This window comes from Amblyraja radiata, chromosome 6 (genome assembly GCF_010909765.2).
Source record: "Amblyraja radiata isolate CabotCenter1 chromosome 6, sAmbRad1.1.pri, whole genome shotgun sequence".
Classification (NCBI taxonomy): Eukaryota; Metazoa; Chordata; class Chondrichthyes; order Rajiformes; family Rajidae; genus Amblyraja; species Amblyraja radiata.
Genome location: NC_045961.1, coordinates 35865462 through 35937550, shown reverse-complemented (window position 1 = coordinate 35937550; position 72089 = coordinate 35865462). Strand labels below are relative to the sequence as shown.

General features: G+C 44.2%; 1 protein-coding gene across 1 annotated transcript; it reads right to left on the bottom strand.

The window, feature by feature from the left end:
- Positions 1–54720: 54720 nt before the first annotated feature.
- fam181b (family with sequence similarity 181 member B) lies at positions 54721–57553 on the bottom strand. Its single transcript, XM_033022540.1, has one exon. It carries the CDS (start codon positions 56847–56849, stop codon positions 55800–55802), a length of 1050 nt encoding a protein of 349 aa, XP_032878431.1. The 5' UTR covers positions 56850–57553; the 3' UTR covers positions 54721–55799.
- Between the last annotated feature and the right edge of the window lie 14536 nt (positions 57554–72089).

The following is a 72089-nucleotide window of genomic DNA, read 5'->3' as shown; positions in this document are numbered from 1 at the left end:
GAAAGGGACAAAAGAGTGCTTACAATTATACTTGGAAATTTTCAAATGCTCTGCAACACTGATTCAAAGGTAATTTTCATCAAGAAATCAATGTGCAGCAACAGAATACCGAGGCTCTATAGATTGTTCTATCTTGGCCAATCTAGTCCACTTGCCCTTTACTCAAGTCTTTCATCATTGCATTATACTTGCCAACTCACCTGCAACAGCCTTTAATTACTGCTGCAGCAATTTGTCTTAAAATGTCACAGTGCAACAATCTGCACGTCAATAAGTACATCTCAAACCCTGTTTTCTGCACTGCTGGAGAGTTAATTGCTTCTGCTTTAAAACAGAACACTGAACGTCTTTTATTTTTCTCATGCCTTTTAAAATTCCCACAGAAGCTCTGAACCATAAATGGAAAATATTGCAAGGTTACATCAAATTTAACTGTGCCTTGCAGCTAAAAAATTATGAAAACATTGCTGTGAATTTTCATTGCACATAACTGGAAATCAGTGCCTTCTTAAGCTATGCTTTGATATAAAACTATGGGAATATTTAGCTTAAATATGTAGATAAATACTTCATGCAGTTGCTGCCATTTAATTGTACAATTTATTTTAGATTCCCCAGATTAATCTAATTACTATAAACATTACATTGAAAATATCTACATCTGATGAATACATTCTTTTCAATATACATCTTGATACATCTACTTTAAGTGTAGAAATTAAATTTGAAAATCATTTAAAAATAGTCATACATATTTCATGCCATGATCTTGAATGAAAATTTAAAGCAAGGTGCTATTGACTTAATTTTATCAAAGCCTTAATTTTAATATTTCCTGCATCTATAGCATATAAAATGCATATGTCAAATTTGCTTTCAATCAGTCATATAATATATACTTTATTATCATTTCAATATATACCTTCAGGAGCGAAGAACATAAACATTCTTTAATTTAATTTATTTCACTGTGCGTAGGCAGTTCAATATACAGTAATAATAGTCACAAAGTAACAGCACCAAAGGTAAGTAGATATTTGATTATCAACGTCACCCGGTAACATTATCCTTCAATTTTTTTTAAATTACATTTAATTGAAGATGTCAACTTCAAGAGGTGACTCAGCTGGCGTCCTGGTGCCATCGCAACAACCTGGAGCATTATGCTCTTAAGACGGTGGAATTGATTGTAGACTTTAGGAGAGCTTCCCCTCACCTCCCCCCACTCACCATCAACAACACCACAGTCACATGTGGAGTCATTTAAGTTCCTTGGAACCATCATCTCCAGAGACATTATATGGGAGGCCACCATTGACTCCACAATCAAAAAGGCCCAACAGAGGATGTACTTCCTGCGGTAGCTGAGAAAACACAATCTGCCACAAGCAATGATGGTCCAGTTTTATACTGCCATCATAGAGTCTGTCCTCACCTTCTCCATCATGGTCTGGTTTGGCTCAGCCACCAAGCATGACATATGGAGGATGCAGCACATTATTCCATCAGCCGAGAAGGTTGTTGGCTGCAACCTTCCCCCATCGACGAAATGTGCACTGCAAGGGCCAGGAAGTGAGCGGGTAAGATCATCTCTGACCCCTCTCACCCTTCCCACAAACTCTTTGAAGCACTTCCCTCTGGAAGGCGACTCCGGACTGTCAAAACCGCCACAGCCGGACATAAAAAGAATCAGAATCAGATTTTATTCGCCAAGTATGTTTTGCAACATATGAGGAATTTCACTGGTCAGGTCAGTCATCCAATTAAATGCAACAGACTCCAAAACACATTTTAACATAAACATCCACCACAGTGACTCCTACACATTCCTCACTGTGATGGAAGGCGAAATAAAGTTCAAGTCTCTTCCTTTTGTTCTTCCTCGGTCGTGGGCCTCGAGCCCTCCATTGACGGGACAGTCTTGACTCCCGTAGTTTGAGGCGTTCGGGCCCTCCGCGTCGAGGCGATCAGCTCCCGCATCAGGGGGATGTCAGTTTCCCCGTGCCGGCGATCAAATCTCGCGTCAGTGCTGGTCGAGTCTTCCGCGGCGTTGGAGCTCCGAACTAGCCTCTCCCGTGACTGCAAGCTCTTGATGGTAAGTCCGCAGGCCGCAGTGGAAGTGATCCCAGGCAAGGGATCAGCTCCGATGTTAAATCCGGTGGGGCTCACGACAGTCCGAGGCGGCTTCCAACTCCATCGATGGTAGGCTGCAGAGCCCGGAGAATGTGATCCGAAAAATGATCACATCTCCGGGAAGGTAAGAACCTGAAAAAAAAAGTTTCCCCCCCCCCCCCCCCCCCCCCCCCTCCCCCCACATAAAACAAACCGAAGAACATTAAAACAAACTCTTAACAGACGCTAAAAATAACAAAAAGATGAAAAACGAACAGACTGCTGGCAGGGCTGGCCATCCGGCCCCCCTGGTTTTTTCAGCTTTTTTCCACGAGCAGTTGGTCTACTCAACATCCAAACTTGGCTAATAAAATTCATTCATTTCAATTAAATTCAACTTCAGGAAATGCAGAGCAGAAAATGAAAACAAGTAAAATCCATCATGTCTCAAGGAGTAACAAAACTATTTAATGATTTTAATTTTAATTTACTGGTTTATATGGCATTCTAAACCAGGCAGTCATTTTACCAAATACATTTCCCATAAAATTAATATCTTTTGGATGACGATCTAAATGTCAACCTAAATCAGTTCAATATATTGGAATTTGTTGCATTATTATGAGAAGCAATGAAACATCTTTCTGGTGCTTTAGCACCACCTACTGGTATAAGGTATTAATGCAAGTAGCAAGTGAAATCAAACACTGTTCTAAAGCAGCAAACATATTATTAAATTTGGATTATATAATGGTTCTTATAAGGATTCAATTTTCCTGATCATGTGCTATGGCTAAGGAGATTGGCAACTCTGGTCATTTTTATGTAAATAAACTAACAGTGGTGACATTGATTTGCAATGCTGTTTTAGTTTTACTCAAAAAACAAAGTGCTGCAGGAACTCAATGGGTCAGGCAGCAGGTGTGGCGAAAAATGACAGGCAATATTTCAGGTCGGGCGCTTCTTCAGACGATAGGAAAGAGAAGAGAAAGCTGGAAAAGAGAGGTGGGGGTGGGAGAAAGCCTGACAGTTTAAGAATAAGGGGTAAGCCACTTAGGACTGAGATAAGGAAACACTTCTTCACTCAGAGAGTTATGAATCTGTGGAATTCTCTGCCACAGAAGGCAATGGAGGCCAATTCACTGGATGTTTTCAAGAGAGTTAGATTTAGCTCGTAGGGCTAAAGGAATCAAGGGATATGGGGAAAAAGCAGGAACGGGGTACTGATTTTAGATGATCAGCCATGATCATATTGAATGGCAGTGCTGGCTCGAAGGGCCGAATGGTCTATTCCTGCAACAAAGTTTCTATGTTTCTATGTTTAAGTGATAGGTGAATACAGGTGAGGGAGGGCAATGAGCTAGTGGGTGGAATGGGTGACAATGGCTAGAAGGGAAAATGAGACAAAGCATGTCAGATAAGGAGAGGAGTGAAATGTAAAGCTGGAGGGAGGGTCGGGGCGATGGAAAGGGGGGGGGGATGAATGAGAAATGTGTGATTTGGGGATGGGAGATGAGCTAATGGAGGGAGAGTGAAGTGACTGGGATGGTGGGATGTTGTGGGACAAATGAGTGCACACCAGGGTGGGGGGCAAGAGAATGAGAGAGTATGATGGGAGGGTAGGCTCTTACCTGAAATTGGGGAATTCAATGTTCATACTGTTGGGCCATAAACTACCCAAGCAGAATATGAGGTGCTGTTCTTGCAATTTATATTGTGGCCTTGTAAATTCCGGTTCTAGACTTACCCCCTTAGTCTGGTTTAGTCAAACACTAAGTCAACTCTGGTTCCAAAACCTTACTTTATTGAAGAACAAACTGCAGGGACAGTTGCCGACCCACTCACACAAGACAACAATATCTCGTGTAAACAGAACAGAAGTCACAATCAACCGACCCACCCCAAAGAATTACGCACCCTCTTATACCCTTCCAAACTAAGGGCGTGACATTACTTGGGGGAGGCAACCCCTACAAACCGATCACACATATCGATCACATTATACAGTTATTGATGGTTCCCTAACCCAATTACAATGTACCCCATTACAATGTTTCTACAGAAGCTTCTGGAAAGAAGTCAGTTGACGAAGTAATGCAACATTTTCCCAGGTAATATAAACAATTCAAACAAGGCTTCACACTTCAGCCAATCATCAAACAGCAGCACAACACTCTGCAACATTATTTACAATACCTTTTCACACCCCCTTTTATAACCGACCCCCACTATGCATTTGCAGACCTTCTTATCTCTTTCTGCAAACCCTCATACATTTTAACATACATTCTGGACCTCTCCTTATCAGCAACTTCCATCTGGGGTCCAGACTCCTTGGAGCCATAACTCAATCTTGCAACTTTCACAGAAAGAGACCAAGCAAACACTGCAAATGCAAAGATCCTCCATTTTATAATACCCCTAATTTGGCCAATATTAATATTCCTCCATTTATCATTATGATAACCCATCATTAATGATAACCAAATACAACAATGACTGCTTTATTCTGACAGATATCTTAACAAGAAGATGCTGATGTATTTTCCCAGAATTTCACCAAGCTTCCCGAGTTTTCATCGCCGTAGTTTCATGATTTCCATCTGATGAGTCTTCACCTCCCGAGTTTTCATGGCCATAGCTTTTCGTGGACGTAAATCCCCTCCATTCATCTTGATAAATTCATCTATTTTTTACCCGTCTCAGAGTATGAAGTTTGTAAGAGAATCTAGAATAAAGTAAGTTAGCAGCCTATACTCCCACTGATACTCTTGCAGTGGTGGAGATGTACCCATGCCTTCTTTCCGTCTACTTTCACTGCTGTTGGGGTCATCAGGAGAACCTGGTAAGGTCCTTCCCAGCGAACCTCCAATCCTTTCCTTACCCAGTTCTTCACAAGGACATAGCCTCCAGGTTTCACTTTAGTTGAAGCTACCAGCAAAGGCATCTCACTATATGACTTATGTGAAATACAGCTATGGGAAGTAATTTTAATCAAACCAATTCGCGTCTTCGCCTCTAATGTACCCAATTTTAGTTTTAAGGGTCTGATTACCTTTCTACAAGTCCAGCAGCCTGTGGTCGATAAGCATAGTGTAATTGTTGATGGATCCCCAGCTGTTTTTGCAAAACTCTTTATTAATCTGCCCAATAAAGTGTGGACCATTATCTGAACTAAGTAGAATATGGATGCCAAATAATGGGACAATTTCTCACATTAACACCTTGATAATAGTAGCCGCTTTATTATTAAGGGTTGGATAAGCTTCAATCCACCGGCTGAATACAACGACCATGACAAGTACATACCTATAACCCTGGCACCTCTCCAATTTGATGTAGTCCATCTGCAATGTCTCGAACGGACCCATAGGCAATGGTGTTTTTCCCTCATCACATCCTATTCCTTTCCCTAGATTGTATTTCTGACAGACCAGGCTATTACTTACCTTTTGAGCTAAAGTTTGTAATCTTAGATGCCACCAAGTAGCCAAAAGAGTGTCTCCTACTGCCCTTGCACCACAATAGGTTGCATAGTGCATGCACTCTATAACCCATGCTGCTAGTGAATCTGTCATGCAAGTCTGCCCTGCTGGTGTGGTCCAAAGTCCTGTCTTACAATCCAGTACACACCCAAGTTACTTCCATCGTTCTTTATCCCTTTCAGTAGCCTCCTCCTGCAACTGAACAATCTCTTGGATGGTTAGCATCAACCTCTCCGAGGGGGACTTGTTATTTAAACTTTTAGTCCACCTCATCATTTTTATACCACCATCTTACATTCCCAGGGTATTCTTTCACTGTCAGATCAGTACCGCAATTCCTGATATCTGTTAGGGTATCGCTTCTTGTGTGCATTTAAGTCTCGAAGGGCCGAATGGCCTACTCCTGCACCTATTTTCTATGTTTTCTATAACAGAAATTTGTCTGGGTAGCAATAAGGCCTTTAATAAATCTGTCACCAATTATTTATTTAAAATTTGAGTCCCTACTGAAGCCAGAAATCTCCTATTTTCATATAATTGTCTAAAATCATGCACTATTCCAAATGCGTATCGAGAATCTGTGTAAACATTTATCTTCAAATTTTACCATGATGCAATCCCAAATTAAAGCAAATAATTTAGCCTATTGTGCTGAATACGGTGACTTAAAAGCAACTGCTTTTACATTTTTCCCATCCTAATTAATAATTGCATACCCAGACAATTTATCTCCTCACAGTTCAAAAGATGAACTTCCATCAACATACAAAGTCATGTCCAGGTCCTCTATGGGTGCGTCTCTTAAGTCCTCTCTCACAGACGTCCTCTCCTTGATGATCAATAAACAGTCCTGTCCCGCTTCTGACTGCTCTTCTTGGGGTGAGACAAGAAAAGATGCTGAGTTAATTTATGTACAGTGCCTAAATCAAAGTTTTAAATTATTTCAGAGATAGATTCCATACTATTCTGGTGAGCCATTGTTAAGTGCAAGGTTTTGGAGCCGTTCCAATAATGCTGCCACTGGATACGAGCTATGTCCTACAATTTCCTGCTAGAGGGTCAAATTTGCAGCCGGCTATAAACTATTTTACATGGCAGTTAGAATTTGGGTGCAGATTGGGTGTCCCCTGGCTACAGAGCTATGTCTATTCCCATGTTTTTGTGTCATACTTGAGGTTGCCCATTCAGACAAAACAACACAGTAGGACTAGAAGGGACCAATGTTGGCGCCTGCCTCAATGATCTCTTTTAATCTTTGGAGGCTTCCTGTACCTTCTTAATTCACTGAGACTCAATTCATCTTCTTTGCTGGTATTAAATGTTCATTCCTTAATTTTTCTGAGAAGATGTTAGCAGGGTTTGGCACTAGTGTATGTATGGAGCAGCTTTACAACTGAGTTAATTGCTGTTAGATTTTGTACCAGTCAATATTGATCTTCTTCTTTCAGTTTCGGAACTGCAAGAGTAGGGATGTTGCTGCGAGGAGCAACCTTTATAGTTCTTATAGGTTGACTAGTAGTTTTATTCTGGCATTCCCTGAATCAATCTGTCAATGCTGTTGGTGGCCTATGGTCTTCTTGGGTATTAAAGGAAAAGTGTTATCTCTCTCTGGGGAGCTACTTGGATGGGATTGATGCCCACTCATCCTACCCGAGCTGTGTCTTCTGCCCACTCTTGAGGGTTCACATACTCGTATACCTCACTCCCAGATGATGATGTGGGTAGGTAACATTGCCCTGGAGGCCTAATAAAACTCAACAGCATTTTAGTTAGATACATTTTGCTTTATAATCGTTTGGGTCTGCCATAGTGATTGCTCTTTTCCACCATTGCTCCTGGGTCCCTTGCACTTTCTGGATAATTTCTTTAATCTCATTGGTACCTCAGTGTATTCTACAGTTCCCTCCTTCCCTTTAACTAGTGCCAAATCTTATTCTCACCGGGTTATTTCACATTGTTAACAATTACTTTGTTTCCCCTCTTAGCTCTTTATTACTTCTTGTTTGTTCTTCTCATACTCTGCTCTATTCTTTCTTCTTGATAGGCATTCACTGCTCCAGTGAACTTGCTGGCCAAGATTAAAGCAAGCATCCGACTTTACTATTCTGCTGACTTTGAAATGTGGTTTCGGGGAAACATAGGGTTGGCTGTAATTGCTCCATGGTTCTGGGGTATCTCTTGTGTGACACATTCAGTCTTTATCAGAACTACTGGCTGATTCTCTTGTTCTCCAATATCCCTCCAGTGAGATTGAGAACAAGGATGGTGGCATCCTTGAAAGAGGCAGACTGGGAGAGAAAGGTGTGGTCAAGGTATCTGTGGGAGTCAGTGCATTTGGTATAAACGTCAGTCGATAGTCTGCCCCTGTGATGGAGACAGGGAGATCGACAAAGAGGAGAGATTGTCTAAGTGAATTTGAGGTCAGGGTGAAATTTAATACAGATTTACCTCCAATTTTCCGGCAACTGCCCCCCCCCCCCCCCCCTCGAATTTGACCTCTGCGGCCGGGGCTCTGGAACTCCAGCCCGGCCAGAGCCAGCAGAACCGTTTCTTTAACCAACTTCCGCGGCCGACTTTACAGGTTGGTCTTGCCACCCCCCCCCACCATTCCCAAGTTCTTAACTTTTGTTGTACTGGCAAAATGGATAATCTCGAGAGGCTCTGGAACCAAAGGTGTCGGAAAATCGGTGGTGGACCTGTATTAAAGTTGATGAACAAGTTCTGCACAGGGGCAGGGGGCAGCCCAGATGCAGTCGTCAATGCAGAGAGGAAAGAGTTGGGGACTGGCGCCACTCCACATTTGGAATAAGGACTGCTTGACTTAACCCACAAAAAGACAGATGTAGCTGGGGTCCAAAGGTGCAACTTTTACTTGAAGAAAACGAGAGAAGTCAAAAAAGAAGTTGGTGAGGGCGAGGACATGTTCTGCCAGGTGGAGGAGAATCTTAGTTCGGGGATTGGGTCTCAGTTCAAGTCAGGCCTATAGGGCTCGGAGGCCTTTTTGGTGGGGAATGAGGGTACAAAGGGACTGGACATCAATGGTGAAGATGTGGCAATGGAGGACTAGACAAGTTGGGGGGGGGGGTGAGATGAAGTTGAGGTATTTGCAGAAGAGTTTGGTGGTGCAGGAGCAGAGAGAAACAATGGGTCTGCCAGGGCTTATGAATTCAGGGAAGGAATCCAGTTTGTGGATTCAGGGAAGGAGATGGTGCGGGTGTCAGGGATTATGAGGAGAAGGCAGAAGAATGGGGTTGAGAGGGAAGGGTAGATGAGTCATGATTGAATGGCAGAGTAGACTTGATGGGCCGAATGGCTTAATTCTGTTCCTATAACTTATGATTGGGGAACTACAGTGCATTCAGAAAGTATTCAGACCCCTTCACATTTTCCACATTTTGCTACCTTATTCCAAAATAGATTAAATTATTTTTTTTCTAATCATCAATCGACATACAATACTCCATAATTAAAAAAAACAACAACAGGTGTTTAGAATTTTTTGCAAAGTAATTTAAAAGAAATAACTGAAATATCACTATTACATAAGTATTCAGACCCTTTACTCAGTACTTTGTTGAGGCACCTTTGGCAGCAATTACAGCCTCAAGTCTTCTTGGGTATGACGCTACAAGCTTCCGGAAGTGGCGGCGCTGTGAAACGGCTGCGGCTCGCCTGCAGTCTGTCTGTTTTTACTTTTTTTTGTGTTGTTTTTTTTTGTCTTGTTCAGTTAAACTTTTGGTTATTAGGTTGTGTTATGTGTGGGGGAGGGGGCTTTCTGTCTCTCCCTTCGGGGGAATGCGACTTTCTTGTCGTATTCCCCTTCTCTTCCCCCGTCTGAGCTGAGGCCTAATGGCGGAGCTGGCGGAGCTGGCGGAGCTGGCGGCCTCCAACCTGCGACCAACCTCGAGGCTCCGGAGGTAGAGCCAGCCAGGACTTACCAAGCTGCGGCGGCGTTCGGGCAGCGGCACGACGGCGCTCCGGTGAGGGCGGACGGCGCGGGGCTGAGACACTCCTGTGAGGGCGGCCCGGCTCCCGGCTGGAAGGCGCTCCCGTGTGGGCGGCCCGGCTCCCGGCTGGAATGCGCTCCCGTATGGGCGGCCCGGCTCTCAGCTGGAATGCGCTCCCGTGTGGGCGGCCCGACTCCCGGCTGGAAGGCGCTCCCGGGTGGGCGGCCCGGCTCCTGGCTGGAAGGCGCTCCCTTGTGGGCAGCCCGGTGCGGGGCTGGAATGGCGCTCCCCTGTGGGCGGCCCGGTGCGGTGCAGAGACGGTGCTCCGGTGGCTGAGGCGGCGTTCTGGCGGCGGCGACCTGGATCCGGGGCTCGGCCGCGGGCCAGTGGACGACATCGTCGGGAGCTCGCAGGTCACAGGCTGGTGCCTGTTTTCTGGAGCTCCCGTTGCAACAGCTGCGTCCGCTGGACTGGAGGGCGGCAGCTTCGACCACCCCCGGGCCGCGGAGCTTGTACCGCGGGACTGACTTACCATCGCCCGGTGGGGTATCGCCTCAGCGCAGAGGAAGAAGAGGAGGGAAGAGACAGTAACCCTAAGACTTTTGCCTCCATCACAGTGAGGAGGTGCTTGGTGAACTCACTGTGGTGGATGTTAATTTGTGTTTATTGTGTGTTGTTTATTATTACATGTATGGCTGCAGAAACGACATTTCGTTCAGACCGAAACGTCTGAATGATAAATAAAGGATTCAATTCAATTCAATTCAACACCTGTATTTGGGTAATTTCTCCAATTCTTCTCTGCAGATCCTCTCATCTCTGTCAGGTTGGATGGAGAGCGTCAATGCACAGCTATTTTCAGGTCCCTCCAGAGATGTCCAATCGGGTTCAAGTCCGGGCTCTGGCTGGGCCACTCAAGGACATTCACAGACTTGTCTCGAAGCCACTCCTGCATTGTCTTGGCTGTGTGCTTAGGGTCGTTGTCCTGTTGGAAGCTGAACCTCCGCCCCAGTCTGAGGTCCTGAACGATCTGAAGCAGGTTTTCATCAAGGAACTCTCTGTACTTTGCTCCGTTTATCTTTCATAGAAACATAGACCTAGAAACATAGAAAATAGGTGCAGGAGTAGGCCATTCGGCCCTTCGAGCCTGCACCGCCATTCAATATGATCATGGCTGATCATCCAACTCAGTATCCTGTTCCTGCCTTCTCGCCATACCCCCTGGTCCCTTTAGCCACAAGGGCCACATCTAACTCCCCCTTAAATATAGTCAATGAACTGGCCTCAACTACCTTCTGCGGCAGAGAATTCCAGAGATTCACCACTCTCTGTGTGAAAAAAGTTTTCCTCATCTCGGTCCTAAAAGATTCCCCCCTTGTCCTTAAACTGTGACCCCTTGTTCTGGACTTCCCCAACATCGGGAACAATCTTCCTGCATCTAGCCTGTCCAACCCCTTAAGAATTTTGTAAGTTTCTATAAGATCCCCCCTCAATCTTCTAAATTCTAGCGAGTACAAACCGAGTCTATCCAATCTTTCTTCATATGAAAGTCCTGACATCCCAGGAATCAGTCTGGTGAACCTTCTCTGTACTCCCTCTATGGCAAGAATGTCTTTCCTCAGATTAAGAGACCAAAACTGTACGCAATACTCCAGGTGTGGTCTCACCAAGACCCTGTACAACTGCAGTAGAACCTCCCTGCTCCTATACCCAAATCCTTTCCCTCGATCCTGACTAGTCTCCCAGTTCCTACTGCTGAAAAACATCCCCACAGCATCATGCTGCCACCACCCTGCTTCACCGTAGGTATGGTATTGGCCAGGTGATGGGAGGTGCCTGGTTTCCTCCAGACGTGACGTATTCAGGCCAAAGAGTTCAATCTTGGTTTCATCAGACCAGAGAATCCTGTTTAGGTGCCTTTTGGCAAACTCCAAGTGGGCTGTCATGTGCCTTTTACTGAGAAGTGGCTACCGTCTGGCCACTCTACCATAAAGGCCTGATTGGTGGAGTGCTGCAGATATAGTTGACGTTCTGGAAGGTTCTCCCATCTCCACAGAGGAACTCTGGAGCTCTGTCAGAGTGACCATTGGGTTGTTGGTCACCTCCCTGACCAAGGCCCTTCTTCCCCAATTGCTCAGTTTGGCCGGGTGGCCAGCTCTATGAAGAGTCATGGTGGTTCCAAAGTTCTTCCATTTAAGAATGACAGAGGCCATTGTGCTCTTCGAGACCTGTAATGCTGCTGAAATTGTTGTATACCCTTCCCCAGATCTGTGTCTCGACACAAACCTGTCTGCGGACAATCCCTTCGCCTTCATGGCTTGGTTTTTGCTCTGACAACTGTTGAACCTTATATAGACAGGTGTGTGCCTTCCCAAATCATGTACAATCAATTTAATTTACCACTGGTGGACTCCAATCAAGTCGTAGAAACATCTCAAGGATAATCAATGAAAACAAGATGCACCTCAGCTCAATTCTGAGTGTCAGAGCAAAGGGTCTAAATACTTATGTAAATGTGATATTTCAGTTATTTCTTTTTAATTCCTTTGCAAAAAATTCTAAACACCTCTTTTCCCTTTTTGATTATGGGGTATTGTGTGTAGATTGATGATTAAAAAAAAAGAATTTAATCCATTTCAGAATAAGGCTGCAACATAACAAAATGTGGAAAAAGTGAAGAGGTCTGAATACTTTCTGAATGCACTGTATAAGGTTGGAGGCTGTGGAGAGATTGCCAGATTAGTGATGGTTTTGGAAATGGTGGCATGGTGTTTATCTGTGACGTCATGGTCAAGAGGTAGGTATGAGTAGGTGTCCAAGTGTCAAGATTCCAGCATCTGCAGACTCTGATGTCTCCAACTCTGCTTTTGAATTTGGTAGTAATAATAATGTTACTAAAGATAGCCTATACAAATGCTTTGCAGAAAAATTGGAAAAATCTTTTCAAACTTCCAGCTAAACTGGAATACAATTCTCTTAAGTTAATTTTACAAAATGAATTCTCAAGTATCCTGAAGCGACTCTTACAATCAATGCCTGAACCCTACAATGTTCAGGGAATAGGAGTCCCACCTATAACCATATAACCATATAACAATTACAGCACGGAAACAGGCCATCTCGACCCTTCTAGTCCGTGCCGAACACATAATCTCCCCTAGTCCCATATACCTGCGCTCAGACCATAACCCTCCATTCCTTTCCCATCCATATAACTATCCAATTTATTTTTAAATGATAAAAACGAACCTGCCTCCACCACCTTCACTGGAAGCTCATTCCACACAGCTACCACTCTCTGATTAAAGAAGTTCCCCCTCATGTTACCCCTAAACTTCAGTCCCTTAATTCTCAAGTCATGTCCCCTTGTTTGAATCTTCCCTACTCTCAGTGGGAAAAGCTTTTCCACGTCAACTCTGTCTATCCCTCTCATCATTTTAAAAACCTCTATCAAGTCCCCCCTTAACCTTCTGCGCTCCAAAGAATAAAGCCCTAACTTGTTCAACCTTTCTCTGTAACTTAGTTGCTGAAACCCAGGCAACATTCTAGTAAATCTCCTCTGTACTCTCTCTATTTTGTTGACATCCTTCCTATAATTAGGCGACCAAAATTGTACCCCATACTCCAGAATTGGCCTCACCAATGCCTTGTACAATTTTAACATTACATCCCAACTTCTATACTCAATGCTCTGATTTATAAAGGCCAGCACACCAAAAGCTTTCTTTACCACCCTATCTACATGAGATTCCACTTTCAGGGAACTGTGCACAGTTATTCCCAGATCCCTCTGTTCACCTACATTCTTCAATTCCCTACCATTTACCATGTACGTCCTATTTTGATTTGTCCTGCCAAGATGTAGCACCTCACACTTATCAGCATTAAACTCCATCTGCCATCTTTCAGCCCACTCTTCCAACTGGCATAAATCTCTCTGTAGACTTTGAAACTCTACTTCATTACCCGCAACCCCACCTATCTTAGTATCATCTGCATACTTACTAATCCAATTTACCACACCATCGTCCAGATCATTGATGTACATGACAAACAACAGTGGACCCAACACAGATCCCTGTGGCACCCCACTCGTCACTGGCCTCCAACCTGACAAACAACCATCCACCATTACTCTCTGGCATCTCCCATTCAGCCACTGTTGAATCCATCTTGCTACTCCACCATTAATACCCAACCATTGAACCTTCTTAACCAACCTTCCATGAGGAACCTTGTCAAAGGCCTTACTGAAGTCCATATACACAACATCCACTGCTTTACCCTCATCAATTTCCCGAGTAACATCTTCAAAAAATTCAAGAAGATTAGTTAAACATGACCTTCCAGGCACAAATCCATATTGACTGTTCCTAATCAGTCCCTGTTTATCCAGATGCTTATATATATTATCTCTAAGTATTCTTTCCATTAATTTGCCCACCACTGACGTCAAACTAACAGGTCTATAATTGCTAGGTTTACTCTTAGACCCCTTTTTAAACAATGGAACAACATGCGCAGTACGCCAATCCTCCGGCACTATTCCCGTTTCTAATGACATTTGAAATATTTCTGCCATAGCCCCTGCTATTTCTACACTAACTTCCCTCAATGTCCTAGGGAATATCCTGTCCGGACCTGGAGACTTATCCACTTTTATATTTCTCAAAAGTGTCAGTACTTCCTCTTCTTTGATCCTCATAGTTTCCATAGCTACTCTACTTGTTTCCCTTACCTCACATAATTCAATATCCTTCTCCTTGGTGAATACCGAAGAACAGAAACTGTTCAATATCTCCCCCATCTCTTTTGGCTCTGCAGATAGTTGGCCACTCTGACTCTCTAATGGACCAATTTTATCCCTCGTTATCCTTTTGCTATTAATATAGCGGTAGAAACCCTTCGGATTTACTTTTACCTTACTTGCCAAAGCAACCTCATATCTTCTTTTAGCTTTTCTAATTTCTTTCTTAAGATTCTTTTTACATTCTTTATACTCCTCAAGCACCTCATTTACTCCATGCTGCCTATAACTATTGTAGATCTCCCTCTTTTTCCGAACCGTGTCCAATTTCCCTTGAAAACCATGGCTCTTTACAATTTTTACGATTTCCTTTCAACCGAACAGGGACATAAAGATTCTGTACTCTTAAAATTTCACCTTTAAATGTACTCCATTTCTCTTCCACATCTTTCCCATAAAACAAACTGTCCCAATTTACTCCTTTTAAATCCTTTCGCATCTCCTCAAAGTTAGCCTTTCTCCAATCAAAAATCTCAACCCTAGGTCCAGTTTTGTCCCTCTCCATAATTATATTGAAACTAATGGTATTGTGATCACTGGACCCGAACTGTTCCCCAACGCATACCTCTGCCACCTGACCCATCTCATTTCCTAACAGGAGGTCCAGTACCGCCCCTTCTCTAGTAGGTACTTCTATGTATTGTTGCAAAAAACTATCCTGCACACATTTTACAAACTCCAACCCATCCAGCCCATTTACAGAATGTGTTTCCCAGTCTATGTGTGGAAAATTGAAATCTCCCACAATCACTACCTTGTGCTTACTACTAATATCTGCAATCTCCTTACATATTTGCTCTTCCAATTCTCGCTCCCCATTTGGCGGTCTATAATACACCCCTATAAGTGTTGCTACCCCTTTCCCATTTCTCAGTTCCACCCAAATAGCCTCCCTAGACAAGCCCTCTAATCTATCCTGCCAAAGCAATGCTGTAATATCTTCCCTGATAAGCAATGCAACACCTCCACCTCTTGCCCCTCCAATTCTATCACACCTGAAACAACGAAATCCTGGAATATTTAGTTTCCAATCACAGCCCTCCTGCAACCATGTTTCACTGATCGCCACAACATCATACTTCCAGGTGTCAATCCAGGCTCTAAGTTCATCCACTTTTCTTACAATGCTCCTAGCATTAAATATACACATTTAAGAAACCCACCCTCTCTTATTCTCTGATTGTTTTCTTTTTCTTCTCTCTCCCCTACATTTTGGGTCAGAGTGCTACCATTCTCTGCCCCCTGCTTCACACACTGACTGCTAGCTTTCCCAATTTGAGTCCCTCCCCCCAACCATACTAGTTTAAAGTCTCCCCAGTAGCCTTTGCAAATCTCCCCGCCAGGATATTGGTCCCCCTGAGTTCAAGTGCAACCCGTCCTTTCTGTACAGGTCGCACCTTCCCCAAAAGAGGTCCCAATGATCCAGAAACTTGAATCCATACCCACTGCACCAGTCCCTCATCCACGCCTTTATCCTCCACCTCGCTCCATTCCTACTCTCACTGTCGCGTGGCACAGGCAGTAATCCTGAGATTGTTACCTTTCCAGTCCTTCTCCTTAACTCTCTACCTAACTCCCTAAATTCTTCTTTCAGGACCTCTTCTCTTTTTTTACCTATGTCGTTGGTACCTATATGCACCACAACCTCAGGCTCCTCTCCCTCCCATTTCAGGATTTCTTGGACACGTTCAGACACATCCCTGACCCTGGCACCAGGGAGGCAAACTACCATCCGGGACTCCTGTCTGCGTCCACAGAATCGCCTATCCGACCCCCTGACTATAGAGTCCCCTATTACAATTGCCCTCCCCTTCTTTTCCTTACCCTTCTGAGCAACCAGACCGGTCTTTGTGCCAGAGGCCCGGCCACTGTCGCTGCCCCCAGGTAGGCTGTCTCCCCCACCCTTACTTAAGCATGAGTACTTATTTTCAAGGTGTACAGCCACCGGGGTACTCACCAGTCCCTGCCTCTGCCCGTTGCCCTTCCTAACTGTGACCCAGTTTTCTGTCTCCCGTGGTCTTGGAGTGACCACCTCCCTGTAACTCCTTTCTATGACCTCCTCGCTCTCCCTGAGCAGACAGAGGTCATCGAGTTGCTGTTCCAGGTTCCTGACACGGTCCCTTAGGAGCCCCATCTCGACGCACCTTGCGCAGATGTGGACGTCTGGAGGGCACTCCGACTCCATGACCTCCCACATCTGACATCCAGAACAGTAAACTGCCCTGGCCTTCATTCTCCCCCTTATCCAAATGCAATAAAGCCTTACAATTACAATACAAATACAATACAAGCCAATCAGCTGCTTCCGCTGGTCCTCTTCCACCAATCAGAGGCTTCCACCAGAATCAGAATCCTTCTCTAGAAGTGAGATGGAACGTTGCAGATTTGGGTAACTCACAGCTCCAGGTAAGTCCTCCTCTCACCAACGGCTCCCCGGGCCTCTGTAGAAGCAAACCCCGCGCTGTATTTATACTCACAGCTCCAGGTAAGTCCTCCTCTCACCAACGGCTCCCCGGGCCTCTGTAGAAGCAAACCCCGCGCTGTATTTATACTCACAGCTCCAGGTAAGTCCTCCTCTCACCAACGGCTCCCCGGGCCTCTGTAGAAGCAAACCCCGCGCTGTATTTATACTCACAGCTCCAGGTAAGTCCTCCTCTCACCAACGGCTCCCCGGGCCTCTGTAGAAGCAAACCCCCGCGCTGTATTTATACTCACAGCTCCAGGTAAGTCCTCCTCTCACCAACGGCTCCCCGTGAAATTTAAAGTGTTTAGCAGTGCAATTATTAAAGTAACTTAGCTATAATGCTAACATTGCCATCAGTCCAAGCATCAAGGACATTTGAAGACATGCAATAATACCTTTAACATCGCCATCGCAATAGGTTTCCAATCCATCCATAAGTTTAACACTGCCATACATGAGTCTCCATTCTTCCATCAAGGAGAAGAGAGCAGAGACACCAGTCGGACTCCAGGTTCCATCAGTTTAAGAGGCAACCCTGGCCATGCAGTACGATGAAACGAATGACTATCAGAGATGGAAAGATAGGACCTCATCCCGCGTATGATTGTTGACATAATTATTGCTTTTCCAGCTAGATTTCATGGATGTCAGCAGTTTGTGAAGAGTATCAAAACATATGTTATCTTCAGGCCGGTACGGCGGCGTAGCGGTAGAGTTGCTGCCTTACAGCGCCAGAGACCAAGGTTCGGTCCAGTCTGTGGGTGCTGTCTGTACAGAGTTTGTGCTTTCTCCCGTGACCTGCGTGGGTTTTCCTTCCACCCTCCAAAGACATACAGATTTGTAGGTTAATTGGCCTCGGTAAAATTGTAAATTGTCCCTAATGTGCATAAGATAATGTTAGAGTGCGGGTATCATTGGTCAGTGCGGACTCAGTGGGTGGAATGGTCTGTTTCCGCGCTGTATCTCTGAACTAAAAACAAAACAAAATTAAGCTTCTGATTTCTTCAAGCTCCCACAAGGCCGGTTCTGCTCTACAAGGTGAATGGCAGGGAGACTCAGATGGCCTCATTCACTCTGAGGGTGCATCACCATATGCCAACCATCTATAGTATACAGGCTCTCACGTGTTGAATGGTGGAAGATGAATAGTGACATTTTCAATGGTTCAATGGTGTTTTTATTTCACATGTGCAAAGTGCTAACACAGTGAATTTCTTTCTTATACCAAGTCCAGTAGCGTATTGCCTTACCTCCAATGCTCAATTAGCAAGTGTACAGAAATAGTCTACTGAGCCCACATGCAAGAGGAGCCATGTTTTGCCGCCATTTTTAAAATCCATGCTCTAGCTCTCATGAGCGAATCCTGCTCCAGGCAAGTCCCAGGCTGTGGCGGGCCTTCCTTGGACATCATGTGCCTTTCTTCGCCAGTCCACCTTTGTTCCCAGGGTGTGCCTCCCGCAGCCAATCTTGAAAGCACTGTAGGCCAGACCTCCGTTCCCCCTCCTCTCCTACCTGCCTTGATCATCGCCCGTGTGTCCATTGTCGCAGGCTCCATCCTCCGGGTCTTTGGTCTTCAGGGGAAGAGCAGGGGCCAGCACCTTTCCAGGCCTGCCATCCACTGGGTCCAATGAGCAGGGGACCGGCTCTGTGGCTTGCTCCTGCAGGCCATGATTCTCAGGGTCTTCTGTTTGGCTCTGCGGGCTCCCCCTGAAGCGGCGATCCGACAGGTCTTGAATTTGGACAAGGGCCGCAGCCTCCTGGGAGCTTTAGCCGCACTCAGCCCCCTATTCACACGGTGCCTTGCACATGACATGTGATGTTGGACATTTGTCCAGCAGTGAAAAGATCATTTAATAGGTGTGTGATTCTCTAAGCTCAGTTCAGCTGTAAAGTAATGACCTGTCCTGAGCATGTTTTGAACATGCGGGATGTTAGACCACAGGACTTTGTGATCAGACCTTCATCCATGAGAAGAGTAGACGCCCATATGGAGCACCAAATGCAACAATCCAACTTGTGCATGCAGACTTCTGCCTCTAGCTTGTGTAGGAAGGAACTGCAGAGGCTGGTTTACACTGAGGATAGACACAAAATGCTGGAATAACTCGCCGGGTCCGTGGTCTGAAGAGGGTTTCAAACTGAAGCGTCATCTATTCCTTTTCTCCAGAGATGCTGCCTGACCCGTTGCGTTACTCCAGCACTCTGTGTCTACTGCCTGGAGCTTGCTTGCTATGAAAGCCGCTGTTAACAGGATGACTGAAGGCCATGGAATAAGAAAGGCAGCAGCAATATGAAGCACCTCAGTCGTCATCACAGTGTGAATCTGTGCAGGCTGCTGAAGCTGCACTCACTAGTTGACATTTAAATGGCAAAATAGCTGATAGAGGAAGAGAATGTGAGAATATTTATGATTGCACCATTATGTGTGCATAGGTTTTTGACAAATAGTTAGATTTCCATTGTTTCAACATAGTGATTTTTAACACCTCTTTCTGGACAGTGGCAATTATAATTGATGATGGGAAAAGCACTTTGACCTCTGTGGAACGAGGAGACTACATTGACGCCGAGCAATGAAATGTGCTTGTGGGACTGGTCTGTCCTGATTGAAGGTGCCAGGGGAAAGTGTGTTTGCCTTTAGTTTACACCCCAGTGGTCTGAACATTGACTTCTCCAATTTCAGGTAGTCCTTGCTTTCTCCCTCCTTCCCCTCCCCTCCCCTCCCCAGCACTCCCACAGCCTCTTGTCTCCGCCTCTTCTTTTCTTTTTCCCGCCCGCCCAACCCCCGACATCAGTCTGAAGAAGGGTCTCGACCCGAATCGTCGCCTATTCCTTCGCTCCATAGATGCTGCCTCACCCGCTGAGTTTCTCCAGCTTTTTTGTCTACCTTAAGAAGCTGAATGATCGCTGGCATACGTGAACAAATTCATTCAAAATTACTACGATACAAATCGATATGATAGAACTTTATTTATCCCAGGAGAGAAAATGGGATAAATAAAATTCTATCGTATCGTATCACTTCGTAGTAATTTAGAATTAATTTGTTCATATTATGCCAGCGATCATGCACGAGGTTTAACATTTGAACCTGATGAAAAATCATTCCATCAATGGAGATTGCTGTCAAATAAAGGATTTATGCAACCACATAAAAGAGAAGGCTATGGTAGGGTTAGTAAGCCAATGGGGATATCTCTGATGCGGTGAGACCAAGACAGCTCAGAAGATCTCAAAGTTTATAAAGCTGTCTGGTTAATTGATTAACTAGGGGTAAGTGAGAGAGAAAAGGAGGGAACATGTTAACTCTATGTAAGAATAGATCAGAGCTATTATAGAGCCTGACACCAAAAGGAAAATGTGTATGAAGGAACTGCAGATGCTGGTTTATACCAACGATAGACACAAAATGCGAGAGTAACTCAGGGGGTCAGGCAGCATTTCTGGAGAAAAGGAATAGGTGATGCTTCAGATCAAAACAGTTTAATCATTTTATTTAAGACGTTTCAGTCTGAAGAAGGGTTATGACCCGAAACGTCACCTATTCCATTTTTCCAGAGATGCTGCCTGACCCGTTGAGTTACTCCAGCATTTTATGTCTACCAAAAGGAAAATGGTGGAAACACTGCTGGATATGCTAGGCAAGTTCCATGTTCTCCATTATTCTCATTTTAGTTTCACTAATTAGCTACATTTCACAGCCTTGAATGTCCACTTATTTGTCCTCTCTCTCCTTAACTCCCTTCATTAATCTATTAACTACATTGTTCCCTAACATTAGGATCCCCTGTGTTAACCCGACCCTCCCCCTCTCAGAGATCGCTGAATCCTATCACTCCTTCCCTTACCTTCCCTGCAACTTGAAACCAACTTGCCTCTATCTCCCTCTGCCCTTCCACCTACATTGCTTCCTCTAGCTTCACAATTCACAACTGTTCAATCCTTTTGTCTCACACCTTCTGTCTTTTCATCTCTGGCCTTTGTCCAACCATCAAGTGGCCCTCCTCACCCGTGTCAGTCTGTTACCTTCCAAGCTTCATTATGCTCTTCCTCTCTTCCAGCTTTTTTCCCCCCCTCCCTATAATTAGGGGCAGCATGGTGGCATAGCCTTAGAGTTGCTGCCCTACAGTACCAGAGACCAGGGTTGGATCCTGACTATGTGTGCTTGTCTACAGACCACTTGAACTTCAATCGAACGCCACCCTGACTGGTTAACTAGCAGCACTTCTCAAGGCAGTCGCTATGAAGTTGCAATGGCAGAGTGGCATAGCTGGTAGAGATACTGCCTCACAACTCCAGCAACCTTAGTTCAGTCCTGTTCTAGGGTGCTGTCTGTGTGGCGTTTGCATATTCTCCCTATGACCAGTGTGCTCCAGTTTTCCCCATTGTCCCAAAAATGTGTGATTTTATACTATAATTACATGAAAACTATCAGCGATATGGTCATAATGTAAAACGTAATACAACCCTTTGAATTACTTGTCATTACCGGAGAGGATCCAGTCTCTGTAGTAATTTTACAGATTATAACCATTGATATTAAGCAACAATAAGAACATGCCTTTGGAAATTATAGTGGCATGCATTCTAATAACATCAAAGGTCAGAGTGCATATCTCTCCTGCATCAATAGACAATAGACAATAGACAAAAGGTGTAGGAGTAGGCCATTCAGCCCTTCGAGCCAGCACCGCCTTTCATTGTGATCATGGCTGATCATCCACAATCAGTACCCCGTTCCTGCCTTCTACCCATTTCCCTTGACAGCGCTATCTTTAAGACCTATATCTAACTCCCTTGAAAGCATCCAGAGAATTAGCCTCCACTGCCTCCTCAGAAGGCACAGAATTCCACAGATCCACAACTCTCTGGGTGAAAAAGTTTTTCCTCATCTCCATTCTAAATGGCCTATCCCTGATTCTTAAACTGTGGCCCCTAGTTCTGGACTCCCCCAACATCAGGAACGTTTTCTGCCTCCGGCATGCCCAATCCCTTAATAATCCCTTAAGATTCCCTTTCATCCTTCTAAATTCCAGTGTACATAAACCCAGTCGCACCGTTCTTTCAACATATGACAGTTCAGCCATCCCAGGAATTAACCTCGTGAACCTATGCTGCACTCCCTCAATAGCAAGAATGGCCTTCCTCTCTTTTGGAGATCAAAACTACACACAATACTCTAGGTGTGGTCTCACTAGGGCCCTGTACAATTGCAGAAGGACCTCTTTGCTCCTATACTCAACTCTTCTTGTTATGAAGGCCAACATGCCATTTGCTTTCTTCACTGCCTGCTGTACCTGCATGCTTACCTTCAGCGTCTGATGAACTGGGACACCCAGATCTCGTTGTACTTCCCCTTTTCCTAACATTCGGATAATAATCTGCCTTCCTTTTTCTGCCACCAAAATGGATAACCTCACATGTATCCACATTAAACTGCATCTGCCTTGCATCTGCCCACTCACCCAACCTGTCCAAGTCACCCTGCATCCTCATAGCATCCTCCTCACAGTTCACACTGCTACCCAGCTTTGTATCATCTGCAAATTTGCTAATGTTACCCCCAATCCCCACATCTAAATCATCAATGTATATTGTAAATAGCTGAGGTCCCAGCACCGAGCCTTGCGGAACTCCTCTAATCACTGCCTGCCATTCTGAAAGGGACCCGTTAATCCCTACTCTTTGTTACCTGTCTGCCAACCACACGTCTGAAGCCACAAGGCAGATTGTGTTAACAAAGGCATTAAGTCATCTATCAGTTTAAATTTGGTGCATGGATAGGATGCACAGAGGTGTAGTGGTAGACTTGTGGCCTTACAGCACCAGAAACCCAGGTTCGATCCTGACTACGGGCGCTGTCTGTATGGAGTTTGTACGTTTTCTCTGTGACCATGTGGGCTCTCCAATCTAAAGATGCACAGGTTTGTAGGTTAATTGACTTTGGTAAAGATTGTAAATTGTCCCTCGTGTATAGGAGAGTGTTAGTGTGTGGGTGATCGTGTGGTCTTGGTGGGGCGTAGGCCCCGTTTCCACAGTCTAAAGTCGAAAAGATAACACATGCTTTATTGAGGACCTATTGCAAGTACCTACTGCACTAGTCCAAAGAAGGGTCTCGATCCAAAACATCACCTATTCCTTTTCTCCAGAGATGCTGCCTGACCCGCTGAGTTACTGCAGCATTTGTGTCTAACACGAGTTACCTCTGTGGGCAGTGCTCTGCTGGGTATTTTTTACACAGGAGGTATCACAGTAGCTGCTATCTTATTAACAAAAAGTCGGCTTTGGAACCTGCAGCTTCAAGTGATCCAAATGGGTGATAAAGCGGCTGTATAACTGGGTTGACACTGTGCATGTGCAGCACCTTACTTCCTCAGCACCAGCCTGCATCCTTCTGCCTATCTCGCTATCTGCCACGGCTATTTCTGCCATCTGCTCCTTCCTGAAGATCAGTTTTCTACTGTCATGAGTGCTCCCTCTGCTGTCTTCCTTTTTGAAGCTGTCTGCACAACTATTTTCCTGAACTAGGATTGAATCATACTGCCAGCCTAATATTTGAGGGGTTCCTCCCAGATAGCAGATATAATAATTTTGCTGCTAAAATGGGGAAATAATTTGTATACCTCCATGTACAAATAGGCCCTGGAAGGGACAACTAGTGAATTCCTGCACTCACAAGTCAGTGAAAAATAGTATTCATGCACCATACATGGGATCGTTCACTCGTGTGTCAGACAATGTGTAGCTCGTTGTTGGCTTGTGTCGTCGTCCAACATGTTGACAGAATTGGTCGCCCGACGAGTCACAGAGTGCATCGTGTCGTCGTTTCCAGGGATCGCCACGAGGAGGCTTCTGTCATGATCCCCATACATGGGATAAAGTCATATAATGGTTAATTTACTTATGTGGTATGCAGACACGTATTCTATTCATGTGGGATGTGAATCATAAATTGGCACCTGGAGTATTCAACTTCAATTAATTAAATAAATCTAGTCAACTTGTATATTTTTATCAGATATTATTAGAACACATAACCATATAACCATATAACAATTACAGCACGGAAACAGGCCATCTCGACCCTTCTAGTCCGTGCCGAACACGTATTCTCCCCTAGTCCCATATACCTGCGCTCAGACCATAACCCTCCATTCCTTTCCCGTCCATATAACTATCCAATTTATTTTTAAATGATAAAAACGAACCTGCCTCCACCACCTTCACTGGAAGCTCATTCCACACAGCCACCACTCTCTGAGTAAAGAAGTTCACCCTCATGTTACCCCTAAACTTCTGTCCCTTAATTCTCAAGTCATGTCCCCTTGTTTGAATCTTCCCTACTCTCAGTGGGAAAAGCTTATCCACGTCAACTCTGTCTATCCCTCTCATCATTTTAAAGACCTCTATCAAGTCCCCCTTAACCTTCTGCGCTCCAAAGAATAAAGCCCTAACTTGTTCAACCTTTCTCTGTAACTTAGTTGCTGAAACCCAGGCAACATTCTAGTAAATCTCTTCTGTACTCTCTCTATTTTGTTGACATCCTTCCTATAATTAGGCGACCAAAATTGTACCCCATACTCCAGAATTGGCCTCACCAATGCCTTGTACAATTTTAACATTACATCCCAACTTCTATACTCAATGCTCTGATTTATAAAGGCCAGCACACCAAAAGCTTTCTTTACCACCCTATCTACATGAGATTCCACTTTCAGGGAACTGTGCACAGTTATTCCTGTGTTCCCTCTGTTCACCTGCATTCTTCAACTCCCTACCATTTACCATGTACGTCCTATTTTGATTTGTCCTGCCAAGATGTAGCACCTCACACTTATCAGCATTAAACTCCATCTGCCATCTTTCAGCCCACTCTTCCAACTGGCATAAATCTCTCTGTAGACTTTGAAAATCTACTTCATTATCCACAACCCCACCTATCTTAGTATCATCTGCATACTTACTAATCCAATTTACCACACTATCATCCAGATCATTGATGTACATGACAAACAACAGTGGACCCAACACAGATCCCTGTGGCACCCCACTAGTCACTGGCCTCCAACCTGACAAACAACCATCCACCATTACTCTCTGGCATCTCCCATTCAGCCACTGTTGAATCCATCTTGCTACTCCACCATCAATACCCAACCATTGAGCCTTCTTAACCAACCTTCCATGAGGAACCTTGTCAAAGGCCTTACTGAAGTCCATATATACAACATCCACTGCTTTACCCTCATCAATTTCCCGAGTAACCTCTTCAAAAAATTCAAGAAGATTAGTCAAACGTGACCTTCATTCCACTCTCTGGGCCCTCACCCCCTCATCTTCACCATGGATGTCCGGTCACTCTACACCTCCATCCCCCACCAGGATGGCCTCAGAGCCCTCCGGTTCTTCCTCGACCAGAGGAGCAACCTATACCCAGCCACTGACACTCTCCTCCGCTTAGCGGAGTTGGTCCTCACCCTCAATAACTTTACATTTGACTCCTCCCATTTCCTCCAAACACAAGGCGTAGTTATGGGCACACGCATGGGCCCCAGCTACGCCTGCCTCTTTGTCGGGTACGTTGAACAATCCTTGTTCGAGGCGTACCAGGGCCCCATCCCCGACCTCTACCTCCGCTACATTGACGACTGCTTTGGTGCCACCTCCTGCACCCACACACAACTGACTGACTTCATCCACTTCACCACCAACTTCCATCCGGCACTCCAATACACCTGGACGATTTCCGACACTTCCCTACCATTCCTTGACCTCACCATCTCCATCGCAGGGGACAGACTCCTGACCGACATACATTACAAACCCACTGACTCACATGGCTATCTGGACTACACGTCTTCCCACCCTGCCCCCTGTAAAGACTCCATCCCCTACTCCCAATTCCTCCGCCTACGCCGCATCTGTTCCCAGGACGAGACATTTCATACCAGGGCATCGGAAATGTCCTCGTTCTTCAGGGAACGGGGATTCCCCTCCGCCACCATAGACGAGGCTCACACCAGGGTCTCATCCATACCCCGTAACACTGCTCTCTCTCCCCATCCCCGCACACGCAACAAGGGCAGAGTCCCTCTGGTCCTCACCTTTCACCCCACCAGCCGGCAAATACAACACATAATCCTCCGCCATTTCCGCCACCTCCAACGTGACCCCACCACTCGCCACATCTTCCCATCTCCCCCAATGTCTGCCTTCCGCAAAGACCGCTCCCTCCGCAACTCCCTCGTCAATTCTTCCCTTCCCTCCCGCACCACCCCCTCCCCGGGCACTTTCCGTTGCAACCGCAAGAAATGCAACACCTGTCCCTTCACCTCCACCCTCGACTCCATTCAAGGTCCCAAGCAGTCGTTCCAGGTGCGACAAAGGTTCACCTGTATCTCCTCCAACCTCATCTACTGCATCCGCTGCTCTAGATGTCAGCTCATTTACATCGGTGAGACCAAGCGTAGGTTGGGCGATCGTTTCGCCGAACACCTCCGCTCAGTCCGCAATAACCTACCTGACCTCCCGGTGGCTCAGCACTTCAACTCCCCCTCCCATTCCCAATCCGACCTCTCTGTCCTGGGTCTCCTCCATTGCCAGAGTGAGCCACAGCGGAAATTGGAGGAACAGCACCTCATATTCCGTCTGGGGTCCTTGCGTCCTTATGGCATTAACATTGAATTCTCCCAATTTGGCTAGCCCATGCTGTCTCCTCCCCTTCCTTAACCCTCTAGCTGTCTCCTCCCACCCTCCCATCCGCCCGCCCTCGGGCTCCTCCTCCTCCTCCCCTTTTCCTTCTTTCTTTCCCCACCCCCCATCAGTCTGAAGAAGGGTTTCGGCCCGAAACGTCGCCTATTTCCTTCGCTCCATAGATGCTGCTGCACCCGCTGACTTTCCCCAGCAATTGTGTGTACCTTCCAGTCACAAATCCATGTTGACTGTTCCTAATCAGACCCTGTTTATCCAGATGCTTATATATATTATCTCTAAGTATCCTTTCCATTAATTTGCCCACCACTGACGTCAAACTAACAGGTCTATAATTGCTAGGTTTACTCTTAGACCCCTTTTTAAACAATGGAACAACATGCGCAGTATGCCAATCCTCCGGCACTATTCCCGTTTCTAATGACATTTGAAATATTTCTGTCATAGCCCCTGCTATTTCTACACTAACTTCCCTCAATGTCCTAGGGAATATCCTGTCCGGACCTGGAGACTTATCCACTTTTATATTTCTCAAAAGTGTCAGTACTTCCTCTTCTTTGAATCTCATAGTTTCCATAGCTACTCTACTTGTTTCCCTTACCTCACATAATTCAATATCCTTCTCCTTGGTGAATACCGAAGAAAAGAAATTGTTCAATATCTCCCCCATCTCTTTTGGCTCTGCAGATAGCTGTCCACTCTGACTCTCGAATGGACCAATTTTATCCCTCGTTATCCTTTTGCTATTAATATAGCTGTAGAAACCCTTTGGATTTACTTTCACCTTACTTGCCAAAGCAACCTCATATCTTCTTTTAGCTTTTCTAATTTCTTTCTTAAGATTCTTTTTACATTCGTTATACTCCTCAAGCACCTCATTTACTCCATGCTGCCTATAATTATTGTAGATCTCCCTCTTTTTCTGAACCAAGTGTCCAATTTCCCTTGAAAACCATGGCTCTTTCCAATGTTTACTATTTCCTTTCAACCGAACAGGGACATAAAGATTCTGTACTCTTAAAATGTCACCTTTAAATGTACTCCATTTCTCTTCCACATCTTTCCCATAAAACAAAATGTCCCAATTTACTCCTTTTAAATCCTTTCGCATCTCCTCAAAGTTAGCCTTTCTCCAATCAAAAATCTCAACCCTAGGTCCAGTTCTGACCCTCTCCATAATTATATTGAAACTAATGGTATTGTGATCACTGGTCCCGAAGTGTTCCCCAACGCATACCTCTGCCACCTGTCCCGTCTCATTTCCTAACAGAAGGTCCAGCACCGCCCCTTCTCTAGTAGGTACTTCTATGTATTGCTGCAAAAAACTATCCTGCACACATTTTACAAACTCCAACCCATCCAGCCCATTTACAGAATGTGTTTCCCAGTCTATGTGTGGAAAATTGAAATCTCTCACAATCACTACCTTGTGCTTACTACTAATATCTGCAATCTCCTTACATATTTGCTCTTCCAATTCTCGCTCCCCATTTGGCGGTCTATAATACACCCCTATAAGTGTTGCTACCCCTTTCCCATTTCTCAGTTCCACCCAAATAGCCTCCCTAGACGAGCCCTCTAATCTATCCTGCCAAAGCACTGCTGTAATATCTTCCCTGATAAGCAATGCAACACCTCCACCTCTTGCCCCTCCAATTATATCACACCTGAAGCAACGAAATCCTGGAATATTTAGTTTCCAATCACAGCCCTCCTGCAACCATGTTTCACTGATCGCCACAACATCATACTTCCAGGTGTCAATCCAGGCTCTAAGTTCATCCACCTTTCTTACAATGCTCCTAGCATTAAAATATACACATTTAAGAAACCCACCCTCTCTTATTCTCTGTTTATTGTCTTTTTCTTCTCTCTCCCCTACATTTTGGGTCAGAGTGCTACCATTCTCTGCATCCTGCCTCACACACTGACTGCTAGCTTTCCCAATTTGAGTCCCTCCCCCCAACCATACTAGTTTAAAGTCTCTCCAGTAGCCTTTGCAAATCTCCCCGCCAGTATATTGGTCCCCCTCGAGTTCAAGTGCAACCCGTCCTTTTTGTACAGGTCGCACCTTCCCCAAAAGAGGTCCCAATGATCCAGAAACTTGAATCCATACCCACTGCACCAGTCCCTCATCCACTCATTTATCCTCCACCTCGCTCCATTCCTACTCTCACTGTCGCGTGGCACAGGCAGTAATCCTGAGATTGTTACCTTTGCAGTCCTTCTCCTTAACTCTCTACCTAACTCCCTAAATTCTTCTTTCAGGACCTCTTCTCTTTTTTTACCTATGTCGTTGGTACCTATATGTACCACAACTTCAGGCTCCTCTCCCTCCCATTTCAGGATTTCTTGGACCCGTTCAGACACACCCCTGACCCTGGCACCAGGGAGGCAAACTACCATCCGGGTCTCTTGTCTGCGTCCACCGAATCGCCTATCCGACCCCCTGACTATAGAGTCCCCTATTACAATTGCCCTCCTCTTCTTTTCCTTACCCTTCTGAGCAACAGGACCGGTCTTTATGCCAGAGGCCCGGCCGCTGTCGCTGCCCCCAGGTAGGCTGTCTCCCCCACCCTTACTCAAACATGAGTACTTATTTTCAAGGTGTACAGCCACCGGGGTACTCACCAGTCCCTGCCTCTGCCCGTTGCCCTTCCTAACTGTGACCCAGTTTTCTGTCTCCCGTGGTCTTGGAGTGACCACCTCCCTGTAACTCCTATCTATGACCTCCTCGCTCTCCATGAGCAGACAGAGGTCATCGAGTTGCTGATCCAGGTTCCTAACACGGTCCCTTAGGAGCCCCATCTCGATGCACCTGGCGCAGATGTGGACGTCTGGAGGGCACTCAGACTCCATGACCTCCCACATCTGACATCCAGAACAGTAAACTGCCCTGGGCCTCATTCTCCCCCTTATCCGAATACAATAAAGCCTTACCCGGGATACAAGCCAATCAGCTGCTTCCTCTAGTCCTGTAACGGCTGCTTCCTCTAGTCCGTTCGACCAATCAGAGACTTCCACCAGCCCCCTTAATTTGAAGTGTGATCTGCGAATGGAACGTTGCAGATTTTGGTCGCTCCTCCCTCTGTAACGGCTCCCGGACCTCTGTTGAAACAAGCCCCGCGATGGATTTTTTAACTCACCACACGAAGGTCGTTCCTCCCTCTGTAACGGCTCCTGGGCCTCTGTTGAGACAAGCCCCGCGATGGGTTTTCTAACTCACCACACGAAGGTCGCTCCTCCCTCTGTAACGGCTCCTGGGCCTCTGTCTTAATGTCCTTTAAAAAAAATTCTCCTTCCTTATCTGCATAGCTTTATATGACTCCAAACCCCCCGGCAAAGTGATTGATGCTTACTGTCTTTAGACTAGAGACAAACTTTAGAGATACAGCATGGAAACAAGACCTTCAGCCCACCGAGTCCGTGCCAATCAGCGATCACCCCGTACACTAAACTACACACACCAGAGACAATGTTTACAACTTACTGAAGCCAATTAACCTACAAACCTATAGGTCTTTGGAGTGCGAGAGGAAACCGGAGCACCTGGAGAAAATAATTACCCGAGCACTCAGATCAGAGGCATTTAGGGACAGACAATGAATGCTGGTTAATGTTACCCAGGTCCCATGAACAAATGGAAAGAGTAATGCCGTCTATATAAACCTCAGGGCCAAAGCACAGAAAATGAAACCTGTTGCTTTGTATGGAATTGCAATGAGCAGCATAAGTTCAAGTAAGATAAATGACCAGAGATCCTTTTTAGTTCAGGCCGTTGATGGATAAGTATCACAAACACTCTCTTGCTGTTTTACGCTTAATACCATGGGATTCTAACATTTACCTGAGAAGAAGCGAGGGTCTTGGTCTAATGATTAATCTGCAGGATACCAGCCCTAACATCGGGCTCTGTAGCTCTAGATTTGTGAATGTTTCAGATGCCAATTTGATATTGTTGTATACATTGCATGCGGACATATTCTGTTAGCAAAACTCAATCTATCTGGTAAAATGGTAACACAGCAGTTTGTGGCCACTTGACAAACACTGACAATAAGCAGTAAAGGTGGATCCTCAATATGTCTGTAACACTAATTGGATCTCAAATCAGCCAAATGTAACTGTACTTATCGCCACAAACCAAAAATAGAATTTGGCACAAGTTACAGGACTCTCATTCATTACTATAGGTCAAGGTAATGAATATTTTTAAGTTGGAAATTGACAAATTCTTGATTAGTGAAGGTGTCCAGGGTTTGGGGGAGGAGGCATGAGAATGGGTTTGAGAGGGAAAGATAGATCAGCCATGATTAAATAGATTAAAGATTTATCTGGTGAAGCCATCTCTTCACTTGATGAAAGCTGTCCAGGGTCTGACCTCCCCAGAGGAGCATGGATGAAGCTCAACAGACTTCAGTATTGTCAGTACTGGACTTGGGCGTTTCAATGCCAGCATGTGGAGATGGGGACTCCGCCAGAGCCCAGCCTGTGAATGCGGAGCAGAACAACAGACAACCAACCATCTCTGGGTGCCAACAACAGACAGCCAACCATCTCTGGGTGCCCACTCTACCACCCACCAAATTAAGTTCAGGGCCTGGCAGACATTAACGCAGAGACAACAACCCGGCTGCTCAACACCTGGCTTGAGATAGGAGGAGGAGGAGGAGGAGGAGGAGGAGGAGGAGGAGGAGGAGGAGGAGGAGGAGGAGGAGGAGGAGGAGGAGGAGGAGGAGGAGGAGGATTATTATTATTATTATTATTATTATTATTATTATTATTATTATTATTATAATTATTATTATTATTATTATTATTATTATTATTATTATTATTATTCGAGTCGCGTCCTCCCCCCCCCCCCCCCCCCCCCCCCCCCCCCCACCACCCAAGCGGCCTACCTACTGGATTGGCGCGGTCTTTCCTGCCTGGACCGACCAGAGCTCCAGCAGCGGCGGGACAGCGCTGATACATCGCGGGGCTGGCAATGCCTTACCGGGGATCGCCGTCTGGAGCCCGGAGTGCTGGGCCTGCGGCACCGACATCCTGGAGCTGTGGTTCGCGGAGCTCCCAACGCGGGCGGTGCTGACAAACATCGTGGGGTCCTGCGACTCTGCCCAGCTCGGCCTGCGGACTCGGGAGCTGCGGACTCCGGTGGGAGACGGCTGAGGAGGATTTTCACCGTTGGGGTTCGGCGTCGGCGTTCCATCAGCCCGGCGAGAGGGCCTGAGCATCGGGCCGCCCGGGGTGGCAACTGCGGGTGCTCGGAAGGCCCCAACCACGGGTGAACATCTGGGAAGATCGGAGGGGAGGCTGGCTGGACTATGATGCCTTCCTCACCTTGGTGCCACTGTGTTATGTTGTGTCGTGGACTTTCTGTGTTTGTGCTTTTTTTTAAGTTCTATTTTATTTTTAATATGTTTTATTATTTATTATTTATTTATTTTTATGATACTGACTGTAAAGGGAAATTCATTTTGTTGTCTCTAATTGAGACAATGACAATAAATTTGAATACAAAAAAAAATACAAAAAAAAAGAAGAAGATTATTAAATAGTGGAGTAGACTTGATGGGTCCAAATAGTCTAATCCTGCTCCTAGAACTTATGAATTTATGAAGTGTGCAAGGACCAATTTGCAACAAATGTGATGATGTAACCTTACCTTTAATTGCCTCCCCTGTGAGTACATGCAGACTGGTTCTCAACATCAACAAGGTGACATAATATGTAAAACAGTAAAGAGAGTGGAATTAATCTTCTATAGTTAGGTACAAAGATACAGACATGATCTATGCAGAGGTGTACCAGAAAAGCAGGCTTCTGATATTGGTTTGGTGTCTTTAAGCAGAAATAACACATTGAAACCACAAATAGATTCACTCCAACATTGTAGAGCTACTCTCACTGCATATAGAAGATGTTGACAGTCAATGCCAGACACTGGGAGGAACACCTTCACTGCATATCCATCTTGTGACATTCTGCTGTGCTAATCATCGTTCAGCCGATACTGGAGTATCTCAGCAGGTCAGGCAGCATCTCTGGAGAAAAAGAAAAAGTGACATTTCGGGTCAGAACCCTTTGTCAGAGAACTTCTGCAAACTAGGCATACCTTGAGGAGATTTTGCAGTGGAGCATACAAAATGTGCAGTAATGAACTGTAGATACAGGTTTATATTGAAGATAGACACAAAGTGTGCTGGTAAATACCAAAGTATTTAAAATATATACTTTGTGTCTATCTTCAGTATAAACCAGTTCCTTCCCACACAACATTTGTAAGCTGATGTGAATGAGGCTTGGAGGAGAGGTAAGTGTGTGGTGATGGTTAGACAGGAATCAAGGAGAGGGAAGACTCTCCTGCTGCTGAACACTATGTTTCCCATCTGGGATCAACAAATAGTGTCAACTTGGCTATTATTGAGTGATTTGCCAGTGCTGGCATTTAATCAGCATTGTGAGAGGATTTGTGTCATCAGCTGCCATCTCTGCATTGTTCCAGCATGCGTTACCAACAAATGAGCAAATGTATTGTGCAATTTGCTGACCAGCAAGTCTTACTAAAATGTCGTACCACTTGCTTGACCAATCGTTTACTTACTATATTGGAAGAAGTTCCCTCGCCATCTTAATTTGCATGTTTTTCAGCAGGTCAGTATCTCTGGCCCTGCTTTTCACATCCTGTGTCTGATCCCAGGCTTGTAACACCAAAGCTTCAGAATTATATTTCAGTACCATTCTTTGTTTGGACAACTATCTTGTTTTGTGGTCATAACTACCTAACTATGTTAAAAGACACGAACAGCTGGAGTAACTCAGCGAGTCAGGCAGCATCTCTGGAGAAAATGGATAGGCAACATCTCAGGTCAGGGTCCTTCTTCAGACTGATTGTGGTAAGGGGGAGAAAGTGAGAAGAGAGGTGAGGGGTATGAAAAATTGATAGGACAAGTGATAGGTGGATACAAAAGTGAGTGGTTTTGACGGGAAGATGGGTGGACAAAAGCTAAAGATAGGAAGAAGACAAAGGCTGTGAGATAAGGAGAGAAGAACCCCAATATGTGAAGTCAGAAGAAGGAGAAAGGTTTGCTGTTGGTTAGTTACCTAAAATTGGATAATTCAATGTTCATACCATTGGGTTGTACGCTCCCCAAGTGGAATATGAGGTTCTGATCCTTCAGTTTGTGTGTGGTTTCACACTGACAGTGGAGGAGGACCAGGACAGAAAAGTCAGAATGGGAATGGGAAGCGGGGTTAAAATGGTTAGCCACACAGTAGGATTGGCGGAGCGAAACCAAGTGTTCGGCAAAGATGTCACCTCGTCTATGTCTATGTTTTGACTTGATGATGTAAATTAGGCAACATCAGGACCACCGATTGTAATAGATGAGGTTAGAGGAGGTGCACGTCAAACTCTATCACACCTGGAAGGTCCATCAGGGTCCCTGGATGATTGTGAGTGAGGAGGCGAAGGGTCAAGTTTACATCTCCTGCAGATGCAGTGGAAAGGACCTGGGGAGGGACTGGGAAGAGATGGGTGAACCAAGGCGTTGCTGAGGGTGCAATCTCTGCAGAAAGTTGCAAGGGATGGGGATGAGAAGACGTGCCTGGTGGTAGGATCACTTTGAAAGTGCAGGAAAATCTCTCTTCCAACTTTCTCACCTGTGCTACAATCAGTCTGAAGAATTACCCCACCCCAAATCGTCATTTATCCATGCTATGCAGAGATGCTGCCTGCCCCTCTAAGTTACTCCAAGACTTTGTCTATTATTTGTAAACTAGCATCTGCACTTCCTTGTGTCTACCCAACTATGTTAGTGTCCATCATCGGTTGACCATCGAGTTAATTTTAATTATGTCAGTTTTAGGGACTGGCAAGACCGGCCCTGGAGGCGCATACTTGGGGACACTGGGAGCCCCATAAAGCCGCAGTGGCAGGTGGTGATGCTGAGGCCTTCCTGCTCTCTGGCTCTAGTGACTCAGTTTCAATGCCTCGCTTCAAAGTAGATACAGGCATCTGAGCAGACATTTTAGAGGTCGCACTGACCATTCAAGTAAGGGAAGAGACTGACTTCAGGTGCTGTCTGTGTAGTTTGTACTTAAGAGTTTAAGAAGGAACTGCAGATGCTGGAAAATCGAAGGTACACAAAAATGCTGGAGAAACTCAGCGGGTGCAGCAGCATCTATGGAGCGAAGGAGATAGGCAACGTTTCGGGTCTGAAGAAGGGTTTCGGTCCGAAACTTTGCCTATCTCCTTCGCTCCATAGATGCTGCTGCACCCGCTGAGTTTCTCCAGCATTTTTGTGTACCTGTGTAGTTTGTACGTTCTCCCTGTGACCGCGTGGATTTTCTTGGGGTGATCCAGTTTCCTCCCACACTCCAAAGATTAATTGGCTTCTGTAAATTGCCCCCAGTGTGTAGGATGCAAAACTGGGATCAGGTAGAACTAGTGAACGGGTGATCATTGATTGGCGCGAATTTGGTGGGCCGAAGCGCCTGATTCCACGCTGTATCTCTAAAACTAAAACTAAAGCTATAAAAGATGTCCTAAACATTGCCTTCCCTGACGTTAACTAACTGGCCAGCAGATGGCAGCTGGCAGTCAACCCCTTTCCAGTGGCCAAAAGCAAAGGTGGTGTAAACATATTCCGGGTTGGTGGAACGTACGCACTCTTCTGGATGGAGAGGGCACAATGTGGCCTCAGAGAAGTACAGCCCTCAAAGCCAGGGAACCAGCATGATGTTGCTGCTCCCAATGAGACACAGTTTGCTGATCAATCTCTGGACCTGGAAGGGCAAACCTGTAAATGAAGCCACCTAGACACAAAATGGTGGAGTTACTCAGCGGGACAGGCAGCATCTCTGGAGAAAAGGAATATGTGACGTTTCGGGTCGAGACCCTTCTTCAGACTGCTAGTCAGGAGAGAGGGAAACTAGAGGTATAAAAAGTTTAGTTTAGAGATACAGCACAGAAACAGGCCCTTCAGCCCACTGAGTCCACGCTGACCTGCGATCCCCGTACACTAACACTATCCTACACACAATAGGAAAAAAAAATTTCAATGTTACCAAGCCAATTAACATACAAACCTGTACGTCTTTGGAGTGTGGGAGGAAACCGGAGCTCCCAGAGAAAGCATACGCAGTCACGGGAAGAATGTAAAACTCGGTATAGACTGCACCCGTAGTCAGGATTGAACCCGGGTCTCTGGAGCTTTAAGGCAGCAACTCTACCGCTGCACCACCTTGCCACCCATGGTACAGAACAAAAGGTTCGAAACCCGCTTGGAGTGCATACTGTCGTTGTGTCCTTGGGCAAGACACTTCACCCACATTTGCCTGTGTGTGAATGTGTGTGAATGTGTGTGAGTGACTGGTGGTGGTCGGAGGGGCCGTAGGCGCAGATTGGCAGCCACGCTTCCGTCAGTCTGCCCCAGGGCAGCTGTGGCTACAGAAGTAGCTTACCACCACCGAGTGTGACTGAGGAGTGAATGAATAATGCGATGTAAAGCACCTTGAGTATTAGAAAGGCGCTATATAAATCCCATCCATTATTATTATTATTAAAACAAATCAGAGCTGGCACCGATAACTCAAGAAAGGTGGAACCTATAATGGTCCATCATCCAATTTCTGCTTCCTGTACCTAACTTATATTGTCTTAGTCACACGTAATGGCCTGGGAAATCCCACCCTATAACTATCCGCTTCTCTTTCAGTTGCTCTTTAGAACTTACCTTCTGCCATGCGTTGTAGTTTCTCTTCCCATTGTCCCTTTTTTTGGCTCAGTTTCAGTATTTATCTGATTACGCTACAGTGAAATAATCTTCTTCATACATAAACAGAATGTGAATCCCAAATGTTATATTATAATTTAAGATTTTGTTGCAGAACAGACCAGTGCGAGTGAGGCACTCTTAGAGGAGTAGGAGTCCCTCAGTCTCACAGGCCTGTTCTGCAACAAAATCTTAAATTAAAATATAATGTTTTATAAACTTGCTTTATTCAATTGCCAAAACATGTCTTATCATACTGCTCATGGGTGATCGTTATCAGGATATATTTTAAGAGTGTGATTATGTTATTATATGGGTTTTTATTTGCTATTTCTATGAACAATTGGACTCATCTCCAACATATTTAGCCAAAAATGGTCATATTAACCATTGACCACAAGATGGTGCTATTTGGAAATAAACTATTAACAGACCATTGGTACACAAAATTGCTGGGGAAACTCAGCGGGTGCAGCAGCATCTATGGAGCGAAGGAAATAGGCGACGTTTCGGGCCGAAACCCTTCTTCAGACTCGTCTGAAGATTTTGTGTACCTTCGATATTCCAGCATCTGCAGTTCCCTTTTGAACACATTAACAGACCATTGATGTTTTCCCAAAAATCACATTGTACAATCACCGTCCCAAACTTTCAATTAATTACATGATGAAGTGCATTTATAAATATAGCATATGTAGGTATGTGCAATGTTATTTTTGCCATTTTATATCATATATCATATGTCTGCTATTGTGAAGAATAAACAACTCCCACCTTGTTTGAGTTTTTAAAGTATCACGGCAATCACTGTGTGTTCCCTGCTCTGAACCTTGTAAGAAATTAAGAACCCACTAATAAATGTAAAGGAAAGATAAGGGTCCCTCTGTAAATTAAATGCAAAGGCTAAAAGTACTGCAATAATGTTATGTGGTTGCAAAACATGGAAGCAATGGCCAAGAAAGCGCATCAATGCCTCTACTTCTTTAGGTTTAATAAGTTAAACATGCCCCAACAACTCTTACCAACTTCTACAGATGCGCTGTAGAAACCATTTTATGGGGCTGCATCACAGCAAGGTTTGGGAACAGATCCATCCAAGACCACAAGAAATTGCAGAGAATTGTGGACGCAGCCCAGACCTTCACGCAAACCAACCTCCCTTCCATTGACTATAATTCACACTGCCTCGCAAGGCCACCAGCGTAATCAAGGATGAGTCTCAGCCCGGCCACTCCCTCTTCTCCTCTCTCCCCTCAGGCAAGAGGTGCAGAAGTGTGAAAATGCAATACCTCAAAATTCAGGGACAGTTTCTTCCCAGCTGTAATCAAGCAACTGAACCATCCTATCACTCACTGTAGGAGCTGTCCTGAGCTACCATCTACCTCACCCTCGGACTATCTTTAATCAGACTTGACTGGACTTTATTTGTACTAAACGTTATTCCCTTTATCCTGTATTGTAATCATGTATAAACTTCCTGCCGATGGATAACACGCAACAAAAAAAGGTTTACACTGTACACATGACAATAAACAAAACTAAACTAAATGAAGCAAATATTTATTTCATGTCTTGGACTGGCCACTTCATTTTTAAATGTGTTTAATGCTTTTTTCCAAGAGTTAAAGGAGATTTATGGCCCAACAGAACCTATTGGAGCGGGCTGGAGTCCTGAAATAAGTAAACTACTGTCATTTGAACAGCGAGAACGTTATTAGTTGAATTTGCCCTCTAGTCAACTGAGCCAGTCAGAATTCTTAGGGACACAAGAAACTGCAGATACTGGAATCTTGAGCAAAGGGCTGGAGGAGCTCGATGGGTCAGGCAGCATCTGGGGAGGGAATGGACTGGCAAAATTTCGCGTCGGGTCACATTTTCAGCCTCTTGGGGAGTGAGTGGGAGTGCAAATGGTTGAGGAGGGGTATATATTTTTTTGTTTTTATTGTTTTTATTATGTGTGAAATGTTTAAGTTTTTATGTGCGATGCTCCGGTATTCCCTGGGAAACGTCTTCTCATTTTGCACTGTGCAATTGTTGCTTTGCAAGATGACAATAAAGGTTGATTGATTGATTAAGGATATTTGGAAAGGACATAATTTTCAATTTCAATTTTTCAATTTCAAAGCACTTTATTCATCCCCGAGGGGCAATTTAAAAGGGCGCATTACAGTAGCTTTTTAAAAAAAAATTTAAAAAAGGGACACAATCAACAAACATAAGCAGCACGCATACTGCACAATCACACAACACACGCATTTCACAGACACACTGCACAATCACACAACACACACCGCACATCAACATTCAACACATAGTAATAGTTTTTAAAGTGCTTCCTTAGTGCTTCAATTAAAAAGTGCATATAGAAGGTTATTATTTCATTTCATATGTTCATGAGTCAGTGATCAGCATTAAGAAGCTGGACAGCCCTGGGGATGAAGGTTGCCTTCCTCCTCTGTGTCCGGCAACCCGGACAGCGGAGTCTGCGTCCTGAGGGGAGCCACTCAAACTCAGGAAACAGGATGTGAGAGGGGTCCTGAAGAATCCTGGTGTTAACTTTACAGACTGTTGGTCGCATAGGGCAGTGAGAGTTCGGACGGGCTGCTCAATGATTTTTGAGCAGACCTTGACCACATTCAACAGGCGGTTTCTGTTTTGCAGGGTGATGGAGTGGAACCAGCAGGTGAAAGAGAAGGTTATTACATTTTCAATGAATGCGTAGTAGAATGTGGTGAGAATGTCTTTATTAATCCCAAAAGACTTCAGCTTCCTGAGTAGGTACTGTCTCTGATGGCACTTTTTAAGGATTTCCTCTGTGTTAGAGGAAAACCTTAGCAGGTTGTCGAAGGCTGTTCCCAGGTATTTGTATACCTCCACTATCTCCACTGGCTCCTGCTGGATGATAGTGGTGGCTGCCTCAGCCATCTGTCTCTGTTGGGGGGAAAAGGTCACAATCATGTCCTTGGTTTTGCTTATATTTAGCTCAAGACAAGACTTTTCACACCATACTATAAAGTCCTGCAGGGCTGAGCTGTGATGTTGTGTATGGCTGGGAAGCAGAGACAGGAGGACTGTGTCATCAGCAAATTTTACAAAGTGGCAGTTTGGCTGGGTGGATCTGCAGTCATCAGTGTAGAGAATGAAGAGAAGTGGGGAGAGGACACAGCCTTGTGGAGAGCCAGTGAAGGTGAAGAGGGTGTCGGACAAGGTGTGGTTCACCAACACCCTCTGTGATCTGTTGGTGAGGAAGTCTATAATCCACAGAATGAGTTGGTGGTTGAGGTGGAAGCGGGTGATGAGCTTCTCAGCCAAAATATGTGGCTGCATGGTGTTGAATGCTGATGAGAAGTCTGCAAACAGAAGTCTGGCTGTGGTCTAGGGGATTTCCAGATGCTTATGGATGGTGTTTAAGATGAATATTTTTGCGTCATCGACACCCCTGCCAGCCTGGTAAGCAAACTGCAATGGATCCATCATCGAGCCAGTTGCCTTGGTGATGTGTTCCTTGATGATCCTCTCCATGGCCTTCATGACTAGGGAGGTGAGAGCCACCGGTCTAAGGTCATTCAGGACCTTGGTGGTGCCCTTCTTTGGGATGGGAATCACTGTTGAGTTTTTCCACATCGCGGGGACTGTGCTGCTGGTCAAAGAGCCCTGGAACAGATGCTGGAACACACCTCCCAGCTGCTCAGCACAGTGCCATAGGGTCCGCCCACAGATGTTGTCTGGCCCTGGAGCTGTGTTCTTTTTAGTCCTTTTGAGGGCTCTCACCACCTCTGATGTGTTGATGTTGAGGCCGGAGTCATCAGGTCTGAGTGTGGAGACGATTGATTCTAGCTGGGTGCTGTTGTCCTTTTCAAATCTGGTGTAGAAGGAGTTGAGATCATTCGGGAGTGAAGTGAAGCTGCTTCCTGCTACCTGAATGGACTTGCGGCTGGTAGAGACAGAGTTCACTGCTGCCATGTTCTTGAGGCCCTGCCAAGCCGCACGGAGGTTCCCTTTTCCAAAGGTCTGCTCCACTTTGTTCTTGTATTTCAGCTTGGCAATTTTTATGGCCCGCTTGACCTCTCTGTTTACCTCCTTCTTCTCAGCTTCAGAACCGGTAAAAAATGTTCTCTTTTTCTTATTCAATATGTTTTTTAGATCTTTAGTCACCCAGGGTTTATTGTTAGGGAAGATTGTGACCTTCTTGGAGGGGATAATATTGTCTACACAGAAAGTGATGTATACTGAGACTGTATCCGCTTGCTCACTCATGTTGGTGGAGGAGGATGTGAGGGTATTCCAGTCTGTGGTTTCAAAACACCCTTGAAGCCTGTCAATACTGTCCGGTGTCCACTGTTTGATGTCCTTGATGACTTTCTCTGTTCTCTTTACCACAGGTGTATAGGCAGGAGCGAGCAGTATGCTGCTGTGGTCAGCAGAGCCTAGGGGAGGGAGGGAGACGGCTCTGTAGGCATCTGGGACTGACCCATAGCATTTGTCCAGTGTTTTCCCTAGACGGGTGGTGCAGTTGACATACTGGTAGAATCCTTTAAGTGACTTGTCAATTGAACAGTGATTGAAGTCACCCATGATGAATTTGGGGGCGTCCGGAGATATCAGTTCGAGTCTGTCGAGCATATTTCTTATATGTTCCGTAGCAGTGGATGCATTTGCTCTGGGGTGGATATAAACCAGAATGAAAAACAGTTGTGGGAATTCCATGGGAAGGTAGAAGGGACGCAGGGAGACAAAGTCAGAGTTCAATGTCAGGGTTGCACAGTTCTTCTCTGACAACAACTGTTTTACACCAGCGTGGATTGATGTAGAGGCAGACACCACCGCCATGGTGCTTGCCAGTCAGTTCAGTATCACGGTCTAACCTTACAGGAGACCCGAAGCCATCTATGTGCATGCTGTCACTGTTGTCACTCCCAGTCAGCCATGTTTCAGTGAAAGCAAGAATGGAAGCAGTCCGGTATTCATACATGTGAAAAACGTTAGCTTGCAGTTCATCAGTCTTGTTACGCAATGAGCGCACATTAGCAAGGATCACTAAGGGAAGTGCACGGTGCTTACTTTCTCCTCGCCTAAGTCTTGCTTTAATTCCACCCTTCTTCTTCCTCCCCCGTCTCGTTACCTTCTTTCTATTGTTGTGCAGGGTGCCTGTCCGGTCAGTTGGGAGTTTACATTGTAGCTCCTCCGGCAACTTGTCTATGGCAGGGGCTTGGTGAGAGTGAAATTGCAGCTGAAGTAAAAAGTCCCTGCAGTAGGTAATCCGTTGGTTGTCCGGAAGAGTATATCCATATGATGCAGTGGGCAGATAATCCAAGACGAACAGTAGAAGCATAAGAGTCCATAGTGTCCATGTGAAGTCCATACTTTGGAGCAATGAACGCAAAAAGCTAGCTGGCTAATTAACGTTAGCTCGTTGGTCCGGTGTGTGTGTGAGGTAATGGCAGCGCCCGCACAAACACACCACAAACACACCACGAAAGTACTGAACTATACGGCAGCAGTTGACCGTCAATCGATACCCGATGTACTTAAACAAAACAAAACACTCTCACAAACTCACGTAACGTAACGTAACGAAGAGACAAACATTCAAAGCTACTCTCTGCACCGACCGGTCGACCGCACGAGCAGTGACCCGTTGATAAAGGTTGATTGATTGATTAAGGATATTTGGAAAGGACATAAAACACTCATGTTGTCTGTGAACACTGTGACTATGGCTTTGGGAATCTCTTCTGAGAAAAAAGTGCTCTGGTATTTCTTTAGCTGGACTTCCAGAATTCTGCAAGCAGGAAGTGGATATACGTCCCAAGCTGTCAGAAGAAGAGGGAGTAGTGAGCTCTAGCCCTGGGTTGTCAGGGAACTGCAAGGGCAGATGTCATGTGAGCAGAGTTTAAGAGATATAGCTGCCGAGACTCAGGTTTTCCAAAGTGACTCCAGAGCTGCAGACACTAAACCCTGCATGGACTCACTATCTCTGCCATTTAAAAATACAGCAACCCCTCAACTTTCTTTGCTATGTGTCGCTTTCTGGACTAGACCCAATGATGTATATTTTTTTGGAAGAGAAATTAAGAAAATCATTATCTAAATCAGTAACAATGCCCCAAATTCATAATTATTCATGGATTTATAAGGAGGAAGCTAGAATTTTTCCAAGTAACGTGAAAATTAGAAGTGAATGAATCAAAATGTTTTCAAAGGAATTAAATAAATATAGAGAGAGGAAGAGGTCTGAGTAAATGGGGCAAGACGACTATGCAGTTAGCAGTGAAATAGGTATAATCAGCTAATCTTGCTTCCATTCTTGTCTGCACATGGGTATGGTAGAGCAGCAACTAATTGGGAACAAGTGAATCCTAATAGGTTGAGGACTGATGGGGCAAGTGTCAGATGTGATCAACTTAGAAACATAGAATCACAGAAAAACAGGTGCAGCAGTCAGCGATTCAGCCCTTCGAGCCAGCACCACCATTCAATATGATCATGGCTGATCATCTAAAATCAGTACCCCATTCCTGCTTTTTCCCCAATATCCCTTGATTCCTTTAGCCCTAAGAGCTAAATCTAACTCTCTCTTGAAAACATCAAGTGAATTGGCCTCCACTACCTTCTGTGGTAGAGAATTCCACAGGTTCACAACTCTCTGGCTGAGGAAGTGTTTCTTCATCTCAGTACTAAATGGCCTACCCCTTATTCTTAAACTGTGACCCCTGGTTCTGGACTCCCCCAATATCGGGAACATTTTTCCTGCATCTAGCCTGTCCAATCCTATAAGAATTTTATATGTCTTTATAAGATTCCCATTCATCCTTCTAAATTCCAGTGCAAAGGGATAAGACTGGATAATGGAAATATCTGAATGAGTTGGTTTAGGAAATACAAGCATGGCCTGGTATCTGAACAGATGACTCATTGAACCCATCACCATCGCGAGTATAAGCACATAAGAAGACAACCAAAGTGTTGCAGACTGCAATAAGGATTAGGCACTCGAATTACAAAATGTTAAAAACAAGCTGGAAAGGTTTCTATGAGCTGGGGGTAGATTCATGGATGAGGTTTGTGAGAATCTGCAAACTGAATATCAACAAATTGATTGAAAATACCATAGATATGATCTAAAACTCTGGAACAGCCAGAAGAAGTTTAATAATTACATAATTACACCTCCATTCGCATACTCTTCCTTGAATGTCACCTGAGAGAATCAACCTAAATGTTATCCTCTTTTTTTAAGTTACTCAGAGGTTAGCTTGTCACCAGCTGCTGACAGTGCCTATTTATATTCATAATATAATGCATTCTACAATTGTTTTTCATGTGCACATGTAAACTGTGGAAATTAATATCTCTTGCATGTGTTATGTTAACCTATAATAAACATCACATTAGTTATTACTGCACAGAAAAACACAATATATTTCAATTTTTATGTGCATGACAAACAATGCAATTGGGGTTGTGACTCTTTCCAATCCATCTGTGCTATAATGTACAAAAGGGAAGGCAGCACTGAAGAGGGAAGAGATGCAATTAATATATTTTCAGGCTTTGTATAGTTCACAGCACAAATGTATTATTCATTATTTCAACTTTTGTTGTCAAGATGAAGAATCAGAATTCAGAGAATTCATTGACATACTTATTTTATTCCAGATTGTGGGAATTATAAAGATATTTGGATTACAATTATGTTAAACATTTAATAAAATTGGATTTCCTTCATTGTTACTTTTAGCAAGAAAGGGTAGGTTATAGTTAATGTCAGTGCAATTGCAATAAAATCAAATGGAACTCAAATCAAATATAAAACATAAATAAAAAGAGCTCTACAGAAATTGGTTAAGAAACAGGAGTGAAGGATTAAGCAAAAAAGACACAAAGTGCTGGAGTAACTCAGCAGGTCAGGCAACATTGCTGGACAACATGGACAGGTGACGTTTAGAGTCGGGACGTTCCGAAACATGCAAATGGCATGTTTTTGCTAATTGAATCTTGAAAGTTAGGGTTGGTGAGGAAGTTGTGGACAATTGTTCCACAGGAACATGGGCGGCACGGTGGCACAACAGTAGAGTTGCTGCCTTACACCGCTTACACTTCGATCCTGAATACAGGTGCTGTCTGCACAGAGTTTGTATGTTCTCCCCGTGACCAAGTTGGTTTTCTCCAGGATCTTCAGTTTCCTCCCACACTCCAAAGCCGTACAGGTTTGTAGGTTAATTGGTTTGGTATAAGTGTAAGATTGTCCCTAGTGTGTGTAGGATAGTGTTAGTGTGCGTGATCGCTGGTCGGAGCAGATACGGTGGACCGAAGGTCCTGTTTCCGCACTGGATCTCTAAAATAAACTAAACTAAAGGAAGGAAAATGATGTTAAAATACCAACCAATAAAGTAACCAACCAATAAAGTATACGACAGTGACTATGGTAATATTTGTTTCTGTGACAACACCACTCTTCCTAAAACCCTAGGAAATGTAGTTACATTTCAAAATGTGATTACAAATCAAATGAGAAGTGCAAGATTATTTTAAAGAGTGCAAAGTACTTTATGATCAGGTTTTAGAGTTCCAAGAAAACCATTTATTTATATTACGGTTTAATTATATTGCTAATATATAGCATATTCAAATATCACAGTGCAGTTGAAAGGCTTCCAGGAAATGTAGTCTCGTTATTGGCCTTGAGCAGTGTCCATGCAATCTGATTTCCCATCTCCAAGTTGACAAGCTGCCTTTGTTGACCACATGTGACACAGTCACTTAACCTCAATTGTAATCATTGGTATTACCAAGAAAACATGACTAGTCCCTGATACACTTCCAGCAGTTTCTCAATTTGCCATTCAAATATTCAGACCATCCCGGCTTTGCATCCTGAATTTGATCTTGTAGAAAATTTACAAAATACAAGTTTTGCATCGTCATTAATTAAACTTGTGTCACACGGCAGAAAGCACTAACAGGCGGGGCTTTTAACAGGGAATTAAATTGGAGCAGAGGGAGTGAGGGCTTTTATGTTAACAGAGGCAGGTATGTTATCCCCCTGACCTTATTTTAATATAATTGGCATGTGGTCTGCTCCCGTGCAACAGTAAATAGGCAGCCAACCAATTTGTAGTTTTCAGTAGTTCTCCCAAAGATTTGCTATGAATGGAATGCAGCTCTTAAAGCTGGTCACATTTCTTCCTTTGTGCTTTCATTGGAAAAGTGGTGGGCAGATGTCAGCTACTAGAAACATATCAAGGGGTTATTTGAATGATGATGGTATCGGACCAAAAGAGGTCAAATTACACACATCATCTCAGGTATTTCCGTGGCCCGTCCATGTTTTTGCCCAGTTCAGTCGTCCATATGCCAGGGATCAAAAGACCCCCCCGTCACGTCTTAGATCTTACAAAGAAAAGAAACGTCAGCTCCTGTATCTTAGCGAGGGGCCACGAACTTAAGCCGTGAAGCATGTATCTCAAGCCAGGAAACCCACCATTCTGACCATAGATGGCCGCTGCCAAGCCATCTACACTAGCGGTGGATCTACTGTCAAACTAATGAAGCTTATGCTGCAGGGCCCCTAAACCTGGAGGGGCCCCAGAAGCGACTTTAGTCAAGATATTCTTCCGATTTTTTTGTTTTCCTAGAAATGAATCTGATTTTTCACCTCGACTAAACCCCTCACCTCGACTAAACTTCACCTCACACTTAAACCTCAACTCACGAAACCTCACCTCGACTAAACCTCCCACCTCACACATGATCCCCGCCTCGACTAATCGCCGCCTCTCTCCCGCTCCCGCGGGGAAGGGCTGCGGCCACCACGGGCGGGGGGGGGGGGCGGATCCCAGTGTCGACTTCAACATCAGCGCATGTGCACCCCTCCCTTCCCACCGGCTCTCTCGGGCAATGTGCCTGCGCCGCTCTCTGTGCTCGGCCCTGCCCCCCTGGTTGGAGCCGTTCCAGTGTGGTGCCGCCAACAGCCGAGGGGGGGGGGGGGCTACAAATAGCGGGAGCGGGAGAGAGGCAGCGATTAGTCGAGGCGCGGCTTAGGTGTGTGGCGGAGTTTAGTCGCGAGGTGGAAGGGACAGGTTTCCAGAGGGCTAGTATGGACATTGTGGGCCAAATGGATTCTTGGAGTGACAGCTCAGTCACTCAAGCCTGATGTGCTGGCAGCTCACTCACGGCTGGTGGGCGAGCCGTTGACTCATGGCTATTCCTTGAAATTCCATTTCAAGCAGGGTGCAACGCCACCAAATTCAAGTGCAGTTTCTTACCACTTCAAGCAGGGTGCAAGGCCACCAAATTCAATTGCAGTTTCATACCACTTCAAGCAGGGTGCAAGGCCTCTGAATTCAAGTGCAATTTCCTACCTTCAAGCAGGGTGCAAGGCCACCGAATTCAAGTGCAGTTTCCGACCACTTCAAGCAGGGTGCAAGGCCACCGAATTCAAATGCAGTTTCATACCACTTCAAGCAGGGTGCAGGGCCACCAAACTCAAGTGCAGTTTCCAACCACTTCAAGCAGGGTGCGGGGCCACCAAACTCAAGTGCAGTTTCATGCCACTTCAAGCAGGGTGCAAGACAACCAAATTGAAGTGCATCTTGCAGAGACTGAGCCACACCCACACTTCCGGGTTTTATAATTCCTCCCCCCTCCCACTGGAAGGGGCGTGGCCTTCATGGCGTGATTGACAGGAGAGAGATTTTCAACATTTTTTTAAACACTAATATCACTTTTATTTTTCATTGATGGGAAGAATCCTCTGCACCTGATGAGCGGAGGGGGACTGAGTAAGATGGCCAAAAATCACAGCCGTAAGTGGTAATGTTTTATCTAAAATCAATATACAGTGCAAACAGGAAGATGTCAAGTTACCACCACCAACAACCATTAGCAGTGCAGCATTTCAAAGCAGTTACCACCATCAACAACCATTTGCAATGCAGCATTTCAAAGCAGTTACCACCACCAACAACCATTTGCAGTGCAGCATTTCAAAGCAGTTACCACCACCAACAACCATTTGCAGTGCAGCATTACAAAGCAGTTACCACCACCAATAACCATTTGCAGTACAGTATTTCAAGGCAGCTACCACCACCAACAACCATTTGCAGTGCAGCATTTCAAGGCAGTTATCACCACCAACAACCATTTGCAGTGCAGCATTTCAAAGCAGTTACCACCACCAACAACCATTTGCAGTGCAGCATTTCAAAGCAACCACTTTTTCATTTTCAAACCACATTAAGGGCACTCACAGTTGAGTAGACATGCGTTCAGTGTTATTCACAGCTCAGAGAGACGTGACCCTCTCGCTTCCTCCATCTTGCAGAGACTGAGGCACAATACTTCCAGGTTTCATACTCCCTCCCCCTCCCACCAGCAGGGGCAGCAGAGGGAATGTCAACATTTTTTAAACATTAATAACTCTTTTATTTTTCTTCGATGGGAAAATCCTCTTGTCTTACACAGCGGAGGGCGACTCTGAGTAAGATGGCCACAAATCTCAGCCGTAAGTGGCAGCGTTTTTTCAAAAATCATGAAACAGAAAAACAGGAAGTGGTCAAGATGCAGGAGCTTCAGGGGGCATTGCCCCTGAACCCCCGCCGGGGGCGCAGCCAGGACTCCTGAACCCCCGGCCAATACTTATGCGTAGTCCACATAGCTTAAAAAAATTGTGTCTACTGTCTGAGAAGGGTTATTTTAAAATAATAGTATTAATAATATAGTGTAATTAAATACAAAATAATAGTTAAAATTAAAATTGAAAGGTTATTAAAGTATCATGTAGGCTAGCCGTAAATGAAAAAACGTTCAAATTATGGATGTTTCATACTAAATATATTTAATATAAAATAATTATAAATAATTAAAAACAGTATTAACATTTATGACAGAAATTAAAATTTGTGGTGATCTGTCGTGGAACAACCCAATCGAAGAAGATAAAAGTGGTTACCCAGACCTCGTTGCTGGTTGCAAAGGGGCCCCCATAACAATTCAAGCTTCAGGGCCCCAAAAGTGTAGGTCCGCCACTGACCTGTCTAACTATTTCTTAAATGATGGCAGTGATGGAAATGGGGGGGATACGCAGAAGGACGGCGTTCCCCTACTTTTCAGTTTCCAGTTTATGTCCAATTTCTGTACGAGAAGGGAGTTAGAGACGCACGTTCATTAGCTATCCTCATAGCTGCCAACTAGTACGGATTTTCCGAATTTCGTACGGAAATGCAATACGAATCTGGAAATACGAATTTGCGTTGTTAAATACGGATTTTTTAAAACACCATTTGCGTTGTTAAATACTGATTTATTTATTTTTTAATGACCATGGATAATCGTAACAATGAGTCACCATTGCACCGGCCATGAGACAAAATGATTTGTTAACTGCCACTGTTAGCACTTGTTAACAGCCAGTAGTTAACACATAGTTATACAATTTGTCATCAATACATCGATCCACATTCCTCAGTAAATGTAATTGTGTTTTGACCAAATATTAATGACGCCGCGTTCGTTTGAATAAAATTCATGGGAGAATTTCTTAAAACTCATTGTCATTGAGGGCTCCGGGCCGCAAGCACGGGCTACTTCCTGGTGTGCAGGTAAAGTCATTCACCCACGTTATTTTTAAGAAGGAACTGCTCCCCATCTCGTCTCTCTCTCGCTCTCTCACTCCCTCTCTCTCACCCGCTCGCCTCGGCATTCCCGGAATCATTTGGCATTTTGCAGTGACGGCTGCATCTGCGGTTCCTTCCTGTAGGAGGGGAGCCCTGGCCCGTGGCATCTGCGGTTCTTCCTGTAGGAGGGTAGCCCCTGGTCCATTCCCTCAGCAGGTGCCGCCTGGCCTGCTGAGTTCCTCCAGCACTCTGTGATTTTTTTTTAACTCTGGAGTGAAGGTGGACACGGGCTAGGGCTGGGGTGGTGCAGCGGACGGGCGGCGGCTCTGGGGAGAGGGTCTTCTCTCCAGAGTTGCTGCCTGTCCCGCTGAGTTACTCCAGCTTTATGTCTACCTTCAATTTCAGAGTTAAATAAAAAACAGATTGCTGGAGGAACGCAGCGGGCTAGGCGGAATCTGTGGAGGGAATGGATTAGGAGTTGTTTTGGGCCAGGGTTTTTCTTCAATAGGAACTGCAGATCAAAGATATTAGAGCGGATACGAGTATCTTTGCTGCGTCAGGCATGATTCTTCCGATTTAAATCGTAATTCCAATTTTATTGTGTTCCTATTTGTCAATTTTTTGTGCCCGATTATTTGGCGGCCAATCTACTGCTGTCTCTAAGGGGGTTGCGTCCAATCACCGACCAGCTTCCCTTAAAATTCCCGTCCAATCAACAAATTCCTGTCCGATCAGCCGCTGTCTTCAAGGGCATTGTGTCCAATCACATAATGCGCTGGTCACTCGGCGGCCAATCAGACTCAGTCTCAGAGGGGCGTTGTGACCAATCACCGGCCTGTATTTGTTATACCTATCTTTATTTGACTGGGTGTATGTAATCATCATACCCAGTGCATATAGGCTCAAAATGGCCCTGAAATGTACCAACCTCAGCCTCACGGACCATAGCGTACCCCTAGTTCCTAAAACCCTTTTCCATCACTGAATGTTGGGATAGTCTCTGCTTCAACTACCTCCTCTGGCAGCTTGTTCCATACACCCACCCCCTTTATGTGAAAATACAACCCCTCAGATTCCTATTAAATCTTTTCCCCTTCATGTGGCAATAAGCGATTGGAGTATAAGTGAAAAGGACTGTTACTGAAGAGTGGCTTCAGTAAGTTCTCGGAGAGGATTTTCAGAATTAACGTTCAAATATTTCTGGTTACAACATGTAGAGTTATCCCTCGTTCTTCTGCATTGTTTCCTCATCCCCAAGTGCTCCTTATCTGATAGAGCTTGCTGCAGTTCCTCTGCTTTCTACAAATGCAGTACTCCCTTATGTCAAGTTCAGGAAAGAAACAAGAAATCACCTCAATGTGGGAGACTCACTATGGAAGATCATGCAGACTCATCCAGATATATGAGGCATCCTTTGAGCAGACTGCGGTGAGGTCCATGTCCTGCTTTCTCCAGATGCAGTGGTTTTGCATGGAGTTAACAAGCAGCTTGAAACTAAGATCTGAAAGTTTTATATTTGGTCAAATGTTAGTGAATTGTGACTGGGTGAAAGCTTCATTAACTGCATGGCCTAATTTGCATAATCCTGTTTTTGTAATTGGTTAAGAACCGGATGTGAATTAAGAAAAGGCCTTTCCTATACCCCAACACTATTATTTCATCTCAGATGCCCTCTAGACAATGTACATGCAATCTATAATAATTGGGCATAGATGAAGCCAATCACTGGTGAAAGAAAAAAAAACACAGTTCTCTCATAAACAGAATACTTCAGATGCTGGAAATCTGAAATAAAACCAAAATATATATGAAATACTCAGCTGGTCAGATAGCATTTGTGGGACAGAACGTTAGCGTTTCAGGTTGATAGCCTTTCATCGCAACAGGGTTTCAATGGGAAACCAACGTGACCTCCATCATCTCAGCCAGTACGATTTAGGTTTGGGTGTGGGAATGTAATGGTGAATGAGATGCCATCCTCACTCATTTTCCATCATGGCCACCATGCAACCTTTTCAATGCCTTCTAAAAGAACTAATAATCACATTTCTTTATTCAGCAGCATTACCTGACTTCATGGAACTGTATCCGTTTAGTAAGCACTGATGCAATAAAGCACACAGGTAAGAGTGACTCCATGCTAATGTCAGGATAATGCAAAAATAACGCTATTTCTTTGGCTGACTTGCTTCATGACAAAGGAGCACAGGTTATTTGCAGCTGTTATCAGCAAACTGAATCATCCTACCAACAACTAGAGGGCAGTCACGAACTACTATCTACCTCATTGGAAACCCTTGAACTATCTTCGATCGGACTTTACTAGCTTTATCTTGCACTAAACATTATTTACCTTATTCCCGTTAACATGTATCTACACTGTGGATGCAATTGTAATCATGTATTGTCTTTCCGCTGACTGGTTAGATTGGTTTGTAGGTTAATTGGCTTCAGTAAAATTTTAAATTGTCCCTAGTGTGTAGGGTAGTGCTAGAGTACGGGGTGATCGCTGATCGGCACCGACTCGGTGGCCGAAAGTCTTGTTCCCATGCTGTAAGTCTAAAATCTAAAGTCTAAATCTCAGATAGGGATTTCACATCTACTTTCTGCACAGGCAAGCATTACTAACACCAGCAACTGTGAGATTTGTGTCCAAAAGGCACAATGAAAGCTTTAGGATGGAGACACAAGGAACTGCAGATGCTAAAAACTTGAGCAAAACACAAAGACCTGGAATAACTCAATATGTCAGGCAGCATCTCCGGAGAGAATGGATAGGCGATGTTTTGGGTTGTGATCCTACCTCATGTTGTTTTAGGCTATATAGATGCAGTCTAATGAGAACTAAAAATACATTTATAAAGTTAAGCAAACAGTACTTTGGAGTATGGCAAATTGTGCCTGGGGCTTGACTGGATCGGGCACCACTCCAGGAGACTGAGTACATGAGGCCACTGAGAACACTGAGGCCACCTGCAGTGGCATGGAGCGCTGGAGAGTGGTGGTGCACAACAGTGCACCCTAATGCAAGGTGGAGGACGCCTACAACTTTGTTTTGTCCAACTGACCAACGCCACCAGGACAACAGGCCTTTGTGGCCAGCTGCACTTAAAGCAACTTGAACTCTTACCAATCACACTAAAATCTGGCGGCTCTTGTATATTGTCTCAGTGGATTATTGCTATACACTTTGTACTTAATCCGGCATGTGCTTATGTATAGTAATAATTTACTGAAATTTACTGTACACAGAAGAAGAATTTCACTGTTCATCAGTACATGTGATAATAAAGAACCATTGAACACTGTGGTGCTTTTAGTTTGGAAATGTGTCTCACTGGCATAAAAGTGGGATCATTTTATTGTCTGCTCATATGAACTCTGAGCTTTACCCTTTAATTGGTTTGCCCCAGTCTGAATTGTCTCCAAATAGTGGGGGGGAAAACATTTAGTGCACCCATTATAAAACAATATATTTTTGATATGTTGACTTTTTGTCCCATACTCCCACCTATAATTGTGACACCCAATACTGATTTTAAACTTTTGCAAGAGATTTTCTACAATCAGTAATGGGATGCCAGCCAGTGATCAGACAAAGAGTGGCTCCTCTAACAACGCTGCAGCAAAAGGAAGCATACAGGAGCTACACACAAAAAGCTAGAGTAACTCAGTGGGAGGAATGGGTGATGTTTCGGGTCGAGACCCTTATTCAGACTGGTTAGGGATAAGGGAAGAGAGATATAGAGGATCTGATAGGTACACGGGGCAGAAATGTAAGGGAATAAAGAATAAATGCAATGGAAGCTTAAGAATTTTGGCAAAATCAATAAACTGACAGAAGATTAAGAATGTTGGTAAAATCAATAAATACGAATTGAGAGTTTCTTCAAATACATTATTTGTTATGGTTAGTAGGTCTACCACTTCTGAAAAGACAGGTGATTTTTTTAATGACCTTTACTGAATTAAAGCCATGGTTTGGATGGAATCACAAAACAAAAGTACAGGAAGTTCCTCTAGAGTACAGAATATTTGCTAATTGAAGTATACCAAACTAACTCTTCACTGACGAACTTTGTTATTTTTGGTTCGATCCCATCCTTCGTCATTTAATAACCAACGTTTTTTTAATTGCGATAATTCCGAGTTTCAAGTCCATTGCTGAATTTGTTTAAAATAACATTCTCAGAGATACATTTCAGAGGCAATCCATATTATGAGTTTTAATATTGCTACGGTTTTCAAAGTTTGTTTTAAACTTTAGAATGGTGATCTATAATGGGATTTGTCATTAAAACAAGAACTTGAAGCTAACTTTAATATAATTTACTGCATATGTTTCAAGCAATATTGGGGGGGGGGGGGGTCAAGGGTGAAAATAGAAATAAGAGACGCGAGACAGTATTTCCATCATATTTCGAATGAGGAGTGGTGTGTGCAATCACAATGTATTTCTAGGAAGGTGTTAGCTTAAGCCGCCTCCTTACTCTTTTTGTTTGACATTATGTTATACAGCAATCTAATGCCATTGCTTTGTCACATTCCCTTATCTGTGAACGTCTTTCGGGCTGAGGGGAAAGTAAAAGTGAGATCTTGATTCCCTTGACAAATGTTGAAATGACATTGAACTTTCTGCGCTCGAAACTGAAGCACGTTACGAGGAATCTACACCGTTCAAAACCAGGAGATATTTTGTCCAGTGCACTCGGCGATCAGCCGAGTTTCAGACAACAGTTTGATGCAGAACCATTTCTATATTATGGAATGACAAATGTACAATCCCCATGAAAAAAATAACAATCCCACTAAATGGTCGATACCCGAGGATACAAAACTAATGTAAAGTGAATTCCGAATCGAAATCGTATTTCGGGAAATTTTGAATGCAAAAGGAAACTTAAGTACGAATTCTCAGTTGAAATCACAGTTGATATATTTTTGAATTCTAGGTATATATCTTACGCAGGTTTACAAAATGCCCGGACAACTGCGTGTGTTTCAAACTGTATTGTAGCACTGATGCCTGGAACTAGCATCTATTGTAGCACTGATGTCTGGAACGTTCTGCATATTGTTCGAAGTGTCATTTTTATCAAAGATAGTCTGCAAACTGAATTAATGATATGTGCTATCAACAAAAAGCGAACCATTGATTAAAAAAAAAAGTCAACTTGATTGAATTCTGCAATCTCATTTTACCAGTAAAATTCTAACAAATACCCGACTGTTGACAAAACTAGGACGACTTTTTTATTAAATGGTGTCGAAAGATATCCTTTACCATATAAAATATGTTTGTATTATTTGACGGCGTTTGAGGTAAATGTAATGCAGCATGCATTGTGGAAACATTTCAATTAATAATGTCCACTTTCCCCTATAATGAATGTTTCCCTCAGTGAAGAGCGTTGAATGATTCAATACAATAAATGACATTGTAAATGGCACAATGGTAAACCTCTGATCAGTGATCGGTACCAGAGGTATTGTAAATCTTTTAGGTGACAATGTATAGGATTGTTATGCAATTAGCCGGGCTCAGCGAAAAAGATAGAACATATTTTAAGCGCAATTATTGGATTTAGGGAGGCGAGTATTAATGGTTGACTGTCTCCCATCAAGTATGGCTTCCTGTCTTTAAGATTGGTTGGTAATGCGGAACGGGCCGTGAAAACGGTGGGAAAACCCGTAACACTCGGCAGCTTTGCTGTTCCTGTGGAATTTGAATTGCCTTCCATCCCCACCCACCACCCATTGGTAAAAGAAAAAAACTTCAAAACAGACGAGGTGCATTCCGAAAATAAAGTCCAGCTTTATTTTGTCTGTCGACCCTTCGTTCGAGAGGTTACGGCAACCGGTACCTTTCTCGAAATAACTCACAGATCAAGTGGTTTCTAGACAGGCAGGGCACTAAAACCCAATTCACAGCAGGTACTAGGAGAAGATGAATATCCTGGTGAACTATTCTTGACAGAGTTGTTTGTCTCTTTGGGAAGTGAACAAAGATAACACTGGCAAACTAATATTGTAGTCAGCAGGGAGTCGGGAATATAGATTAATAAAATGGAAAACAAGAAATAGGCCAAATATCAATGGTTAATGCGGATCCCCGACATTAACACAGTCTTTTCTTCATACTATAAATAACACGATCTAGAAATGTCTACTTGTTCCAAAACGAAATGCCATTATGGTTCATTGTTAACCGTGTCACATAATCTTAGTGCCCTTTACACAATTTCAGCATGTCTTATTTAATTCCCCTAAATTTTGGTATATGCGTTCAAATTGTATAATTTCAGACATATTTTGACTACAACATCGCTTATTATTATTTTGTTTTGTCTAATGATAACGCGGGACTTGCAGTCCGTTGTCACGTACAGAACTATTTGTTCACATCAGTACAGATTTACTCGGTCAGATCCTTCAATCCACAAAGTGCAATTGCATCTACACAGCGTATGAAGGGCAGCGCCCATCTTAAAAGTAGTGTTTCTTTTTTTTTGTTTCATGCGACATTGGCAGTTGAAAATGACCCGTTTTGTACGTCAGCACAAGGTTTATACACAATCACTGGCGAACTTTATTACATTTCATGCTTGTTTCTTGGACTAGGCTAACACAGAATAGTAATGGACCGAAGAAATGAAGGAAGCGAGATGCCAGGTGTTGTCTATGTAACCCGCGCTACGCTGCGTGTTCCCTTGTGTGTTGTGTTAACCCCGCCGGCCGCGGCTCATTCCACGCTCATGCCGAGCCTGAGTATCAGCCTCTCGTGTTCATAAGTACAAAAGGGCCCTTTGCCCTTTGCCGAGCTTTCCAGTTCACCTGGACAAATGCAACAGTTCGTGGGGTTTGAAGAAGCGAATTAGAGACCGGGAAATGTTTGCCTTCCACAATTAAATCCCGGACTATACTCGTAAGAGACCGGTGGCAGTGTGCACTCGGGGAAGAACTGCGAGAAGGCTGCTAAACTGCCCGGGGGCTCCTCGATGGGCGGAGTGTTAGCGGGCTGGCTGCTGCTGCCGTAGAGCGGGGCGAGTCCGCCCGCTGCCCTGGCGCTCTCGGCGGCGGCGGCGAGGCTCCAGCCGGTCGGAGGGCTCTTTTTCGAAGGGTTGCACTGGAGCCAAGGCTCCGGGAAGTTGGCGAAGCCGCGGTACGTGTCGTGGGCTCCGAGCTCGCAGCTCCCCTGCTGCGGGACCCGCACTGGGAACGGCTCCTGCCCCGTGATCATGTTGCTGTAATCCGGCCCGAGCAACTCGAAAAACTCCGCCGCCTCCGGATTGCCCCTCTCCAAGTCTTTCAGGGACATGCCCGAGGTGGAGGTGATCTTAACGTTGGCCGGCTCCGTGAAGAAGGACGGCGGCAAGTTGCGGTTTCGCAGCGGCACCTTCTTGCTGCTGTTGCCGCCGCCGTTGCCGCTGCTGCTGCCGGCGGCTGCAGATCGTTGCAGGTCCCGCACCGAGTCGAAGAGAGCCGCCAGCGACTTGCTTTGAAGGCTCGACTGCGAGCCGTCCTTCTTTGGCGGCGGCTTACACTGGAAATGGCCGGTGGTGGTGGAGGAGGAAGAAGGGGGAGAAACCTGCCTCTTGCTGCCCGGCTCTTGCCCCGGTCCCGGGCCGCTGCCACTCGCGGAGATCATCCCTGTGCACCGTTTGATTTGTTTCTGCAAGTACTTTCTGTGGTTGATTTTTCTCTTCGATTTGACTGGCTTGTCTAAAGCCAGTTTGATATTGCTGGAGGCCGAGTCTATAAAGTTGAGCAGGGCGCTGGTGGTTTCTTTGAGCTCGCCGGCGCCATCCATCTCTCCCAGGAGGGCCCCGTTGTAAGCGTTCTCCAACTCATACTCCACCGAGGAGCCGGGGGGGAAACAGAAATGGATGAAGTGGGGGTTCATGATGGCAGCCTGCACAGCCATCTCCCGTCCCCCAGTCCCCAGGATTAACAGTAGCCAGTCCCTCCTCGCTCTCGAGCAAGTGCCTTACAAACTTTTCCAGCACATCTCAGAGGTTTCTGGAGATCACGGGCACAGCGGCCAGCGACTCGACACTGGGACGTGGAGCAGAGCAGAGGGAAATCCCGGGAAACGATCGAGCTCTCAAGCTTAAATCCAGCCCGGACTTCAGTTGCCGAAAGGTTGTTCCAAATTAAACTGGGCAATACATCATCCCATCGCTCTGCCTCCAGCCCGCCTCTCCAATAGCTCCTCCCCGCCACCCCACTCCAGCACCACTTTGTGAATAGCGCTTTAATAAATGGGCTTCGCTCTGAGCCCGGCCTTGGAAAGAAGATCCGTTTCCCGTCAGTGGAATCAGCGGGTCAAAAGCGGCCCCGAGCCTATTATAGAGCTGTGAATTCATTAAAGCGAGCAGCTTAAGGAGGTTGGACACGGTTTGGGAGAAACGTTATTACTACAATGTAAAGTTTAGACTTTTAGAAACGGTAAACATTTTAAAACAGGAACAGTAGATGAAAGTGGTTCTCAGAAATATAGATTCTTGATTTTGCTTATACTTTTATTTTTTTAATCCAGAATTTGCAGTTGGAGCGTTTAATGTAAATTGGACAATCTGAGAAGAATCTAGACATTCAAGGAATTGCAGGTTGGAATCTCAGAAGGGTCCAGACCCGGCCCGTCTCCTTTCCACTCTCTCCACAGATGATGCCTGATCCACTGAGATCTTCCCTCGGTGTTTGCCGAGAAGACTCCATGTTTCTTTTGCGCCAAGTTCTCTCTCCCTCTCTGCTGGATCGATGTTCCACCACCATCTTACGTTAGTCCTTTTCCATTTGTCACCAACCTGCTATCCTTGCGCCACGTTGGCGGACGACACCACGCCAGCTTCCCCAATGGACGCTAACAACCCCAATTCTACTTCACCATTACCCCCCTCTCCACGGTCTTTAAGTTGTCCAACATCTCATGATACACGAGGAGACTTTCCCTCCAACGACCTGCAGGGTGCAGATGCCAGAATCCTGAGTAAAACAACAAGTGCTAGTGGAACTCAGCGGTCAGGCAGCATCTCAGGAGGGAATGGACAGGCGACGTTTCGGGTCGGGTCCCTCTTCAGTTTAAAACTTGCTCTCGGTCTGCCGCAGATTCTGTCCCACCAACCCCATCCGTCACCCCGAGAGCCAACTGAAACCGTGACAGATTATTGACAACTGTTGCTTTACACCTGATTTTCGCACCACAAATCTATACTCGTATGAAAGTCTATTCCAGGTAGAACTGTCTTAATAAGCTTCTGGACATCTAAAACTGTATATATGCAAACAGACGCCAGTGTTTGCCAATCTATAGTGGGTCCAGTTTAACGACGCTCAGATTTTAAAACTGCCGTATTTCTCTCCCGGATCTTCAATCCGATACCATAATCGGCGGTCTTTGGTTTATGAACCCCAGAACTTTGATCTGACTCCTTAAACCTCTCCTCCGCTAAAAAAAAAAGTGCTTCTTCAACACCACTTCTCGGCTACCCGCCCTAATAGTGATTTCTGACAACACCGTGTCACGTTTTGTTGATGATGCTTCTGACAAATACCGTGGGATATCTATGTGGCGATCCACTAGGCAGGTCGCCATTTATTTCCAGGTATTTGCCTATAGATGTTATCTAATGTTTATAAATTCTTCAGAGGTACAAAAAGCGGGGGGGGGGGGGGGGGGGGGGGGGGGGGGGGGAGGGGGGGAGGGTCAATGAAATGTCACAGTTATATAACTTGCCTCTCTTTTCAGCCAAGAAGGGCGTTTTATAATTCTAGCGCACGTCAGTGAGTAATGAATCTGCAAGAGTTAATGTAGTGCATAAACCGTCATTCAAAGGGCAGTGTTATCTGGAGAAAGACAAGCTATATTTTGTCTTTAATGCTTAGGGTCACTTTAAGTGAATATTGGCAATGTGGAGAAAGCGACACTGCTGCCAGACTGCCCCGTTCCTCCCCGCCCCCATATCCCCCCTCCTCTCCGTTACTCTCTCTGCCAGCCAAATATCTACCTGGAGGACGCTCAAGAACACCATCGGATGTTCGTTTCTCGTGTTCACGGGTTACCTTGAGCAGGTGCCACAGTGGGTGGGTGCACACATTGAAGGCCTCTCGGCTTACTTTGTATACTTACTGAGTTGTTTTTTTGTGGTTGATTTCTTAGCTCCAGGCGCAAATACACATTCCCATATCAGTGGGAATTTTTCCCAGCTTGACAAGTATTATGGTTAGCCTTTGACGTACAGCCGTAAGGGTCTAAATAGAGTCTATTCTTCCCTCGCCTGAAAGGATGCTTTGTGCCAAGGATTCATTAAAACTCACCACACAGCTCCGTAAATGGTGCTAAATAATGAACAGTCGATTTAACTGAAAAAGCTTCTGGAGCTATTAAATTAAAGGGAAGGGGAAAAAATCCAGTTCGGGCTCAATCTGCCAGAAGAAAATTTGACCTTTTCATTTCATTTTCATTTTCATTTAATTTTTTACAGCAAATAGCTTTCAACCTGGAGAGAGCATAATGTAGAAGTTGGGAACTGTTGGAAAATATTCCAACGAGTGCATCCTGTAAGAAGCAGAGGAATGCGGTCCCAATAGTTTTAATGCCTATTCCCAATGGTAGTTAATGATCCCGCTGAGTAAATGTGATCTAATGATCGCCTGGGCATGACATGACCTGCGGACTTCTACATCGGATGATAACTTTGTGCAAACAGCTCCATATTTCGGATAGCCTGGCGATTTGTTTTGGGTTTTTTTCCCTCCTAAGGGTCTGGGTATCTTTGCCAGGACGTGGCAAGGTGATGCACTGAATCGTTCACTGTGGAAGAAAGTGGAGCATTTAAAGGGAAACGGCAACCAGAAAAAACGGCCTTTATCATGTAAATAGTAGGGAGAAAAAGGACAGTGCAACTGATAGCACTGATCTAATTATCTCAGCCCAATACAGCAAAGCTACTGAAAGAGACTCAGAGAAAGGCTGACCTTCGAGCACAAAAACTGGGAGAAAACAATAAGAACCGTAGCAACAGTATAAAACGTGCTTCTTTTTTCCCCTCCACAAAGGACGATTTTATGAGCGTTTTTAGGTTCGCATTTGTATAGGCGATTTTAGAGTGTGATTTATGGTGACAACCTGACGAAAATATGATGGTATTTATTTCAAATCGATTAATTTACAATATTAACTGTTATCAAATTAAACTCCAGGCTTTAAATAATTCACATATGTAAATTTGGATTGTCAGGTTTTCCTCTCTACGATTGATGACCGTGGCAAGAGTAAATAAATATTGTTTTTGCTTAATGACTGGTGCAGTGAGCACTTTTTCGTGAATATAATAATAATAATAATAATAATAATAATAATAAACTTTATTACGGACTCAAGGTCCAGACAAGGGGCAACATTACATAAAAAATGCATTGCATATCAAATATCGTATTGTTTTTGTTTTTGGACTGAATTCTGTTTTTAATTTGTGTTTCTGTGATGTCTTTATTATTTATTTTATTCTGATTATATGTTTATATTTCTTGTTAACCTATGTAAGGTGTCCTTGAGATGTCTGAAAGGCGCCCAATAAATAAAATGTATTATTATTATTATTAAATATCATAAATATATATAAAATCATGGTATATCACATAAAAACATCATAATTTATATAATTTTTAAACCCACAATACTTAAGTTAAAAATCCAGATTAAAAGATGATCAATGTCCTACAACGAGACAACGATACCAGTGTCTCCACAGCTGGGATTCGTAGCGTGTAGTGCTAACCCTTATGTTTGTCATATAGTCTGTGCTTCGAATATTTTCCATCTCAGATACTAAACAAATTTCCCTTCTGTTTTACGTGACTATTTAAAACACGTCCGCGCTGCCTGTTAGTGCCTTCCCATCAATTAGGTTTGGTTAAAATGACATCACCAGTAAAATAGTTGACATTTTGGCTGCTTTAAATTCAAAGTATACTTCCCATTGTAGTGAAGGGCCAAAGGTGACTGACACTTACAGACAACTGGCAAATGCTACAGGAGGCATCAAGTTGTTTCCCAATTCAGAAGAGCGCGCTTTTAAGCAACTAGGAACATCATTTAAAGACAGAGGGGTCTTTTATAGTCACCTTCAGGTACATGGTTTTAAACTCCTCCTCTTTTATCAGCATCAATTGTCATCTCCCCAGCCGCCCCTCCCCCATCCTCACCTCACCACACGCAGTCATCATACCTTATTATGCAGGTTACTGAACAGTTTTTTATCACACGTACCATTCCCCCAACAATTATAAGTTCGAGAATATTTTATTTTAAACGGGTTAGAAACCGGCTGATTCTGGCGGATCACCAAATTTTGCAAATAGTCGTTTCTAGTCCTGGTGTTAAACCAATCGTTAAATTAAAGTTATGGTCCAAGCCTTTGAAGTTAAAAAACCGTCCCGTTACAGTTTGTGGTTCTAATCATCGGGTTTAGGGGAAATCATTCGGGTTCTGATGGTCAATTAATTCGAGACACGGAGTGTTAGTGTTAATTTACCATACAGGCCAGCCAGTCAAGTGCAAGGGCTGTAGTTAAGAAGAGAAGCAAACAGCTTATCAGAAGCATTCAGAGAGTAAAGATTGAACAAGTGGTTAACCGAGTAAAGAACGGACTTAGATCGACTTAAAGGATATTCAGTTGCGGGGTTTAGGATCTGAGACTGGATTCTGTCTTGCTCCGGAGTATCCTACGAGTTTATAACGCGCCTTGGGAGTCAGTAGCTACGCTGCGTGGGTCGTGGAGGTGCAACCCTATTTTACCACTGGTACGCGGACAAAAAGATCCCAAAATTACTCGGGTCAGGGTGAGTTCAACACGGCGGGAGGATCAACATTTACAATGGTTCAAATGAGCACATTGGGAACCAATGTCTGGTATCCATCGCAGATGCCAAGCTTGAGCATGTCGCGGTGGAGATGCCTCGCTCCTTCAACTTGTCCTTGGAGCCAGGTTAGGGTGGAGGCGAGGGGGGGTTAGTGGGATTAGAACCTAGCTAACCCCACGGGAGATTTCGCAGCCGTGGAAGAGCTGTGAGGCGTGACTGATCTGTGGGGGCCTTCGGCTCCCGGCTTCATTGTGTGGCCTTATCTGCTTATCTGCTTCCTGGGCTCTGGAAAAGGGCCAGCACATTGGGAACCAAATAGACAAGCAAAGGCATGGACCTCAACCTACTGAGACGGATTGTTCTCGTTTTTAAAATCAATTCCTGAAGATCAGAGTAGCAAGGAACTGGAGATGCTGCTTTGTAACGAAGATAGACACTCTTGACTCTTGACCCACTTAAAAACATGAAACCAAAGTAACAGTAAAAAACAAAATTCCTCTTTGCTTCTAAAATTACAGGTCTGGAATCCTCACTCAACTTCAGATCCCAGTCCTTGGCATGGTTTTGACAGGTAAATGTCAGGGCTCTAATGAGAACCACCAACTCTAGTAAACAAGGAATGCATCTAGTTGTTCAGCAAAAAAACAAAGGAGGAACTCATCAGATCAGGCAGCATCTATGGAGAGAATGGGCCGATGAGTTTTCAGCTAAGTACCTTTCTTCAGACCAATATTTGTTGTCCTGCCTTTCCCAGTATACCTTCACACTGTGTTTTTGATTTTCTGTTTTTGGATTGAATTCTGTTTTTAATTTGTGTCTCTGTGATGTCCTTTTTACTTGTTCTATTCCGATTATATATTTTTATTCCGATTACTATGTAAGGTGTCCTTGAGATGTCTGAAAGGCACCCATTAAATAAAATTTATTATTATTATTATTATACCTCACTGATATTGCAGCTGGTCTTCACCTATAGGATCAAAGCATAGATACATAGTTGCAACAGTTTGGCACCAAAATTATGGATTTACATTTTGGCTTCTAACTTGGGCAAGTTCAGTCCTTTTTGTGAGCAATTTATAATTTGAGCTCTCTGAAGAAAAAAAGTTATATATTATCACCATACCTGGTCAGCTGGAACCCACAATCAGCCTTGGGTACATCTGACTCCTGCTGTAAAGATTCCCACCTATTTCCTACCAGAATCATTTAAGAATTTTAGTAAGGATTGCCCACTCTGGTTTCATTGCTTTTGTGTTGCGTCAGGCACACCGATGGCAATCCCAGACATTTAGACCAATAATCTGGAAACAAATACACAAAGGTCAGGATCCTGCCTCTTTGACAGCAAGGATTACATTGAAGGAAATTCAACATAGTTAGTCCAGTTCTCTTGGTTTATGTGATCACTCTCACTTTAGAAGAATCTCTCCTCACTTGTTTAGCAGTTGGGGTTATTCTCGGCCTAGCTCATATTGATGCCAAGTGTCTGAAAGTGGTAAACACTGCCCAGTCCATCATCAGCTCTGACCTCCCTTCCATCGGGAAGATCTATCGCAGTCACTGCCTCAAAAAGGCTGGCTGCATCATCAAGGACCCACACCATCCTGGCCATACACTCGTCTCCCCATTACCTTCAGGTAGAAGGTACAGGAGCCTGAAGACTGCAACGACCAGGTTCAGGAGCAGCTTCCTCCCCACAGCCATCAGGCTATTAAACTCGGCTCGGATAAAACTCTGAACATTAATAGCCACTCATCTGTTTATTTGCCCTTTATCAGTTTAATTATTCATGTGTGTATATATTTATGCAATGGTATATGGACACATTGATTTGTTCAGTATTCGTGCCTACTATGTTCTGGTGTGCTAAAGCAAAGCAAGAATTTCATTGTCCTATCAGGGACACATGACAATAAAACTCTCTCTCTCTGGTGCTTCAGGATTGCAGCACTGAGCAGCCTGCATAGGGAATTCTGTAATTTCCAACAGTCCATTACACGAGCCAGAGTACACTGCCATAGTGCTTTGAATGTTGTAGATACACAATCACCCATTCATTGTTAATCCAACTAAAGATTCTGATGATATTTGTTATCCTGCAATTACATTATTTGGTCCCTAATCTGATAAATGTCCAATGTGTTCACTCTGAACAGAGGCTGATATCATTCCTTGTAATATTTGCACAACTTTCTCTTCTAATTTATATTATGGTAAATCCATTCCATTCTACGATTTCTGGTTTCCATTTAATGCTCATTTATTTTGACCACTCTCGACATTAACTTTTTTTGATTTAATATTTGCATTTCCCTTTTGTCTTTCAGTGGTATGCAAGATAACTGGATGTTTCCAGCCTTTCAATAAAAGTTGCACTATTCTCCCTTCTGTTATCGTCAGCAAAAAATGTCTGCAAAACAATAACAACAACTTATGTATAGGAAAGATTAGTCTGAAGAAGGGTCTCGACCCGAAATGTCACCCATTCCTTCTCTCCAGAGATGCAGCCTGGCCCGCTGAGTTACTCCAGCATTTTGTGTCTACAACAACTTCCATCTGTACAATATATTTAAATGTGTAATATGTCCCAACATAAAGCAAAGGGGCAGCACAGTGGTGTAGCTGCTGCCGCACAATGCCAGAGACTCGGATTTGGTCCTGACCTCGGGTACTGTCTGTGTGGAGTTTGCACATTCTCCCCGTGATCATGTGGGTTTCCTCTGGGTGCTCCGGTTTCCTCTCATTCACCAAAGACGTGCGGGTTTGTATGTTATATGGCCACTGAATATTGCCCCTATTGCGTAAAAGGTGGATGAGAAAATGGGATAACCTAGAACTAGTGTAAACAGGTGATTGATGGTTGGTGTGGTCACGGTGGGCCGAAGGGCCTGTTTCCATATTGTATATCTATCTCTAAACTAAGCAATTTCATAAGGAAAGAAAAAGATCTTTGATTTCAGCCGATTTTCCTCTATGGTAGCACCTCGGCCAGTCTATATTCATGCATCAGTGTAGCAGGATCAGTTTCCCAAGGGACCAGACTGATTTTCTCCAGCAGACCACCTGCATTGTATGAATGTATTCCAACATAAACATCTCGTTTTCTGCTTAATCCTTTAATTAGCTGAATTATTTTGTGCATCGTTAAATCCGTCCTCAATTTACCACCTGAAAATGTTTCTGGAATATAATTTTTAATTTAAAAAATACATAGATTGACTTTCACGGTTTACTGTAAATCTGACACCCTTCCACATCAAGATGGGAAGATGAAGAGCCCAAATGTGACGTTTTGTCATTGCAACTTAACTTTTGCACAACATAGATTTTGTTTAAAGAAAGATACAGAATGGAAAGAGGCCCTTCTACCCATGATGTCGACACTGATCATCTACCATTCGTTTACACTAGCTGTATGTTATCCCATTTTTGCATCCACCTCTTGCAAACGAGGGACAAATTACAGAGGTCTATTTACCTGCAAACATGCACGTCTTTCAGATGTGGGAGGAGACCGGAGCACCCGGAGCACTACTATGCGGTCGCAGGGAGAATGTGCAAACTCCACGCAGACAGCTCTTAAGGGAACAGCTTCTTCCCTACAGCCATCAGGCTATTAATCACGACAATCTCCAAATAAGCTCTGAACTACATATTGGGGCATTGGTTTTGACTTTTTGCTCTAATATTGTGTGTGTGTGTGTGTGTGTGTGTGCGTGCGTGCGTGCGTGTGTACAAATGTAGTGAACTTTTTTTCTTGTTTATCATAGAATACAGAGTACAGGTACTATGTTTACATATTCTGTTGCGCTGTTGCAAGTAAGAATTTCAATGTTCTGTCTGAGACATATGACAATAAAACACTTGACTCTCCCTCGACTTCCTTTAACCCACATCATGGCGCTGTGAGGCAGCAGCCCTACCAGCTGCGTCGTTCTGTTGCTCACATTGATTGTGATATCGCAGTCTTGACAGAAATGGAAGATTCTGCACTCTCAGCTGCCAGAGGATGTTAAAAGTTCAATTTCAAGCACTAGAGTCAGCGAGATGAACAAAATAAAAAATGAAAAGTCATTTTGGGAAAGAATCAGCTAAGTTACATAGATGTGCAGAGCACGCAATCAATAAATGAATGAAGAAGTGTAGGAAGGAACTGCAGATGCTGGTTTAAACCAAAGATAGACACAAAGTAACTCAGCGGGACAGGCAGCATCTCTGAACCCTTTACGGGGTCCATCTATATGAATGGACCCCATCCTAGTTCTCTGACTAGTTTCACTGTCTTCTTGATTAAATTTTACTGATTGTACGCCTCGTTGTCACCTTTGCCTCAGCTAACGATGATCCATTCTACAATTTCCTTAATCATCGCCCTCTTTGAGCTTTCATTTTCACACCTTACCCTTCTTTATCTCCAAGTCTCCCTCTCCCCTGACTCTCATTCTGAAGAAGGGTCTCAACGCAAAATATCATCCATTCCTTTTCTCCTGAGATGCTGCCTGTCCCGCTGAGTTACTCCAGCATTTTGTGTCTACGGTGTAAACCAGCATCTGCAGTTCCTTCCTATACATACAGCAACTTGACTGCATTTGTCATAATATCCCACATGAGGTGTTTATTGGGCAGATTCTATTCTCAGTCATTGCACTCCTTCTACTGTTTAAAGTCAGTGATCTGAAAATAGTTTTATCATTATCAACTGATGATATAATCATTTGAAGACGCAGTCTCACAAAGCTTAAATCTCATTCATAAACTTTGATTCATTGTCATCATCCTTTGTTGCTTTTTTTGGATTATGGTATCTTCATCTAATATGTGGAATCAAAGAAGGATCCCGATCCAAAACGTCACCCATTCTTTTTCTCCAGCGATGCTGGCTGACCCACTGAGTTACTCCAGGACTTTATATCTATCTTCATCTAATATTATTTATATTGGTTAATTTTTGTCTGTGGGTTTTTTTTTTAATGTATTGTCCATTCATTCATGTTTGCTTGTTAGTTATAAAATTATGGATGGTTTGTTCATTTGTGTTGTGTGAGAATTGCTGGCACAGCATCATTAGTCCCCACTAAAAATGCACCTTTGTCATATAGGAATCAAAGAGGGATTGTATTTTCCTTTAAAGTTTTAATCTAAGTCCAATAACATTCTGCTATTTTTAAACCTTGGAATCAAGCCTGACTACCCTGCAAAAGAACAAATGAATTAGCCCAAATACAACAGTGGTCATGTTTGCGTTTGAAGTCCTTCTGTAGCTGTTTGCAAAACTTGGTATTACAGGGGTGGTTTCTTCCCAAAATAGAAGTGGCGAGACCAGAAGCTTCCTTTAAAAGGGCCCTTTAAATGGGCAGAAGTCATTAATTAACTAACACATTATTCAGCTGACACTTTCATCAATCAGCTTTCTTATTAGTATTCTGCTGATCCGCTGACCCTGTGTCTCTGTACTGTCTGCATGAAGCTGCAGAAAACAGACCACACACCAGAGGAAGGAGATTATTCCTCATTTTATCCTGTATGGGACAAGGGAATGAAGTAGAATGCATGGGGGGGAGGGCAAGACTGTATTTGTTTTTCATTGAACTCCAATGAGCCTCAGTCATTTCCCCCCCCCCCCCCCCCAATTCCTGTTGCTTTCCTCCTTAAACTTTAAGGTTGCTTGGTTTAAAATCTGTTGCTTGTCCGATTTGACGTTTTAAATTTTTTATTAAATTATGGGAAATAATATAATAAAAATATTAGAAATGTTAATCGTTGCATTTTGTAATGGCATTGTTCTTACAAAAAAGCTCAAGTGTATTACGTTGAAATGAGAGAAATTTCATTCATACTTAAGAAAATTAATTTATCTTGTATAAAATTGTTCTGGATTGCATTAGCTTCTCCTGCTCCTAGTACCAGCTGTTTCCTATGAACCTAGGGAAATCATTCATCATGGAGAATTAATTCTTGACAGATTATACCTGATAATCCTTTAACTGTGCACAGTTAAGAACCACTAATTGATCAAATAGTGTGTATGAACACCAAACATAATTCCAAAACTATTTACCCTAGTATCAAACATCCCCCCCCCCCCCCCCCCCCCCCACCCTTTCCCCTTCATTGCCTGCCTTTCCAACGATATCCCTTCTTCTGGTTTCCTCTTTTATTCTTATTCACTCCTTATCTTACAGCCTTTTGTATTCTTTTCATCCCTGGCCTTTGTCCACCCATCAGTCAATCAAAACCCCTCTCACCTATAACCACATCACTAACCAAAATAGACACACAATGCTGGAGTAAATCGGCGGGCAGGCAACATCACTGGAGAGAAGGAATGGGTGACGTTTTGGGTCAAGACCCTGCTTCACGTACCAGGAGGTGGAACAGTGGGGCAGGGGTAGAGCTGCTACTTACCGCACCAGAGACACGGGTTCAATCCTGACTACGGGCCCAGCAGCCACAGAAGGAGCATTGGGTTGTAGTGTCAGAGCATCAAAACTCACCCTAAAGATGGTCAAAATGGAACAGCACAAGTACAATTTTCCTTGAAAGACAAATGACATCATTTTTCATTCAGGCATGTTGATTTTATAATGCTTATCAATACATACGTACCATTTGTTTGTTTAGGGCACACAATAGGAGAGGGAAGTCACAATTATCTGGCAGCTACCGGCATTGAGGCATATCCAGTAATGCCTCACTTTGTAAGGAAGCTTAACTGTATGCACTTCAGATCACATGTGTTGAGATCATACTTAACTTTTATAAACTAGAGAAGATGCTCTTCAAATAAAAGGGATTGCTTCACGGCAGGGCAGAATGAGTGCCAAAATAATACGATGTTGACGTCCAGGCACAGCATTGTGACCAAGTGTTGCCAAACAAAATGTCACAGTTCCCAATTAATGCAGCCTTTGAAAGTCTGAGGCCACAAACACATTGGTCAGCAGAGAGATCTTGTGTTTCGAAATACACCGTGGGGAAAAAGGGCCTTAACAAATTTTAATTTATCTACCTCCTACTCTACTTAATTTATCTACTCTCTTTTTCACACAGAGATTTGTGAGTCTGTGGAATTCTCTGCCTCAGAGGGTGGTGGAGGCTGGTTCTCTGGATACTTTCAAGAGAGAGCTAGATAGGGCTCTTAAAGATAGCGGAGAGGGGATCTGGGGAGAAGGCAGGAACGGGGTACTGATTGTGGATGACCAGCCATGATCACATTGAATGGCGGTGCTGGCTCGAAGGGCCAAATGGCCTCCTGCACCTATTGTCTAATGTCTATTGTCTAACCTTTTTATTCGTTGTTTCTTTCCACAATTCAACAACCAACCATTTTTAAAACTTTGAGCATCTTAAATCAGAAGGAGTTGAAATATGCATTGCACAATGACTGATATCATTAAGTCTGTGTATGACACAAGGGAAATATCAAGAGCCAATACAAGAGTCAAGAGTGTTTTATTATTGTGCTTCCCAAATACAACAATGACATTCTTACTTTAATCAGTTTAATTGGAATGCTATCAGAATTGCTCGATCCTGATTTACAATTGATGTAATTTTTTCTGTTAAAATACTCTACTATGGTTTACTCAAAGTAAAATCATTGTTCGATTGAGCAGTATTGAAAGAAAAGCAGCACCAATTTTCAGGCATATATAGCGAACCATTCCCTTCTCCGATCCTTCACTGATTTCCAGATCAGATTCACTCATAGAGTCATATAGTTATGTAGTATGGAAACAGGCCCTTCAGCTCAACTCATCCATGCCGACCATGATGCCCCATCCAAACTAGTCCCATTTGTCCGCATTTGGCCCATATCCCTCTAAACCATTCCAATCCATGTATCTTTCCAACTGTCTTCTAAATACTGTTTTGGTCCCTACCTCAGTTACCTCCTCAGGCAGTTCATTCCATATACCCACCACCTTCTAAGTGAAAACATTACCCCTCATTTTCTTATTAAATCTTGTCCCTCTCACCTTAAACCTATGTCCTCTGGTTCTTGATTCCCCTACACTGTAATAACTCTATTCCTCTCATGATTTTATATACCTCTATACGTTCACCCCTCAGCCCCCTAAGCTCCAAGGAATAAAATTCAAGCCTGCATAGCCTCGCCCTATAGCTCAGACCCTCGAGTCCTGGCAATATCCTCATAAATCTTCTCTGCACACCTTCCAGCTCATTACATTCTTCCTACGGTAGACACAAAATGCTGGAGTAACTCAGCGGGACAGGCAGCATTTCTGGAGAGAAGGAATGGCCGACCCTTCTTCAGACCCGAAACATCACCCATTCCTTCTCTCCAGAGCTGCCGCCTGTCCAGCTGAGTTACTCCAGCATTTTGTGTCTACCTTCGATTTAAACCAGCATCTGCAGTTCTTTCCTATACATTCTTCCTACAACAGGTTGACCAAAACTGAACACTGTACCCCAAATGTAGCTTCACTAATGTCATGTACAACTGTATCATAATGTTCAATGTTTCTACTTAATACCCTGACTAATGCAGGCCAATGTACCAAAGGCCTCCTTTACCACCCTGCCTACCTGTGTCACCAATTTCAGGGAACTATGTACCTGTACTCCTAGATCACTCTGCTCTGCAATGCTCCCCTAGTTTGACTTCCGAAGATTCGACATGAGTTTATCTGCATTCAACTCCATTAGCCATTGTTCAACCCATCTGCTCGCCCAGCCACCTGCCAATTAAAACTCACCCTTTCCTGTATCCACCTATCACTCACCGGATTTCGTCCTGCCCCTCCTCTCTTTCAGCTTTCTCCTCCTCCCCCCACTCCCAACACTTGTGCCAGTCTGCCTAATAGATCTCCTGCTTGCTAACAATTTTAACTCCCCTTCCCATTCCGAGACTGACTTTCCTATCCTGGGCCTCCGCCATTGCCAGAGTAGGGCCACACACAAACTGGAGGACGAACACCTCGTATTCCACGGCTAGCTTACAACCTAAGGGTATGAACATTGAATTCTCTAATTTTAGGTAACTGACGTATAAAATGCCTCCCTTCTCCCTCCCCCACCTCCCCCCCAATTTCTTGTTTCCCACCTGGAAACGCATCTATTTCTCTATTCCTCTCCACTTCCACATATATTCCAAAGGTCCTTTATTCCTTCCTATGACTTCACAATTCACACTTCATTCCTTATATCATACCATTTGTCTTTTCATTTATGGCCTTGTCCAACCATCTGCCTATCAGCCACCTGCTCCCTCCTCACCTGTTTCCACCTATCACTCACCAGGATTGTTCCTGCCTTTCCTCTCTTTCAACTATCTTCCCCTCCAATCGATCGGAAGAAGAGCCCCATTCCGAAACATCATCTATTCATGTTCCCCTGACTCGCTCAGCTACTCCAGCACTTTGTGTCTTTATTCGTAAGCCAGCATCTGCAAAAGTAATTGCCAAAAAAGCACTATCAGGCACTTAAGACCATGAAGACCATATTGTAAAAGACTGAAAAAGTATACATGCAAATATAATAGATATCTAGTTAAAACTACAAGACATTCACGATTACTTTCATGGGATTGTGTAATAAGTACAGGGCTGCATGTGTCAACTTCCATGTAAATAAGACATTCAGACTTTTTACCTGAGTAGAAAACTGCTATTTGGTAACATTTGACCTGAGTCAAATGTTACCAAATCTGAACACCATCTACAGCAGTATCTGCAACAATATTATTCATATCTCCATTATCTCATTATTCAAAGCATCCCTGCTTACATATAACATAAATTAGACAAGATTCAGGTGTGGGCAGATAACATCTACACCCACAAAATTATGAACAATCACCATCTCCAACAACAAAGAGTGTAACCACCATTGATAAACTATTACTGAGTTCCTCACCATCAACATGCTGGGGGCCATCATTAATCAGAAACTCATCTGGACCAGCTACGTAAACACTGTGGCTGTAAGAGCATGAATAGTATGTATATTATGCGGTAAGTGACTCATGTCTTGACGAGCCAAAGCCTTTTCACCCTTGCCAAGGAACGTTGAAATACTCTCCACTTGCCTGGATGAACCAATCAACAATTCTCAAGAATATTAGACACCATGAAGAACAAATGTGATTATTTACCTGATGCACCATCCTGAACATCTATTCCAGATGCACAGGCACACTGTGGTTGCAGGGTGCACCGTCTACAAACTGTGCTGCAGTTATTGACCAAGGCTTCTCCACCAGCACCTTCCAAATCCGCCATCTCTGTCATCAAGAAGAATAAGACCAGCAGATGCATGAGCGCATCTCCACATG

Coding starts and splice junctions, on each gene's coding strand:
- fam181b (XM_033022540.1), bottom strand. CDS start 56,849: ATGGCTGTGCAGGCTGCCATCATGAACCCCCACTTCATCCATTTCTGT.